Here is a 72,089-nt window from a genome sequence, read left to right as displayed (position 1 = left end):
ATGGCATTATTTTTGCAATGCATGCTGCTGATTGTGGCGCTGTATGCCATTGTTTTTGCAGTGTATGGTATATGGTATGTATATAATTTTTTTATGTGTGTAGCTTATATTTTAGCATTGGGTTTCATGGGTAGTTGCACACGGTATGGTATTTTGCCAAAAAATGGAATTGCACAGGCCATTATTCAGCAAAAGTCTAGGTTTGCCCATATCAGGGTTTCTCCTGCTCTCCTGTCTCCTCTCCTCTTCACTTCCTGGTTTTCTCCTCAGCCTGCAGCGTCTTCCCAGTGTGCTGTGCTAATTGGGTAAAAAATATGCAAATCTATTCTCCAGGATGTAATTAGTAGAACAGTGCCTCTGTATGCTGCCCTCTAGGGACAGCCCCTTTAACATAATGCATGACTCAGTTAATATGCCTACTATTATGATGTGGAGTTTATTGCCAAATTAGTATTTCTATTTCTAAAGGAACAGATTCCCAGCTATGGACAGGGCTGTTTAGGTCTTTTGGACCTTGTCAGCATAGCGCAGGGATACTGATTTGGCAGAGTGAGAGACTATAGACCAGGGTCAGGGGATAATCATACACATTAGGGAGAGTGGGTGCCTACATAGGCAGTACAGAGACTTACAAGTCATTCCTGCTCCTGCTCTGTTAGGGAGTCTGGGTAAAAAATATGCAAATCTATTCTCTGGGATGTAATTAGGAGAACAGTGCCTCTGTATGCTGCCTTCTAGGGACAGCCCCCTTAACATTATGCACCCTGGTCTATAGTCTATCACTCTGCCAAGTCAGTATCCCTGCGATATGCTGAGGAGGTCCAAAAGACCGAAACAGTGCTGTAATGACTTGTAAGTCTCCGTACGCCTATGTAGGCACACACTCTCTCTAATGTGTATGATTATCCCCTGACCCTGTGCTAATTGCACAGTTATCTCTGGATTTACATACACAGATAAGAGACCTGCTGTATTCTGATCAAGCAGTGAACCTGTCTTTATCAGGGCTCAGCAAGAGCACTTTGCAGAGAAAGAGAATAAAGGTGGCCAGGAATAGGGACTGAATAATCAGTCCGACTACTACAGCCAGATAAAGAGAGGTGGTCTGACAACAAGCTGTAAATAATGAGGTGACATATTCAGGTGTATCTGACAAATGTAGCCAGACAGGTAAAGCAATGTATCAAATGTATCGAGTGGTATGCAGGGATCGAATGGTATGCAAGAACAGTGTGTACCGCTCGCTCCCTGGCCCTGCAATGAGCAAATTGGTGAAAGTATACATTGATCTACAAAGGGGGAAGCCACATTCATTACCTGACCATAAGTAACCCCCCCTTCCCCCCGTGCGGGGACCCCTTCTAGCTTCTGTAGCTCAAAACCATACCGAAGGGGAAAAAAAGAAATTAATATTCATTGATTTTGTTTCAAGATCGTCCAAATCATTTGCAACACTTAAATTAACATGTGTTTCTTCAATAAAACATTAAGACGCTGGTGCCAAGCAGATGGAAGCGACATACAACAATGTACATATGGCAGTATAACACTCACACCAATTATTCCCGTCGTATTATAATTAACCCCACTGTTCACAAGCAGTCACACACACACATGGGCCGCACACGCTGCAACTGGAAACTGGATGTTGTAATATTTCCAAACGAGTTTCCCTTACAAAATCAAGAAATCACCAGAAAATAAAAGTCCTGGAGCCGTATGTTAATCATGCAAAAGCTATGGAACGGCCAATCAGGGAGTTAGATCAAGTGACACCTTTATGGCGATGTATCATAGATGTCATTCTAGAATCTTGGGTAAAAGCAACGTCCGCATTTGCAACAATTGTGTTTGTTCAATGTGGCAAAGTGCGGGTTCACATTTGCGTTCGTTGAGTTCTTGGGGATTCCATTACACTTCTGCTTGAACAATGCAGCGGACCCCATTGCACTCTATGGGGTCCACAGGTTTCCAGGGGTAACCGCTTTTTATGCGGATTGGGTTTCCAATATTCGAGTACCCAAATGGACCCACAGATTGGAAACCAAGCGTAGGTGTGAACTCTTAGAATGAAGCAACTTTATAGATAATAAAAATGTTTCACCGTTTTCTAATATACATCTGACTGATGTTTCAGTTGTGGGCATAACTAGCAAAAACTGGGCCCCATTTCCAACCCCATCACCATCTTTCCTGGTGCCCACACGGTAAAACTCCCCATATTCCCATAGACGACCCCTTACATAGTGCAATATCCCTAAAATTTTTGGGAGCGTTATATTATGCCATAGTATGAGACCCATGGCTTATTCATTGATACAGCTGTATGAGGGCTTGTGTTGTGTGAGCTGTGTAGTAGTTGGTACCATTTAGTGGAACTTATGACTTTTGTATCTATATCTATGAATAATGGAAGAGAAAATAAAAACATTCAAAAATTCTTTAAAAATTATGTCTTTTTAAACTTGGTTTAAAAATAGGTCATTTTTCTGGCGACACATTCCCTTTAAGAAGTGTCACCACTTCTTAAATATAACTTCTTGTTGTACAAGAAAGCTGTCAGCGAATGGGGTTTAGCTGCAATGGCCATGAACTAGATTGGCGCTATTGTTGCCAACCTTTTAGTAGAGATGGGCAAAATTCCCAAGATTTGTTTCGGTTCAGGCTCAGGTGGCTCGGGTCCCTGATTCGTTTTGGGTTGAAGAAGTTTGGATAGAACCGGAAGTGGAATTTATATACTCAAGGGTCTGTTAAAGGAATCCTATCATTAAAAGTCATTTTTTTGTCCCTAATATGTAGGAATAGCCTTAAGAAAGGCTATTCTTCTCCTACCTTTAGATGTCTTCTCCGGGCCACCGTTCGGTATATAATCCGATTTTCATCAGTATGCAAATGAGTTCTCTCGCAGCACTAGGGGCGGTCCTCTGCGCTCAAACAGCATTGGGGCCGTCCCCAATGCTGCGAGAGAACTCTCCAGCGATGTATCCATCTTCTTCAGGAATGGCCTCTTCACGCGTCTTTCAAACTTCTAGGCTTTGGGCCTAGGGTAAAGCCGACTGAGCATGCCCACAGCTACAAGAAAATGGCACAGTATTCTTAAGGCTATTCCTACGTGTTAGGGACAAAAAATTGGCTTTTAATGATAGGATCCCTTTAAGGTTGAGGTTATAGGCGGACGTGTAGGGGAGGTTAAAAAAGAATCACCTTCTCTCACCTCTTTTGGGCCTCCTCGTGGTATTTGACGCCCTCTCGGGCTTCTAGGGGCATCATGTGTCCAACGTTCTCTATCTTTAACCTAATCTTACGCCACCTTTTGAAGGCCCCCTAAATCCAATCATCTTATAACTTGGCCTACCCCGTTGAGCTGATAAATGGGTCTTAAGTAGAAGTTTTTGTTTTTAGAACTTGGATTGAATCCACCACCTTAAATGAATCTCCACCAAGAACGTTATTTCACAGGCAGTAGAGAAGAAGGGAAAGAGCCCCAGAGACGCTGAGATGTGCCAAGACTGGAGAGCTATGTCACAAGACGGCTTCTGACATTTCAAGGGATCTTAAAGTCCAACAAAATGACAACTGCTTAAGTAACTGCAAGATGTAGCACTGCCCCAAGAGGTTCGTCGGAGTTGGCCACCACCTGGAGAAGATATCTTGTTGAAGGCAACTGTATAATACTCTTGGTCCAAGAGCTTTGGGTAAAAGAATACGCAGCGCAATGGCCCTGGCCACCGAAACTGTTTATCTGGGTTTATATATAGAGTGCTCTTTTAGTAGAGTGGAAAGAATCACGACCCAGATTACAGAGTATAAGACGGCACGTAGGCTTCAGTTTCATGCCGCATCTATGTAACCTATACTTCTTCCTTATTGGAAGAGCATGAATGCAATGGCTTTCTATTTTTAACCCCTGATATTTTGATTCTCCATTCGGAATGCCATTCTTCAGTCTATGGGGGCTAAACATAGAACGTTATAAATAACTTGTCACTAACCTGGGCCAACCACTCATCCCAGGGCCAACATTTCTAGATGAGAACATGACATTGGGAAACATTGGGAAATAAATCTTCTTATAACGGGGAGTTGTTTTGGAAATAAACAAAAATTTTCTCGAGATTAGGAAATTGGGATTTACAAAAATAGTTTAGGAAATCAAGTGAATGCAGAAAAGAGAAATATAAATCCCAGGGATATTTGGTGTGACCTTTGCCCTTGGCCTTCCATCCGTTCTTCTGGGTTTGATCCATTGGCCAAATTTTTGTTCTTGGTCCAATTTTTGTAAAAAATATTGCATTTCAATATCTTACAATTTGAAAAATGCAGATTATAGACCCTTTATCAAAGTATAGATAGACATGGAGAAGGTAAAAAATAAATTAAAAATTCTTAAAAATTGAAAAAAAATTTGGTAATTTTTTGTTGACCTAGTCCCTTTAAGGAAGTTTCAGCACAGAAATCTGGATCTCTTAGGCTAAACAAGTGGCGTTGGACTGCGGACGTTGACTTGAAACAATCGTTGCACTTTCACTCGGATTGTACGAAGCTTTGCAGAACTCCCACTAAGTCCATTGTTGTATTTTATGGCCTTTCTTCTTTGTGTTTTGCTTTGTACCATCTCACAGACTTGTTTATTTGCAGTGCGCACGAGTACAATGCAGCTCTGTGTCTTTGGCTTACTCTTGTAGGGTGTCCAAATGCAACAAAAATAAACAGCTAAGGCTAAAATATATAAATGCTTTGAGATAAACAGAAACCGAAGCCAAAAGGGTTATGCAATATACAGAGTATAGCGAGCAAAGGTGTCTCAGCTTCACTTCTTAATATGGAGATCTCAATCCCTGCTATGTGCACCACTACTGAATACACGGTCCCTTGTGCTGGTCTCTTATGTGCCCCAATATCCGGCAGGTGTTATAGTTTAGTATATGTCACAGTACATGGATAATACACACAGTGATGTCACAGTACAGGATAATACACACAGTGATGTCACAGTACAGAGATAATACACACAGTGATGTCACAGTACAGGATAATACACACAGTGATGTCACAGTACATGGATAATACACACAGTGATGTCACAGTACAGAGATAATACACACAGTGATGTCACAGTACAGAGATAATACACACAGTGATGTCACAGTACAGGGATAATACACACAGTGATGTCACAGTACAGAGATAATACACACAGTGGTGTCACAGTACAGGGATAATACACACAGTGATGTCACAGTACAGGATAATACACACAGTGATGTCACAGTACAGAGATAATACACACAGTGATGTCACAGTACAGGGATAATACACACAGTGATGTCACAGTACAGGATAATACACACAGTGATGTCACAGTACAGGGATAATACACACAGTGATGTCACAGTACAGGATAATACACACAGTGATGTCACAGTACAGGGATAATACACACAGTGATGTCACAGTACAGAGATAATACACACAGTGATGTCACAGTACAGGATAATACACACAGTGATGTCACAGTACAGGGATAATACACACAGTGATGTCACAGTACATGGATAATACACACAGTGATGTCACAGTACAGAGATAATACACACAGTGATGTCACAGTACAGAGATAATACACACAGTGATGTCACAGTACAGGGATAATACACACAGTGATGTCACAGTACAGAGATAATACACACAGTGATGTCACAGTACAGAGATAATACACACAGTGATGTCACACTACAGGGATAATACACACAGTGATGTCACAGTACAGGATAATACACACAGTGATGTCACAGTACAGAGATAATACACACAGTGGTGTCACAGTACAGGGATAATACACACAGTGATGTCACAATACAGGATAATACACACAGTGATGTCACAGTACAGGATAATACACACAGTGATGTCACAGTACAGGGATAATACACACAGTGATGTCACAGTACAGAGATAATACACACAGTGATGTCACAGTACAGGATAATACACACAGTGATGTCACAGTACAGAGATAATACACACAGTGATGTCACAGTACAGGATAATACACACAGTGATGTCACAGTACAGGGATAATACACACAGTGATGTCACAGTACAGAGATAATACACACAGTGATGTCACAGTACAGGATAATACACACAGTGATGTCACAGTACAGGGATAATACACACAGTGATGTCACAGTACAGGATAATACACACAGTGATGTCACAGTACAGGGATAATACACACAGTGATGTCACAGTACAGGATAATACACACAGTGATGTCACAGTACAGGGATAATACACACAGTGATGTCACAGTACAGGATAATACACACAGTGATGTCACAGTACAGGGATAATACACACAGTGATGTCACAGTACAGGGATAATACACACAGTGATGTCACAGTACAGAGATAATACACACAGTGATGTCACAGTACAGAGGTAATACACACAGTGATGTCACAGTACAGAGATAATACACACAGTGATGTCACAGTACAGAGATAATACACACAGTGATGTCACAGTACAGGATAATACACACAGTGATGTCACAGTACAGGGATAATACACACAGTGATGTCACAGTACAGAGATAATACACACAGTGATGTCACAGTACAGGATAATACACACAGTGATGTCACAGTACAGAGATAATACACACAGTGATGTCACAGTACAGAGGTAATACACACAGTGATGTCACAGTACAGGGATAATACACACAGTGATGTCACAGTACAGAGATAATACACACAGTGATGTCACAGTACAGGATAATACACACAGTGATGTCACAGTACAGGGATAATACACACAGTGATGTCACAGTACAGAGATAATACACACAGTGATGTCACAGTACAGGGATAATACACACAGTGATGTCACAGTACAGGATAATACACACAGTGATGTCACAGTACAGGATAATACACACAGTGATGTCACAGTACAGGATAATACACACAGTGATGTCACAGTACAGAGATAATACACACAGTGATGTCACAGTACAGGATAATACACACAGTGATGTCACAGTACAGGATAATACACACAGTGATGTCACAGTACAGGGATAATAAGATAGTTAGACAGAATACAGTTATAGTGTCACAGACGATACAGATATACATATGTGTACAGATATAACAGATGTGGGTTTAGCAGATATGGGGGCGCTCGGTGATGTCACAGAACAGGGAGTTTTTTAACCGAAGTTTCAACTCATTTCTGCATGAAAAACAGATTCCTATGAAGACAAGTGAGAAAGCAGAAGTGGTAAAGAGACATTTTTATCTCCTCTCTGGGGACTCGGCGTCCCGGACATCTGGGTGCTATACATGCAGCCTGTGCATTCTGTATGTAACGGCATATAAGCATGCCGCCATATAGACCCCGATACAATATGTCTATTACTTAAGTGGCAGATTGGACTTCTCCCCCCCCCAGACACCAGGGCCCGGGTCTTACCTTTGCATCCCAATATTGTATCCTATTACCCTTCTATAGTCTGATACCTTAGCTTTACAGTAATGCTATATGGAATACGGTGATATTCTACCAGATGACGTCACTGTTCGCGGTTTGGGGCGTTCTGTCCGCACTAAACATTTCATCTGGAAGAAAATGAAAAAGAAAATAAACGTATTTTATTAATTATAGAAACCGCAGTAATTACATAAAGTCACATGTGTTTACCCTGGACCGGAGTCTTTCCTTACATGTGCCATCGGAGCATTGTTTCCTAGTAAGACGTCAGCCATAGTCAGGTCTATCAATGTGCTCAATACTGAGCGCGCTCCAGATCTGCTACAGGCACGCCATTGTTCCATGTGCCGTAGAAGACAATATAAAGAAGCCTTTCTGTGGGGCTTTAGGTAACCTCAAGGTGACATCTATCTTATGATCTCACTTTGTGTTCTCTTACATAACCCCCTCATTGTAAATGAACGCAAACAACATGCGCATTGTGTGATGAGCCCTGGCTCCGTGGTCACATTACTCTGTACGTGCCAAAGTCATCCCTAGCATTGGACGGTGCCCATCAGGATGCCGGCCCATGTGCTGTGATGGTGCATCGGGTACAAGAAATAATCCATAAAGGGAACCTGTCACTAGACTTTCGGACATCGGATTCATGGGACGTAGCGTTCTAGACATGTCCAACATGGTGAGGTTCACACTGGCGTTGAGCTCTCCCATAGACCTCAATGAGTCGGCTCCAGACTATTACCGCTTATTAGGATCGGAAAAGATCAGTTCCTGATCGGCAATCGAGCAAATTTCACGATCGGGATCGGCTATAAAATGATCAGAAATCAGATTTTGAAATCTCAAGATCGGCTCTACCCTAAAAGCATACCTCCCAACTTTTGAAGAACCGAAAGAGGGACAAAATGTGCGGCGCGCGTAGTGCGCCGCGGCAAATTTAGCCCCGCCCACTTTTGTGTTGACTCCGCCCACTTGTTAATTTTTCATGTGCCCGCACACAGTATAATCCTCCTACAGTCACCCGTAAATTATATGTCCCCCCTCTATCTCTCCCCCAGTTTCATATACACCCTTCATCTGCCCCCAGTTTCATGTCCCTCTTCCATCTCTGCCCCCAGATTCATGTCCCCACATCTCTGCCCCCAGATTCATGTCCCACATCTCTGCCCTCAGATTCATGTTCCTCCATCTCTGCCCCCAGATTCATGTCCCACATCTCTGCCCCCAGATTCATATCCCCCATCTCTGCCCTCAGATTCATGTCCTCTCCATCTCTGCCCCCAGATTCATGTCCCCCATCTCTGCCCCCAGTTTCATGTTCACTCCATCTCTGCCCCCAGATTCATGTCCCCCATCACTGCCCTCAGATTCATGTCCTCTCCATCTCTGCCCCCAGATTCATGTCCCCCATCTCTGCCCCCAGTTTCATGTTCACTCCATCTCTGCCCCCAGATTCATGTCCCCCATCACTGCCCTCAGATTCATGTCCTCTCCATCTCTGCTCCCAGATTCATGTCCTCTCCATCTCTGCCCCCAGATTCATGTCCTCTCCATCTCTGCCCCAGATTCATGTCCCACATCTCTGCCCCCAGATTCATGTCCCTCCATCTCTGCCCGCAAATTCATGTCCTCTCCATCTCTGCCCCCAGATTCATGTCCCCCATCTCTGCCCCCAGATTCATGTCCCCCATCTCTGCCCCCAGATTCATGTCCCCTCCATCTCTGCCCTCAGATTCATGTCCTCTCCATCCCTGCCCCCAGATTCATGTCCCCCATCTCTGCCCCCAGATTCATGTCCCCTCCATCTCTGCCCTCAGATTCATGTCCTCTCCATCCCTGCCCCCAGATTCATGTCCCCCATCTCTGCCCCCAGTTTCATGTCCACTCCATCTCTGCCCCCAGATTCATGTCCCTCCATATCTGCCCCCAGATTCATGTCCCCACATCTCTGCCCCCAGATTCATGTCCTCTCCATCTCTGCCCCCAGTGTCATGCCGTCCTCTCCATCTCTGCCCCCAGTGTCATGCCGTCCTCTCCTTCATCTGCCCCCAGTGTCATGCCGTCCTCTCCATCTCTGCCCCCAGTGTCATGCCGTCCTCTCCTTCATCTGCCCCCAGATTCACGTTCCACCTCCACATTAAACTTACCTTCTCCTCCGCTCCCTCGCCGCTCTCTGCCCGCCTCTCTCACTGACACATGCGGCTGAAGGAAGGAGCTGACCTGTGTCAACTCCTCGCTTCGCCGCTGCCGCAGGCTCCTGGCTTTTACATCACGTCTACAAGCCAGGAGCCGGCGGCAGCAGCGAAGCGAGGAGCTGACACAGGTCAGCTCCTCGCTTCAGCCGCATGTGTCAGCGAGAGAGAGACGCAGCGGCGAAGCGAGCAGCTTCAGCCGCATGTGTCAGGGAGAGAGGCGGGCAGCGGCGAAGCGAGGAGCTGACCTGTGTCAGCTCCTTGCTTCAGCCGCATATGTGTTCAACTCAGATCTGCGTCCTCTGGACGCAGATCTGAGTTGAAATCGGGACATACCTCCCTCCAACCGGGACCGCGGGACATGTCACCCAAATCGTGACTGTCCCGCGGAAATCGGGACGGTTGGGAGGTATGTAAAAGTGACTTTTCCCATAGAGAAGCATTGACTAGGTTTAAGCGATCGGGATCGGGAAAGATCGGAACCTGATCGGCGATCGAGCAAATTTCACGATCATGATCAGGATCGGATGGAAAATGATCAGAAATCAGATTTTAAAATCGATCCTGAAATCTCAAGATCGGCTCAACCCTACTGCCTGTGGCCATGACTGTGCTGTAAAGCAGATCACTAAATGCTGCTAACCTATGAGAGCAAAAGCTCAGGCAAGATGGCCGCCCCCATAATCATAGACAGAAAAATGATTAGAAAATAAGTGACATCTCACAATATGGTTTTACTTACAGCCCTAGAAGGCGATCCACCATGTCTATAGATATACCGTACTACAGACGAGTATACAGACACCGACCACTATAAATACCTATTACTTAATATTATCTCTACAAAATGGATATTTGAGCTGCCATTGAATCCCAGTGTCAGGATGGCAGACTGATCCCCGTGTCTTTCCTCAGCTTTGACTGCGGGTCTATATAAAGCCGTGTTACATACGTATAGATGGGTGTAATGTGTACATCTCCCCCCAGGCAGACGCGTTTCGAGGAGAAACCAGATCAGTAGAAAAGCAAATGCTGGAGGTTATCTAGAATTTACACCTTGGTAGTAGAAGGCCATAGTGATGATATTCCACCCTGGACATATACAAGGAATCGGATCCGCAAGTGCAGCTGTCCACGAGGGCGGCTTTATTGTCACCGTATATAAAGCATTGCGTAACTTCAATCGCATGGACATTGGATGATGTCAGAAATGATCTTTGCTAATGTGGTGGTGCCGCCGCGCCCAGCTGCTCTGGGGCTAGAGTTACTAACACTGCTACACCGCGCCGTACTATAATACGGAGATGACCTCAGCCCATGACTTTCTATAGAGGTAACCTATCACCGCAGCTAGGAAGTAACATGTATAATATTAACACGCGTTGCATTTTGCATAATGCCCTAGATAAGCGCTACTAGGCAGACACTCCTTCCCTCAATATTTGCTTTTGTGTCTGGACGACTCCAGCGGCGCGGTTCATGCTCTGTGGTTGGCGTAATACAATGGCTGTATGTATAGTGCTGGGTAAATAAATAGATTAGATGAGATGTATAGGCATTCATTTCGCAAAAAAAAAAGAGATGAGTCAGGTCTATTGTTTACCCTTAGTCTACAAATACGCCACGACATGCCGGAGCACTCCAGGTCTCGTAGGTGGTGCTGGGTCAATAGTTTATAGTCCTATAATCATATACGCCAATGGTAAGACGGCTGTCTCTTATGATGTTTCTTCTTCTTTCACCCTTTAATTTCTGTGCGACAATCCCGACCCCCATCGTGGTGCTTAGAAGCATGGACGTCTTAGGTAGGGCTGTTGAGTCTAGGAAGACTGAGGATGACGTTTAGGTCTGCCATGGTAATGTAAGTGCACAGGGATAGGAGTATGGCTTACCAACTTGTATTTACAGGCAGGACTCTACTATAAAAAATTTACTGGTGGGTCAACGTTCCCAGTGGAAACTGACCAAGCTCCCAAAGGTCAACAATGGGAAAAAATTGGACTTGTGGATTGGCATGGGATATACTTTCTAGTTCACATCAAGTCACACCATAGAATACATCACAAATGAGATATATCGAGGTATGGAAACGTTTCGGGTTAGACCCTTCATCAGGTTTCCATGATCCAACCCACTGGAGGAAATGGAGTCTTGGGAGTATCGGGAGCAACAAGATACATTATCATCTCACTTTTACACTTTTTTCAGGACCCTTATCTCAGATCTTTACCCCTTATAACTCTTGACAACCGATAGAACAACGAAGACTGGATCCCCTCTTTGTAAGGGTCCCATAGTAACCCTATACACTGCCTCGGTGGTACATATGTCCTTCTTTTATCAGCAGATGGTTACTAGGACGAGGTTGTGCCATGCAAAGTCTACAGATAACTTCCTATGCACCAATGAAACAAGTAGTCACTTCATGGTAGGCAGATTGTCGAAGAGAGACCGGTCCGGTGACTTAAGAGTCAACATCTCATGGACCAGCGAGGCCACACAAGGGGAGCGGGCACTTCATGAAATATTACCTTGTGATTCATTGTCATGTTTAAAACCACCAGGAAACATCTGAGGCCAAACGTGAATATGAATGAAGGACAGGCCGGCAGACTTATAACTATTTACCGGGTGAATGTTATGTTTTTCAATAGAACGACAGCAAGGATGAGGACAAGAACATATTAAATATCCCGTTGCCTGCGCCAACTCATCTTCATGTAAAGCACTGTCATTCCTATTTCTGTTAATAAAGCCCATTGCCATGAAAAGGTTTGCAAGATTCAATACCAATGACCTCTCCTTACGATAGGTCATCAATATTGGATCGGTGAGGGTCCTCCAGGATAGATGGTGGTCTGTCTACATCAGTCATTCCTGCTCTGTTAGAGTCTGTGGCTCTCATCCTATGCAACAGACTCCAACAGAGCAGGAATGACTGATGTAGACGGACCACCATCTATCCTGGTGGGGGCGTCAGTTGTAGGACCCTCACCGATCCAATATTGATGACCTATCGTAAGGGAAAAAATACAAAGAACAGAAAACACCGAGCGCCAATATGGTGTAGTATTCAGAACACAGTGGTGATGGTTAAGACCAATTGGCCTCTTACCTTGACCTGTTGTGATAAGTCACAACAAACAATAGCACATGCACAAATGACCGTGGTGGCCGCAGCTAATTCCCCTTGCGTTGAACTGGTATGCAAACAACAATGGAAACGGATCCCTCAAGGTACAAAAAACAATCAGGTAGGAGGAGTGGGGTAAAGCGCGCACAAACCAACAACCGAACTGGTTATCTTCAAGACATTTATCAGTAATGAAGCACTACGCGTTTCGGGCAGGTAGCCCTTCCTCAGGTGCATACAACTGGCTGACAGCCTTCCTACCTGATTGATTTTTGTACCTTGAGGGATCCTTTTCTATCGTAAGGGGAAGTCATTGGTTTTGAATCTTGCAGAACCCCTTCATGGCACCATGATTCTCCTGACAGATTCCCTGTAACTGTTCGCAGATCTTCTGCACAAAACACTGTCTACCGGCTTGTTTTAGCTTGGGGTTTCCCAGTATAACTGGAAAAGCCATGAGATACAGACTGGATGTCGGCCATATTTCCTCGACTGGACACTGAGCCAGTATCATAGTCATCTTTGATGCTAGGAGTCGTTGCCTCCTCATACACCGCCCTGTACTATGATCATATAGTGCATGGTATTGCGGTGCATGTGATTCAAAACCCTTTGTGCTAAACATGCGCCACAACCCCCATTCCATACATTGTGGCGAGAGCCTTTCTTGCACTGTTCCATGTCTCACTCATCGATCCCAATGGATATATCCATTGTGGCACTGGGACAAGCCTCGATAGAGGTTTTGGCCTTGTCATAAGTCATTCATTCCCTGCACCAGCTGGGGCCTTTAGAAAGACTGGCATATCGTACAATTGATGACTGAGACATGGAACGGTGCAAGAAAGGTGCGTCACATATCATCCTTCTACACCAGAAAGCTTGGGGAGAGGAATCGCCAAATCTCCTCCTGTGTCACATGGATCAACACTGTAGGGATTGTAGGGTTATAGGTTGGACTTGATGGACTGATGTCTTCATCCAACCTCATCTATTTTTGTATCCTATTTTTGTATCCCACAATAGACTATGAAGGATCCAGGAAAATGGACCATGACAAAAAAACGGAACATTTTCAAGATTCCATTTCCTGATTTTTTTCCAATGGCCATTTTGTGCCTTGACATACTAAAGTGCAGGAATGGCGATACATTTCATTGATTGGGTTTCCCTTGTTATTAGGAGTGTTGTTGTTTAGCTGCACCTTGGTCCATAGAGATGCAAATTCCCCCTGAGTTAGATTTTTTTGGACTCGAGTAAACCAATGCCCGGTCCTGACAAACGTTGAAAGCCGCGGGATTACTGGCTGGGCACAGGCGATGCATGGTCACATTGTCTCCACTGGGATGTTTGGGTAAAGCCAGTGCACAATGCCGCACTGTATCACACTAAATAAAACTGCCTTGTCACCAAAGCTTACTAAATAAATACAGCTGGCAGGATGAGATTTCTCACCAGTGTCCTGATGGCTCGGAGGCCTTTTCAGACAGCCCCCATTTGTTTTTTTCTAAAGAAAGAGCAGCTGCGGAGAAGCACAAGCAATGTCAGTGACGATCAGAAGCTTGGCAGGGAATGTCTACAAGGAGCCTTAATGTACAAGGGATTGAGGTCGTCTTATGTCTTCAAGGGAAAAGGACCGTTATAATGTGGGTCATGCTCGAAGCGGAGATGATGGCTGGGATTATATCTGATATCTTATTGCAATATTCTAGAGTCGGTCAATCTGCATACATGAGGCTTCATCTGGTATCTTCGTCTGTACCTTCAAGATGCCTGTAGTCTCTCTTTTACCTGTTATCAGGCTCTTTATCAATATCCAATGTGGAGTGAGACAGTAGGAAGAAGGGAGGGACAAGAGGAAGATATGGAGGAAGGGGAGGAGGGGGATGCTGCTGCAGATTGACAAGGGATAGTGGGAAGAACAGAATGAAACATCTGAATATGTGCCAAATCTCCCTGGATGGATCCTGCACCATCAAGTTTGCTAGAGAGGTAGATAGCAGAAGACATAATGGTGGGTGGAGTGACAGGGCGCTGCCCAACCCCCGGCTGTCACTAACACCAGCGCTATTATGTACTGTATTGGCATCTCAGGATGAATAATTCTACATAGAAAAAAATAAAGTGAAAATGTATAATAAAGTATCAATGGCTCCTCGGAATATGTCATGATTTGTAGATAGATAAGAGATAGATACAGTGGATAGATGAATAGATAGATAGATAGATAGATAGATAGATAGATAGATGATAGATAGATAGATAGATAGATAGATAGATAGATGATAGATAGATATGGGATGGATGGATAGATAGATAGATAGATAGATAGATAGATAGATAGATAGATAGATAATAGATAGATAGGAGATAGATAGATAATAGATAGATAGATAGATAGATAGATAGATAGATAGATAGATAGATAGATAGATAGGAGATAGATAGATAGGAGATAGATAGATAATAGATAGATAGATAGATAGATAGATAGATAGATAGATAGATATATAGATAGATAGGAGATAGATAGATAGGAGATAGATAGATAGATAGATAGATAGATAGATAGATAGATAGGTAGATAGATAGATAGATAGATAGATAGATAGATAGATAGGAGATAGATAGATAGATAGATAGATAGATAGATAGATAGATAGATAGAAGATAGATAGATAGGAGATAGATAGATAGATAGATAGGAGATAGATAGATAGATAGATAGATAGGAGATAGATAGATAGATAGATAGATAGATAGATAGATAGATAGATAGATGATAGATATGGGATGGATAGATAGATAGATAGATAGATAGATAGATAGATAGATAGATAGGAGATAGATAGATAATAGATAGATAGATAGATAGATAGATAGATAGATAGATAGATAGATAGGAGATAGATAGATAGGAGATAGATAGATAGATAGATAGATAGATAGATAGGAGATAGATAGATAGATAGATAGATAGATAGATAGATAGATAGGAGATAGATAGATAGATAGATAGATAGGAGATAGATAGATAGATAGATAGATAGGAGATAGATAGATAGATAGATAGATAGGAGATAGATAGATAGATAGATAGATAGGAGATAGATAGATAGATAGATAGATAGATAGATAGATAGATAGATAGATAGGAGATAGATAGATAGATAGATAGATAGGAGATAGATAGATAGATAGATAGATAGATAGATAGGAGATAGATAGATAGATAGGAGATAGATAGATAGATAGATAGATAGATAGATAGATAGGAGATAGATAGATAGATAGATAGATAGATAGATAGGAGATAGATAGATAGATAGATAGATAGATAGATAGGAGATAGATAGATAGATAGATAGATAGATAGATAGAAGATAGATATATAGATATATAGATAGATAGATAGGAGATAGATAGATAGATAGATAGATAGATAGATAGATAGATAGATTGATGAAATTCCTCTCTAGATCTTGAGAATCTGAAAAGGGCAGATACGACTTAATGGTGACCTTATGTACAAATTTAGAACATGTGAAGCTGCTGCACTTTTTGTCTATGAGAGATGATTCTGTCAAGGTGAATTAAAACAGACTGTCTACAATGTTAATCCCCGCACAGCACAGCTAAGCCGCGATCATGCTGCATGCGAACACTGAGGTTGTCTTACAATAAACAATGCCGCTTACAAATATATATATACTGTACTGTGCAAAGGTTTTAGACAAGTGTGGAAAAATACTATAAGGTAAGAATGTTCAGCAACAGAAGGGTTAATAGTTTATTTTTAAGAAATGTAAATCCCATCAATATTTGGTGTGACCTTTGCCCTTTGGAGGAGGAGTCCTGGAAGTGATGATCCGGCCCCCACAGATATAGCCCTGATCTCATCATCATCCAGTCTGTCTGGGGTGACATGAAGACACAGACAGATTGAACAAGCAACATCCACAGAAGATCTGGGCTTAGTTCTCCAAGATGGCGGCGGGAACAACCTCCCTGCCCAGTTCTGCCAAATCTGTCTGCAAGTACTGATGGGGGCAAAGGGCAAAGGTCACACCATACAGTCCTATGAAAAAGTTTGGGCACCCCTATTAATCTTAATCATTTTTAGTTCTAAATATTTTGGTGTTTATAACAGCCATTTCAGTTTGATATATCTAATAACTGATGGACACAGTAATATTTCAGGATTGAAATGAGGTTTATTGTACTAACAGAAAATGTGCAATATGCATTAAACCAAAATTTGACCGGTGCAAAAGTATGGGCACCTCAACAGAAAAGTGACATTAATATTTAGTAGATCCTCCTTTTGCAAAGATAACAGCCTCTAGTCGCTTCCTGTAGCTTTTAATCAGTTCCTGGATCCTGGATAAAGGTATTTTGGACAAACAATTCAAGTTCAGTTAAGTTAGATGGTCGCCGAGCATGGACAGCCTGCTTCAAATCATCCCACAGATGTTCAATGATATTCAGGTCTGGGGACTGGGATGGCCATTCCAGAACATTGTCATTGTTCCTCTGCATGAATGCCTGAGGATTTGGAGCGGTGTTTTGGATCATTGTCTTGCTGAAATATCCATCCCCGGCGTAACTTCAACTTCGTCACTGATTCTTGAACATTATTCTCAAGAATCTGCTGATACTGAGTGGAATCCATGCGACTCTCAACTTTAACAAGATTCCCGATGCCGGCATTGGCCACACAGCCCCAAAGCATGATGGAACCTCCACCAAATTTTACAGTGGGTAGCATGTGTTTTTCTTGGAATGCTGTTTCTTTTTGGACGCCATGCATAACGCCTTTTTTTTATAACCAAACAACTCAATTTTTGTTTCCAAAATGAAGCTGCCTTGTCTAAATGTGCTTTTTCATACCTCAGGCAACTCTATTTGTGGCGTACGTGCAGAAACGGCTTCTTTCTCATCACTCTCCCATACAGCTTCTCCTTGTGCAAAGTGCGCTGTATAGTTGACCGATGCACAGTGACACCATCTGCAGCAAGATGATGCTGCAGCTCTTTGGAGGTGGTCTGTGGATTGTCCTTGACTGTTCTCTCCACTCTTCTTCTCTGCCTTTCTGATATTTTTCTTGGCCTGCCACTTCTGGGCTTAACCAGAACTGTCCCTGTGGTCTTCCATTTCCTTACTATGTTCCTCACAGTGGAAACTGACAGGTTAAATCTCTGAGACAACTTTTTGTATCCTTCCCCTGAACAACTATGTTGAACAATCTTTGTTTTCAGATCATTTGAGAGTTGTTTTGAGTAGCCCATGATGCCACTCTGCAGAGGAGATTCAAATAGGAGATCAACTTGCAATTGGCCACCTTAAATACCTTTTCTTATGATTGGATACATCTGGCTATGAAGTTCAAAGCTCACTGAGGTTACAAAACCAATTTTGTGCTTCAGTAAGTCAGTAAAAATTAGTTAGGGGAATTCAAATCAATAAAATGATAAGGGTGCCCATACTTTTGCACCGGTCAAATTTTGGTTTAATGCATATTGCACATTTTCTGTTAGTACAATAAACCTCATTTCAATCCTGAAATATTACTGTGTCCATCAGTTATTAGATATATCAAACTGAAATGGCTGTTGCAAACACCAAAATATTTAGAACAAAAAATGATTAAGATTAATAGGGGCCAAACTTTTTCATAGGACTGTATATTGATGGGATTTGCATTTCTCTTTTTTTCATTCACTTCATTTTGTTAATTAACCCTTCTATTCCTGGAAGCGTTCAGTATTTTTCTGCCGTGTATCATGTTGTTCCCTATTTTTGCACTAGGCACAGTTGGGTCCTGCAGGCCATGGCGCCCGGGCTCCGCAGTCACGGTGACTTTGTCTCTTCAGCTGGTTCTGCTCGGAGAGCGGCGTTCATTAACCTTCTCAGTAATATAATCCACTCTGTGGTTGCAGCAGTAAACATGGCAGCTCCAGGGTCTCTTCATCTTCTACATTATGATATTAAGTTATAACTCAGTCCAAGTTTCCATTGCTGGGTGCTGTGGTCATGGTGAGTGTCAGGACTGTAAGCAAAGCTGTATGGAAAATGGATCTCATTTCAAATTAAAGGGCAACTATATTTTATACGTTGTTTATCTTCAGCTAAGCGGAGGAGAGGAGGATATAGCAAAAACACATGACGGAGCCTTCCGAGCCCCCGTAAATGCTAATACAAGGACATTAATATCAGTGTAACCCAAGCATCCAATGGGAGTGCAATGCACAATGCAAGGGTAAATGCAAATCTGCAAATAAATTTGAGATATCAACTTATCCAAACAATTTTCATCGACTTCTCCAGTGCATATAAAGCAAAAGAATGTAAAAAAAAACACAGGAGCTGGAGATACAAAATTGTAGCAAACTATTAACATTGTATCATATATTAGGGCAAGGTTCACATTACACTCGTAATTGCATAATTGCAAAGAGTTAAATCCATCATGGACCGGAAGCCAAGAGATGATGGATGGACGCCATTGACTTATAATGGGGTCAGGTGGGTCTCCAGGTTATGGGATAATAAATAGCACCGCGTGTGGGTCTATTTTTTTCTACATGTATCTCATGTGCATGGCCAACCTAAGACCTGACGCAATCGCTTCATCTCTGGGACAGCTTCACTATAAGACCTGAGCGTGATAAGCAAGCCTGAAGGATATGGTAATGGTAACATCATCCAAGGGCAGGAGAGAAATAAGAAATGTCATGACAGGGCTTAAGAAACAAGAAATTTGGAAACTATTCCAACCTGACCTTGGTAATGTTCCACCCTTTGCTCGGAATCCGCTGGCTGTTGTATGTCCTGCAGCTGAGGGATATTATGATATCAGTAAGGTTCAGTGGAGATATGCCCAGCGTTTCACCTGTGGTTGGGTATTCCAGGAGTTTTAAATGGATCGACTGTCCTTAAGATAGGTCACCAATATCATATGGTTGGGAGACTGACACATGGCACACGCTCCGATCAGCTGGTGAGGCGCCACTGTGCTAGGACACGAGCTGCAACCTCTTTACTGTGTATCAGGCACAACACCATATGTACCCAATGGGCTGGAATATGAATGTACTCTGCCATATGCTGAGTCTGGTGACCCCAACCTATCTAACTGCAGGACTGGGGTGATATGCTGGTTCTGATGACAGTAACCTATCTATCTGCAGGGCTGGGGTGATATGCTGGTGCTGGTGACAGTAACCTATCTATCTGCAGGGCTGGGGTGATATGCTGGTTCTAGTGACAGTAACCTATCTATCTGCAGGGCTGGGGTGATATGCTGGTACTGGTGACACTAACCTATCTATCTGCAGGGCTGGGGTGATATGCTGGTTCTTGTGACAGTAACCTATCTATCTGCAGGACTGGGGTGATATGCTGGTTCTGGTGACACTAACCTATCTATCTGCAGGGCTGGGGTGATATGCTGGTTCTGGTGATACTAACCTATCTATCTGCAGGGCTGGGGTGATATGCTGGTTCTGGTGACAGTAACCTATCTATCTGCAGGGCTGGGGTGATATGCTGGTTCTGGTGACAGTAACCTATCTATCTGCAGGGCTGGGGTGATATGCTGGTTCTGGTGACACTAACCTATCTATCTGCAGGGCTGGGGTGATATGCTGGTTTTGGTGACACTAACCTATCTATCTGCAGGACTGGGGTGATATGCTGGTACTGGTGACAGTAACCTATCTATCTGCAGGGCTGCGGTGATATGCTGGTTCTGGTGACAGTAACCTATCTATCTGCAGGGCTGGGGTGATATGCTGGTTCTTGTGACAGTAACCTATCTATCTGCAGAACTGGGGTGATATGCTGGTTTTGGTGACACTAACCTATCTATCTGCAGGACTGGGGTGATATGCTGGTTCTGGTGACAGTAACCTATCTATCTACAGGGCTGCGGTGATATGCTGGTTCTGGTGACAGTAACCTATCAATCTGCAGGGCTGGGGTGATATGCTGGTCCTGGTGACAGTAACCTATCTATCTGCAGGGCTGGGGTGATATCCTGGGTCTGGTGACACTAACCTATCTATCTGCAGGGCTGGGGTGATATGCTGGTTCTGGTGACAGTAACCTATCTACCTGCAGGGCTGGGATGATATGCTGGTTCTGGTGACAGTAACCTATCAATCTGCAGGACTGGGGTGATATGCTGGTTCTGGTGACAGTAACCTATCTATCTGCAGGGCTGGGGTGATATGCTGGTTCTGGTGACAGTAACCTATCTATCTGCAGGACTGGGGTGATATGCTGGTTCTGGTGACACTAACCTATCTATCTGCAGGGCTGGGGTGATATGCTGGTTCTGGTGATACTAACCTATCTATCTGCAGGGCTGGGGTGATATGCTGGTTCTGGTGACAGTAACCTATCTATCTGCAGGGCTGGGGTGATATGCTGGTTCTGGTGACAGTAACCTATCTATCTGCAGGGCTGGGGTGATATGCTGGTTCTGGTGACACTAACCTATCTATCTGCAGGGCTGGGGTGATATGCTGGTTTTGGTGACACTAACCTATCTATCTGCAGGACTGGGGTGATATGCTGGTACTGGTGACAGTAACCTATCTATCTGCAGGGCTGCGGTGATATGCTGGTTCTGGTGACAGTAACCTATCTATCTGCAGGGCTGGGGTGATATGCTGGTTCTTGTGACAGTAACCTATCTATCTGCAGAACTGGGGTGATATGCTGGTTTTGGTGACACTAACCTATCTATCTGCAGGACTGGGGTGATATGCTGGTTCTGGTGACAGTAACCTATCTATCTACAGGGCTGCGGTGATATGCTGGTTCTGGTGACAGTAACCTATCAATCTGCAGGGCTGGGGTGATATGCTGGTCCTGGTGACAGTAACCTATCTATCTGCAGGGCTGGGGTGATATCCTGGGTCTGGTGACACTAACCTATCTATCTGCAGGGCTGGGGTGATATGCTGGTTCTGGTGACAGTAACCTATCTACCTGCAGGGCTGGGATGATATGCTGGTTCTGGTGACAGTAACCTATCAATCTGCAGGACTGGGGTGATATGCTGGTTCTGGTGACAGTAACCTATCTATCTGCAGGGCTGGGGTGATATGCTGGTTCTGGTGACAGTAACCTATCTATCTGCAGGGCTGGGGTGATATGCTGGTTCTGGTGACAGTAACCTATCTATCTGCAGGGCTGGGGTGATATGCTGGTTCTGGTGACACTAACCTATCTATCTGCAGGGCTGGGGTGATATGCTGGTTTTGGTGACACTAACCTATCTATCTGCAGGACTGGGGTGATATGCTGGTACTGGTGACAGTAACCTATCTATCTGCAGGGCTGGGGTGATATGCTGGTTCTTGTGACAGTAACCTATCTATCTGCAGGACTGGGGTGATATGCTGGTTTTGGTGACACTAACCTATCTATCTGCAGGACTGGGGTGATATGCTGGTTCTGGTGACAGTAACCTATCTATCTACAGGGCTGCGGTGATATGCTGGTTCTGGTGACAGTAACCTATCAATCTGCAGGGCTGGGGTGATATGCTGGTCCTGGTGACAGTAACCTATCTATCTGCAGGGCTGGGGTGATATCCTGGGTCTGGTGACACTAACCTATCTATCTGCAGGGCTGGGGTGATATGCTGGTTCTGGTGACAGTAACCTATCTACCTGCAGGGCTGGGATGATATGCTGGTTCTGGTGACAGTAACCTATCAATCTGCAGGACTGGGGTGATATGCTGGTTCTGGTGACAGTAACCTATCTATCTGCAGGGCTGGGGTGATATGCTGGTTCTGGTGACACTAACCTATCTATCTGCAGGGCTGGAGTGATATGATGGTTCTGGTGACAGTAACCTATCTACCTGTAGGGCTGGGATGATATACTGGATCTGGTGACAGTAACCTATCTATCTGCAGGGCTGGGGTGATATGCTGGTTCTGGTGACAGTAACCTATCTATCTGCAGGGCTGGGGTGATATGCTGGTTCTGGTGACACTAACCTATCTATCTGCAGGGCTGGGGTGATATGCTGAGTCTGGTGACAGTAACCTATCTATCTGCAGGGCTGGGGGGATATGCTGGGGTCTGGTGACAGTAACCTATCTATCTGCAGGACTGGGGTGATATGCTGGTTCTGGTGACAGTAACCTATCTATCTGCAGGACTGGGGTGATATGCTGAGTCTGGTGACACTAACCTATCTATCTGCAGGGCTGGGGCGATATGCTGGTTCTGGTGACAGTAACCTATCTATCTGCAGGGCTGGGGTGATATGCTGGGTCTGGTGACACTAACCTATCTATCTGCAGGACTGGGGTGATATGCTGGTTCTGGTGACAGTAACCTATCTCTCTGCAGGGCTGGGGTGATATACTGGTTCTGGTGACAGTAACCTATCTATCTGCAGGGCTGGGGTGAGATGCTGGTTCTGGTGACACTAACCTATCTATCTGCAGGACTGGGGTGATATGCTGGTTCTGGTGACACTAACCTATCTATCTGCAGGGCTGGGGTGATATGCTGGTTCTGGTGACAGTAACCTATCTATCTGCAGGACTGGGGTGATATGCTGGTTCTGGTGACACTAACCTATCTATCTGCAGGACTGGGGTGATATGCTGGTCTGGTGACAGTAACCTATCTATCTGCAGGGCTGGGGGGGATATGCTGGTTCTGGTGACAGTAACCTATCTATCTGCAGGGCTGGGGTGATATGCTGAGTCTGGTGACAGTAACCTATCTATCTGCAGGGCTGGGGTGATATGCTGGTTCTGGTGACAGTAACCTATGTATCTGCAGGGCTGGGGTGATATGCTGGGTCTGGTGACACTAACCTATCTATCTTCAGGGCTGGGGTGATATGCTGGTTCTGGTGACAGTAACCTATCTATCTGCAGGGCTGGGGTGATATGCTGGTTCTGGTGACACTAACCTATCTATCTGCAGGGCTGGGGTGATATGCTGAGTCTGGTGACAGTAACCTATCTATCTGCAGGGCTGGGGGGATATGCTGGGGTCTGGTGACAGTAACCTATCTATCTGCAGGACTGGGGTGATATGCTGGTTCTGGTGACAGTAACCTATCTATCTGCAGGACTGGGGTGATATGCTGAGTCTGGTGACACTAACCTATCTATCTGCAGGGCTGGGGCGATATGCTGGTTCTGGTGACAGTAACCTATCTATCTGCAGGGCTGGGGTGATATGCTGGGTCTGGTGACACTAACCTATCTATCTGCAGGACTGGGGTGATATGCTGGTTCTGGTGACAGTAACCTATCTCTCTGCAGGGCTGGGGTGATATACTGGTTCTGGTGACAGTAACCTATCTATCTGCAGGGCTGGGGTGAGATGCTGGTTCTGGTGACAGTAACCTATCTATCTGCAGGACTGGGGTGATATGCTGGTTCTGGTGACACTAACCTATCTATCTGCAGGGCTGGGGTGATATGCTGGTTCTGGTGACAGTAACCTATCTATCTGCAGGGCTGGGGTGAGATGCTGGTTCTGGTGACAGTAACCTATCTATCTGCAGGACTGGGGTGATATGCTGGTTCTGGTGACACTAACCTATCTATCTGCAGGGCTGGGGTGATATGCTGGTTCTGGTGACACTAACCTATCTATCTGCAGGACTGGGGTGATATGCTGGTTCTGGTGACACTAACCTATCTATCTGCAGGACTGGGGTGATATGCTGGTTCTGGTGACACTAACCTATCTATCTGCAGGGCTGGGGTGATATGCTGGTTCTGGTGACAGTAACCTATCTATCTGCAGGACTGGGGTGATATGCTGGTTCTGGTGACACTAACCTATCTATCTGCAGGACTGGGGTGATATGCTGGTCTGGTGACAGTAACCTATCTATCTGCAGGGCTGGGGGGGATATGCTGGTTCTGGTGACAGTAACCTATCTATCTGCAGGGCTGGGGTGATATGCTGAGTCTGGTGACAGTAACCTATCTATCTGCAGGGCTGGGGTGATATGCTGGTTCTGGTGACAGTAACCTATGTATCTGCAGGGCTGGGGTGATATGCTGGTTCTGGTGACAGTAACCTATCTATCTGCAGGGCTGGGGTGATATGCTGGTTCTGGTGACACTAACCTATCTATCTGCAGGGCTGGGGTGATATGCTGTTTCTCCATTCTCCATTTAAGAGAAGTGAAAAGACTTAGGCTCCATTCTGAAGACTTCTTAACATGACCCTGAACAGTATGATGGATCCATGTTCAAATGGATCTCAATGAATGATGACAGATCCCACTGATCTATGATCCATTAGCTTTGCAGGCAGGTTCTGAAGTCCTTGACAACTAGAATAGAACTTTGTGTTTATTGACAACATTAGAATCCCAATGGGATGGAAAAATCTCTAATGGGAATGGATAGAAGCAAAACCACGCGAGCTGTATTTCTAGTGAGATCCTTTCTGGTGGGTTGTTCATATACTGCTATGACCTGTTTCTATACATCAAAGCTCCAGAATAGCTTTCATATTGCTTGGCATCCTTTGCCGTCTCCTCCTGGTATGTAATTGTAAGCGTCATTTCCTTTTATGTATTGTTCCATCCAGTCCCTGCCTTGTCCTTCTATTACAATGATGTGTAATCTGAGGATACTAAGAAAGCAGGTGAGGAAAGTAAATTGTTCTGTCACACAAACCGACTGTAATGGAGAGGTAGGAGGTGAACTTGTAGGGTTGTCTGAGGTTGGCATTGCACAAAAGAAGAAAAGGTTATGGAATCTGTAGACAGGAACGTTATCGCTGACTCGCTACAGCTTGTTTTTAGAGAAATAGATGGAGATGGGAGAATTTCCTGAAATTCAATTTGCATTTAATTTGACCATTGTAATCGAAAGTGACTTGTTTGCCCTAAAAAAGTCATAGGTGACGCTCCGAGGTCTCCAGAGACTTTGTAATGCCATGTGGGTGTTAATTTTGCCAAAATGACAACAACATATTTGGCTCTGGAGAAACGGATGGCAGCCGGGGTTCCATTATTTTGACCAAATGTCCTAGAATTTTGAAAAATTTTTGCAATTTTTGCAAGAAATAGATTCTTGGATCCCTGTTAATAAATATGATGTAACCCTATGGCTGCACGTATATACTGAATGCATACAGTGTCCTCCAAACTTTTTCCCAATGGTAGATATTTGGGGAGATAAGGATTGGACAGTTGGATTTCAGTTGCCCAAATCTTAGTTCTCAGGAAGATAAGCTACTGCCATAGGAGTCTCCCTACTGAAAAAAACATGCACACACTAAGCTGGGCTGAATATATCTGTGTATGGGGGAGCTGGAAGAGATAGCGGTTGGCCAAACAAGGGTTCAGCCAACGGCTATCTAATGTATATGGCCAGTCTGATGCTCATATACAAGAAGAACCATGAGCATAGAGCGAATATGGTAGTACTGGGAGACTCTTTGACTCCATGGCTGTAGGCATCAAAGTGCTGCTATATGGTGGCTTTGGATTGCACTGCATTGTGGTGGCTTTCAGTGGCGTAACTAGGAATGGTGGGGCCCCATGGTGAACCATTGACATGGGGCTCCCCCTCGACGCCGAAGACTCCGACCAACTCCCCCCCCCCCCCGCATTCCTGCACTATTATGCCACATAGTGGCCCCTGCACACAGTATTATGCCACATAGTTGCCCCTGCACACAGTATTATACCCCATAGTGGCCCCTTCACTCTGTATTATACCCCATAGTGGCCCCTTCACTCAGTATTATGCTCCATTGTGGACACCAATCAACAATAGTTATACTCTGGGGTCTTTTCAGACCCCAGAGTATAATAATCAGAGACCGAGAGGGGGATACAAACATAAACACTATTACTTACCTATCCCTGTGCTCCCCGCTGTTGGCTATCTTCAATGACGTCAGGGACGTCATGTGACCGGGGGCCTGCGTCGCGACGCATAAGGACGCAGGCCCCGGTCATGTGACGTCTGAGATGTCACACAAGTAGACTCTGAAGCCTTCGCAGAGCGTGGAGAGGTAAGTAACACGGTTTGTTATGTTCATTTACCTCTCCCGGGCCTCCGATCATTATACTCGGGGGTCTGAAAAGACCCTTGAGTATAATAATGATTTTTGCGGGGCCCGGGGTGTCACTTACTGATCCCGGCCGCTGCCAGGATCGGTAAGTAAGTAATGCCCATTACCGGCTGGAGTAACTCCAGCATAAGGGCATATTAAAAAAAAAAAAAACGCAGCGGTAGTGGCTGTCGCCGGCCCCCTAATGTCCCGGGTCCTGTGGCAGCTGCCCCCGCTGCTTCCCCGGTAGTTACGCCACTGGTGGCTTTGGATTGCACTGTATTATGGTGACTTTGTATTGCACTGTATTATGGTGGTTTTGGATTGCACTGTATTATGGTGGCTTTGGATTGCACTGTATTATGGTGCCTTTGGATTGCACTGTATTATGGTGGTTTTGGATTGCACTGTATTATGGTAGCTTTGTATTGCACTGTATTATGGTAGCTTTATATTGCACTGTATTATGGTGGCTTTGTATTGCACTGTATTATGGTGACTTTGGATTGCACTGTATTATGGTGACTTTGGATTGCACTGTATTATGGTGGCTTTGGATTGCACTGTATTATGGTAGCTTTGTATTGCACTGTATTATGGTGACTTTGGATTGCACTGTATTATGGTGACTTTGGATTGCACTGTATTATGGTGACTTTGGATTGCACTGTATTATGGTAGCTTTGTATTGCACTGTATTATGGTAGCTTTGTATTGCACTGTATTATGGTGGTTTTGGATTGCACTGTATTATGGTGGCTTCGGATTGCACTGTATTATGATACATTTCCCCCTTGCTTCTAGGGAAGAATACTCCCATAATAGGGACCGGATAGAAGCAGAAGCTTACACATGAACCATTGGAACACTATGGGTGCCATGTTGTGGCTCGATACGAATTGTATTCTCTTTTATTTCGCTCCTACAAGATTCAGAAAGGTCTTTACCATGTAGTTGAGCGATAATTGAACCTGAAGTCCACATCTGTATGCAATGTTCTCTAGAAGAAGTTATTAGGAGATAAGCTTAAGGTATGCCGACTCCATCTTTACTTGTGGTCACCACATATAGAATAGATTTTCGGCAGATCCTATGGATGCCTTCTGTGAGTGTTTAACGTTAGGCTATAGGGTCCGGTCAATGCATATTGTATGTCTATTTATAGCAATCAACTTCATCTGAGTCAATCACTTGTCTCGCCAGTCTAAGAAAGAACCTTTGATCAGAAAATCTAGGACAGCTCTGATGTAAGCGTGTCAGAAGGTCAGCATGTGATCATATCTCTGGCGGGTCCTATCCTAGGGCTGCCTAAATCATAGGCACCTGTTCAAACACAACACTGGGCAATATGAGAATGATTTGTAAACCTTCTATAGTATTCTATGGATATATACATTTAATAACTGAGATACTTCCATTCACTAAACTAACTAAAATGTTCTTGGTGAATGTTTGTTACCAAAAGCAACAACAGCAACTATTGTAGCCGGAAAGTCATTGGGTTCTAGAATATGATACATTCTGGAGAAAGGGGGGGAGGGCAATATTAGTAGTAAAACTAAATTCTATGTATTTTAATTGAGACTTCTCTTCTTAGACTGAATCTGTCAGATAATTTCTACTGCCCTATCTGAAAGCTGGATATGACTAAAATACTAAAACGGGTGGACTAAAATAAAAAAAAAGAAGCCACATCTATCCCTGCTCCATAGGTTTCCCGTTACATTCTGTGGGTTCTGAAGTGAATCGGCTCAGGTGACCACTGGGTCAATGACTGGTCTTACTAGTCCCACCTCGGTTACCCAGTGATTGGCCGCAGTGGTCACGTGACCCACTTTACTACCATACCAGCCAGTCTGGATATAGAATAGAATGAGGGAGCCAAAGCGGTAGGTGAGCATCGGCTCTTATTTTATTTTAACCCCCCAACCCTACTTTTTGACTGGAAATCCTCTTTATATGAAGTATCTGAGACATTCTGTAGGTGTCCAGTATAGATTAGTGTATAGGACATGTTTACATCCAGAGCCATAGCTACAAAGACTGAGCGAGTTACAGTGTTTGGGACAAACCAGTTTGGCCGACTTGTGTAAGGAAACAAATCGTATTTCTCAGGCGAGCTTCTCAACCCATTATGTATTTTATCCACAATGGCCTATTCAGACTGTTGCACCTGCCTGTCTGATTTAATCACATTGGCCACAGACCAATAGCTTACACAAATTCCTACAAAGGTGCTGATAGCTCGTCGTGATAGCAGCAATATTGCAATCCAAGGGGGAAAGAAATGCGCATAGTTCAGCATTGTGGATACTGTAACCTGCATAGAAGCACGACTAGGAGAAATACTAGGAAAAGCAGATAGAAAATACTGTACAAACAGTAGATACAGCGCAGGTCACACTGGGAACGTCAGTCACCGTATTACCTTGCATAGCTGTGGATTGAGGGTCAGCATGGGGCGGAGGCCATCACTATGTAACCCTGATGTCACTAGCTTATGATCTCCTTTGTGATGTGCAACAGCTGATCAAAAATCTAGGGTGTCATTGTAATATAGTTACACTAGCTTTTATTTGTGACTTTGTCCTTGGAACCCTGACCACCTGCGGGACCCACCTGGAGCGGTGCGCAGACTTGTTCCTTTGCTTTGTGTCCGCAGCGGGCCCTTCCTACACCTGTGAGTCCATGGACCCTCGGGGCCCACCCTGCGGCCCGCTGGAACTGTTTACCTCCTCTCCCTCCTGGCGCCTGCCACACCCCTTTCTACCTACCCGCTTCCCCATGTGGTCACTCCTTCCTCCTACCCTGTGCCCCTTTGCCCCCAAGGAACATGTTCCCTTCCCCTCTAACCCCATACCCCTTCTCCTGGGTTACCTACTTCGTGCTCCCTTTTTCCCCCTACCCCATGCCCCCTTCCCCCGTCTTACCTACCCTGTGCCCTCCCACCCTGCGGCCCGCTGAAACTCTTTACCTCCTCTCCCTCCTGGCACCCGCCACCCCCCTTTGTCCTTACCCGCTTCCCCATGTCTTCTTCCCCAGTCTTACCTACCCTGTGCCCCCTTTTCCCCCCACCACACCCTGCCGACCATGTGTCCCCTTTCCCCCTACCAACCTGTGGTCCCGGCCTCACCACAGCCTGGGCTTCCCATGCACCGATGTTCCAACTTGTAGTGTCCAGAGACAGCTGGCTGAACCGGCGTTCCAGAGCACGGTGCAGGCGACCCCCTGTCTGGCTGCGGCAGAGTACTGCGGTCCTGTGTTGAGGCCACACAGGTGGGGCAGTGTATGGACTTGTCGCTGCCCCAGAGTAGAGGCCCTTGTGCAGGACGCTCCGGACCTCTTAGAGACGCCATGTTGGTGTGGACGGCAGCCGGATGATAACTCCGCCCACGTAGAGAAGCGGCACCCAATTAGGTGAGCTGCTGAAAGGGCTGGGATGACGTCATCCCAGGTCCTACAGCGTGCCAGGTCCTGCAGCGAAATGAACCGTGAGAAGCACCAGGCACAGGAGTGAATTGCGGTGGTGTACGGGAATTCCATGTAGCCTATCGTTCAATCCGGGGCCCAAGTCAGACAAATAAGTTCGCCCGTGTAGGTGTGATTGAGGAACAAACATCCAAACACACAAACATCCAAACACACATACTGTCACCTTTATAATATTAGTAGGATATGTGGACACATGTACATCACACCTCCAATAATCCACTTTAGTGCACAAATAGAGGTATCGAATCCAGATTTTTTCTTTAAGGAGAGCTCTATGCTGATCGTTGTTTAGGACTGCACATTACATTCATTTCAATACTCAGAAATTAGAAGGTGATCACTACTGCAGACCTTTACTTTCTCCCTGTTGCCGCACATACAAGTGCGTAGAACAACAGCCATGATGACTTGGATACTTTACCATGACAAGGGATTACAAGCCTTCATGCTGTGAGACTTTCACGATACACACTGTATTCATCTCCACACTGGACATATAGAAGATAATCGACTGTGGAACTTTACTTTCTCCCTGCTGACACATTAAAGAAATAGAAAAATAGCTGTTATCACTTTGATAATTTATCCCAATTTATTACCAGCTTTCAGGCAGGAGATCCTGCTAGTTAATAAATCCCTGGGATTACAGCAGCCTTGACATAATCTTAAAATACATCATTATTATAATATAATTATTTATAAAATATAATTATTATTATTATCATTATTATTATACATTTTTTAATTAAAATAAATAATTAAAATAAAAATATACAATAAAATAAATATTAAGAAAATAGATAGGTACAAGTATACTGTAGGGTATGTTCATTCAGAGTTTTTTGGCAGTGGATTTTGACGCGGAATCCACCTTAAAATCCACTACCAAAAATGGCTTCCATTGACTTTAATGGGAGCCGCTCGCTTCTTTTTTCCGGTAGCTAGTAGTGGAAAGGAAAAGCGACATGCCCAATCTTGCCGCGGATTCTAACTAATACGTCGGAATAGCCTTAAGAAAGTCTATTCTTCTCCTACCTTCCATTGTCTTCTCCGCGCCGCCATTCTGTAGAAATTCCAGTTTTCGCTGGTATGCATATGCGTTCTCTCGCAGCACTGGGGGTGGTCCTCAGCGCTCAAACAGCATTGGGGGTGTCCCCAATGCCGCAAGAGAACTTTCCAGTGCTGCCTCCATCTTCTTCAGGAACGGCCTCCTCTTCATGTCTTCTTCCAGGGGTTGGCTTCAAACTTCTAGGCCTCTGGCCTAGGGCAAAGCTGACTGCACATGCCTACCGGCTGCAAGAAAATAGCCGCTTGCAACACTGTGTAAGCGGCCATTTTCTTGTGGCCAGTGGGCATGCGCAGTCGGCTTTCACCGAGGCGGCGCTGGAGAGTTCTCTCGCAGCATTGGGGACGCCCCCAGTGCTGTTTGAGCGCTGGGGCCCGCCCCCAGTGCTGTGAGAGAACTCATTTGCATACAGAAGAAAGCCAGGATTTCTACAAAACGGCGGCGTGGAAAAGACATCTAAAGGTAGGAGAAGAATAGACTTTCTTAAGGCTACTCCGATGTGTTAGCTAGAAAAAAAAAAGGGGTTGAAAGATAGGATCCCTTTAAAGATTCAGTTTTGTAAAATAAAAGTGTTAGGTTTTTAGATATTCTAAATTATCAGATGGTCATATAAAGTTATTTAGGGTAAAATTCACTCAGAAATCACCTAAAAATGAAACGTGAACACAAAAGTAACCTTGTTTTATTTATTATTATTATTATTATTATTATTATTATTCAGAGTTGTTCTTTAACTTTTCCCCTGAAACACAAGATTCCCCCCCACCTTAAATCTTCACGCCGTATTTCCCGTTTTATTTTCCTTTCTATCGGATTTGCTTCACTAACGAGAAAATCTGGGAATGACATTCATTAAATTCATAAAAATGCAGATTATTCCGATTTTCTTTTTGTCATACGGCCATGATGCCTCATTCTCTCGATCGTGTCAGCCAGTAAATCATTGAGCTATTCTTTCATCCATCCTCTTTGTTGGGAAACAAAAGTTACCCATTTAACCCCAACCATAACTGATTTACTCCATGGGGAAAGGAACAAACAAAGGACAGAAGACAACATTGCGGATGGGTTAGATTTCATGTACTATAGCGTGAATTTCCATCCTCTTTATCATTACAATTGCTCGGCTTCTTTATTCCGTGTGACATTCGGCAAAGCAAAATATTTCCCATTGATCGGTAATTACCGGAGAGGAGAAGGAATAAGGAGATGCCAAGAGGGATTTGTCTTAACTTGGGCAGGACTGGAGATGTGGTGGAGACGTCTGTATAACTTGTCTATTCACAACTACAATATTTGTGTAAGGCAGAGGCCGAACGTGAAGCCCCTCGGGCCCCACTTACCATGTGCTGTGCATAGTATCAGTGTTGTTACATTGTAGAGAGGACTTTGGGCCCCTTTAGCCTCTAGGGCCCGTTAGTAATTGCACCCTATGGTGTAACGGGTTGTCCACTTTTGCAACCCCTTTGTCTTAAAAAGTCCCTAAACGAAAGTTAGAGCTGGACAAAGATGGACGAACCATTGAAGATTTGTTTCATCCCAAGTTTGGAAGAAGCAATCCTCCGGTTCGTTTCGGTCCGAACCTGGACCGGAAGTGAAATTATTATAAGGACGGGTCACACCTGCGCCCGAGCTCCGTTCAGGTTTCCATCTTCAGCCGACAGAAGAAGGAAACATGGCACACAGTGTCCGGCTGTGAGCGCCCGCGAGCGTTTTGTGCTCTCCTGCATGTCCGACTTTGTGTCCGGTTAAAAAAAGGTTTCGCCGCAGAGACCAGAAAACGCTCACCGGCGCTCATGGCCGGACACTTTCCAAACCCATTGACTGCAGGTCATGACTGCAGGTTTCCGTCTCCTGTCCAGTTTCGGGCAGGAAACGGAAACCTGCATAACGGAGACCAGGGCGCAGATGTGAACCCGCCCGAACCTGGATTCTCTTCACACTCTAGGGAGGTGGCAAAAATAAAAAAACATTTGTACTCCCCTTCCATAACCACTTTTGGGCCCCTTCACAGCATCTGGTATGCCACGAGGAGGCAGACATAGAGTGCCGGATATCGCGAGGAGGCCCATAAGAGGTAACGAAATTTAAGTATAAATGTTTTATATTTTTGTCCCCTCCCCTAGGCGATTTCAAAAACCATTGCGAGCTACATGTCAATAATATGGAAACACTGACCCCAAAGTATAATAATTTGCTGCCATGCACATCGCGGTGGCCATATTACCGTATTTTCCATACTATAAGGCGCACATAAAATCCTACGATTTCCTCAGAAATCGAAAGTGCGCCTTATAGTCCGGTGCGCCTTATATATGGATGGAAGCGGTGGCACGCGAGGAGATAAGCAGCGGCAGCCGACATCCGCACATTGCAATGTAACTTGTAACTTCTTACAATTGAAGTTAGAGATGAGCGAATACTATTCGAATAGTGCGCTCCCATTGCAATGTATGGAAGCGGCACGCAGACTTTGCCGGCGGCCGCCACTTAACTCCTGGCGTGCCGAGTGCTTCCATTCATTTCAATGGAAGCGTGCCATTGAAATGAATAGAAGCGGCTGGCACGCAGGGGGGTTAGGCGGCCGCCGGCAAAGTCTGCGTGCCGCCGCTTTCAATCACATATAAGGCGCACCGGACAGCGCTGCACCTTATAGTCCATTACGCCTTATATATGAACCTCGACAGGACTATAAGGCGCTCATGGGTAATGCGCCTTATAGTTCAGTGCGCCTTATAGTCCCCAAAATACGGTAGTTCATCTGTGACGAATCTCAAATTTCTCAGTTTCGTTAAAAACTGAAAAATTTTGAATATTCAGGTTCAATTTGGTTAATTTTGAACCAATTTTTCAAAATGAACCAAATTTTGAATTTTTCGCCCATTTGTTTTATGGATATTCATGCGCTTCATCCGAAAGTGCTTTTATTATAGTGTGTTGTCTAAAGAGACCCTATAATTAGGGTGGAGTGATCGGGATCGGAAAAGATCGGATTCCGATCGACGATCGAGTAAATTTCATGATCGCGATCGGAATTCCGATCCCAATCTTTTACCAGCGGGATCGAGGTCGGAGGTTATCTCAAGATCGGCTCAACCCTAAAAGTGACTTTTCCCATAGAGAAGCATTGACTAGGGTTAAGCGATTGGGATTGGAAAAGATCGGAATCGAGCAAATTTCACGGATCAGAATTGGCTGGAAAATAATTAGAAATCGGATTTTTAAATTGATCCTGAAATCTCAAGATCGGCTCAACCCTACCTATAATATAATAGTGGTTCATAACAAACCCCCAAAAATTCTGATTCGACTGAGTCCCACTTTTTTGGATATTTCATAATACACTTGGCTCCTCGATATTTTATTTTTTTGTTTCCCATAATTGAGTCTTGTATTACATAATGTTTGCCACTTGATGCATCTGCCTCATGGCTCTTGCCAAAATTTGCAGTTGGCTTTTTTCGTGATCTGAAAATATCATGTGACAGCCACACTCAATAGAAAAATATGCTGATCCCAAACACTCATGCAACAATATCATTTCATTATGCGGGGAGAATAAGAAAGTTACGCAACGCAAGTCTAACAAGGCTCCGGTGCCAGGGATTGCTTGGCACAAGTAACAAATTAACAAAGTTGTAAAACAAGCATGGCACAGAAAGGCAAAAACACTTGGACTCCCTATTACGTTATATGGCCACCTAGTGGTTGAGACTTTCATTCCATCAGAAAGTGTGGCGACATATTATTTACATCAGGTTTAATCTTTGGTGATGTTTTTAACTTTTCAACACTGGGAGAATATACAAACTCCTTGCAAATGTTGTTCCTGGTGGGATTCAAACACAGGACTCCAGCGCTGCAAGGCTGTAGTGCTAACCACTGAGCCACCATGTTGCCCCCACCTATGACTAAGGTTTTGGTGCAGAGCATGTGCATAGCTAAGCTGTGACATCTCTCACTATGACTTGTGGATTCTAGGGATCTTCCTTGTAGTCCTGTTAGATCCGGTCATACGATTCCTGATGGGATTTGTGGTTCCGTTATGGGTTCAAAAAATGTGCCTGTATAATAACCCTGGTCCAAAACCAACTTACCCAACACCCCAGATGGTAATGTCAAGAGATTGGTGAACCGACTTGTACCGAGTTGCGTTCGTCTTGAAGATTCCAAATTTTTTACGAAGCCAACAGTTGCAGTTTTTGCAAAAATTGCAACATAATAAGTGAAGGGGCCTCAGAGCAGAGCTAAGAGCAAGTCACTAAGGTAGTCCATAAACATTAGATGGTTGTAGGACGAGACGGTTGATGTTGGTGGGGTCAGCCAACCATCTAATGTTCATTGGGGCTTTCCAAGACTTCCCACTAGGAGATAAGGATCAGGCAGTTAAAATCCTTTTATTCTTGAGTTGCGAGTGGAGTCTGGCGGTGGTTTCATCCCCTTCCCCATTAAACACACTGCACAGCTGAGCCAAGGATTCATGTGTATGGTGGGATCGTGAGAAATAGCTGAACAATGGTCAACAGCTATGACACGTGTATGGCTAGCATAAATCTTTGATGGACTGATAAGAAAAGTCACCACATCTCAACCCTATTGAGCTCCTATGAGATGATCTCTATCTATCTATCTATCTATCTATCTATCTATCTATCTATCTATCTCCTATCTTATCTATCTATCTATCTATCTATCGATCGATCGATCTATCTATCTATCTATCTCCTATCTATCTTATCTATCTATCTATCTATCTATCTATCTATCTATCTATCTATCTATCTCCTATCTATCTTATCTATCTATCTATCTATCTATCTATCTATCTATCTATCTATCTATCTATCTCATATCTATCTTATCTATCTATCTATCTATCTATCTATCTATCTATCTATCTATCTCCTATCTATCTATCTATCTATCTATCTATCTATCTATCTATCTCCTATCTATGTATCTATCTATCTCCTATCTATCTATCTATCTATCTATCTATCTATCTATCTCCTATCTTATCTATCTATCTATCTATCTATCTATCGATCGATCGATCTATCTATCTATCTCCTATCTATCTTATCTATCTATCTATCTATCTATCTATCTATCTATCTCCTATCTACCTATCTATCTATCTATCTATCTATCTATCTATCTATCTATCTCATATCTATCTTATCTATCTATCTATCTATCTATCTATCTATCTATCTCCTATCTATCTATCTATCTATCTATCTATCTATCTATCTATCTATCTCCTATCTATGTATCTATCTATCTCCTATCTATCTATCTATCTATCTATCTATCTATCTCCTATCTATCTATCTATCTATCTATCTATCTATCTATCTATCTATCTATCTATCTATCTCCTATCTATCCTATCTATCTATCTATCTATCTATCTATCTATCTATCTCCTATCTATCTATCTATCTATCTATCTATCTATCTATCTATCTCCTATCTATCTATCTATCTATCTATCTATCTACTATCTATCTATCTATTAGAGATGAGCGAACACCAAAATGTTCGAGGTTCAAAATCCGATTCGAACAGCCGCTCACTGTTCGAGTGTTCGAACGGGTTTCGAACCCCATTATAGTCTATGGGGAACATATACTCGTTAAGGGGGAATCCCAAATCCGTTTCTGGAGGGTCACCAGGAAATGATGCCAACACCCTGGAATGACACTGGGGAAGCATGTCTGGGGGCATATAAATCACTTTATTACATGGAAATCCCTGTCAGCTTGCGATTGTCGCAAGCTAACTTTTTCCCATAGGAATGCATTGGCCAGCGCTGATTGGCCGAATTCCGTACTTTGGCCAATCAGCGCTGGCTCTGCTGGAGGAGGCGGAGTCTAAGATCGCTCCACACCAGTCTCCATTCTGGTCTGACCTTAGACTCCGCCTCCTCCAGCAGAGCCAGTGCTAATTGGTCGAATTCCGTACTCTGGCCAATCAGCACTGGCTAATGCATTCTATTGGCGTGATGAAGCAGTGCTGAATGTGTGTAGCAGAGCTGAGGGTGCACTTTAACCCTTGTGCACACTCTCCTTCATCAAGCTAATAGAATGCATTGGCCAGCGCTGATTGAAGCAGAGCTGAATCTGTGTGCTTAGCTCAACTACTCCACTGGCATAGTTGAGCGAAACACACACATTCAGCACTGCTTCATCACGCCAATAGAATGCATTAGCCAGTGCTGATTGGCCAGAGTACAGAATTCGGCCAATCAGCGCTGGCTCGGCTGGAGGAGGCGGAGTCTAAAGTCGGACCAGAATGGAGACTGGTGTGGAGCGATCTTAGACTCCTCCTCCTCCAGCAGAGCCAGCGCTGATTGGCCAAAGTACGGAATTCGGCCAATCAGCGCTGGCCAATGCATTCCTATGGGAAAAAGTTTATCTCACAAAAATCACAATTACACACCCGATAGAGCCCCAAAAAGTTATTTTTAATAACATTCCCCCCTAAATAAAGGTTATCCCTAGCTATCCCTGCCTGTACAGCTATCCCTGTCTCATAGTCACAAAGTTCACATTCTCATATGACCCGGATTTGAAATCCACTATTCGTCTAAAATGGAGGTCACCTGATTTCGGCAGCCAATGACTTTTTCCGATTTTTTTCAATGCCCCCGTTGTCGTAGTTCCTGTCCCACCTCCCCTGCGCTGTTATTGGTGCAAAAAAGGCACCAGGGAAGGTGGGAGGGGAATCGAATTTTGGCGCACTTTACCACGCGGTGTTCGATTCGATTCGAACATGGCGAACACCCTGATACCCGATCGAACATGTGTTTGATAGAACACTGTTCGCTCATCTCTACTATCTATCTATCTATACAACATTACCATAAATACCCTACAATAAACACAGGAACATGAAGAATCTAGATACATAACCTCCACATTTTTCATGTAACATTGTATCAGAATTTTTGTTCTTTTCTCTTTGGTTTGGTAAAACGGATCTATCAGCCATTTCCATAAAGCCCTGTGTGAACTTGCCATAAATCAATAGGGTCATTCGATTATGTGAAGTCATTTTAAGTAACTATTGTCCCCTCCGATTTGATCCTGAGACAGCATAGCAGCAGGGGGCGGCAGCTACAGTGAGAAGGAATACCCAGGTCTTGACACCGCTTATTCAATACATATTAACTATGCGCACCGTGAAGATTTACCATTCAACGCGCTGATCCGTTTGAAATTATTGTCGAGCATTTTCTTTATAATTTTCAACATCTCAACTGAAAAACAGAATTGTAACGGAAATAACAAGAAATAAAAAAACATATCAATAATAACAACAGTCCATAGGACTCCATAATAAATATTTGTATTTAGAAATATCTACTTTATTTATTGAATCTTTCATTTTACTGGAAGTAGTTGTTTATTTTTTGCCTCTTCACTGTTTATAATTTTATCTTGGGGGCGTTCACACTACCGTCAGTGTCCGACAGGTAGTGTCCGCTCCTAGTCTCCGTTCAAAATCTGGCTCGGGCATTAGGAGCGGACAGTAGCTGTGTCCGTGACACTTGTCATTTATTTAAATGGCGATCGGGTGCGTTCTTTTGCACTCCGTGCCCTTCCTTCACTGTCCGCATGTAAAGATGTCCGACTTTTCAAGCGGACAGAAAAACCCGACATGTAGAGTTTAGCACCGTGTATATGAGGAGGGCTATGAGGAGGAGAAGGAATTGGAGAGGGTGAGCACACACATGAAACTTCATGTCGGGGTGCTTGACACCGGTGGACATGAAAATGATGGGTCTATCCAGTGGCTGTTCATTTTGATCAGCATCAGCCAGTCAGTATTGTCAGCTGACAGCCGGCTGTGCTTATCCGTAATTATGCCACCGGCTGCGCTAAAGACCCTTTCGGAAAGCCCGCTGGCGGCAGGGCAGGAAAGGACCTCCAATGCGTACAGCGCAAGTTCCAGCCACAAATCCAACTTGGAGACCCAATAAGTATAGGCCGCAGAGGGATCAGAGAGGACAGGGCTGGTGTCCGCCAGGTACTCCCGCAACATGCGCCTATACTTGTCCCTCCTGGTGACACTAGGCCCCTCAGTGGCGGTAGTTTGGCGAGTGGGTGCCGTTAACGTGTCCCAGACCTTGGAGAGTGTGCCGCTGCCGGGGATGGACAGGATGGCAGTTGTTTGCCTGTTGGAGGAACTCTCCTGTGTGCCGCCAATGATAGTTGGTGGAAACATCTCCATCATGTTCTGCACCAGTTGCTTGTGGCAATGACTCATGCGACTGGCCCTCCCCTCTACCGGAATAAAATCAGAAACATTATTTTTATACCGGGGGGTCGAGGATTACAAAAATCCAGTAGTCGTTGCTCTCCAGGATTTTGACAATGCGATTGTCAGTTGAAAAGCACCCCAACATGTATTCAGCCATGTGTGCCAGAGTGTTACTTGGCATCACTTGGCTGCCCCCACTGGAATGGTCACTCTCCATTTCCTCTTCCTCCTCCTCCTCCATTTCGCCCCATCCGCGCTGCAGCAATGGGACGCAATGAACTTGGCCACTCATGGTGCAGAAACTACGGGAGCTGACTCTGAGGAACCCTTGGGTTTTGGAGATGGTACTCCATCAAGTGTCTCTTCTGCTCACACACTCTACTCAACATGCGGTACGTCGAGTTCCAGCATGTAGAGACATTGCACATCAGCCAGTGTTCTGCCAGATGGTGGCGTTGCTGGAGGCTTCGGAGGCCAGCAGCGGCTGCTGGAGACTTGCGAAAGTGGGCGCACAAGCGCCGCACTTTCACCAGTAGTTCAGGTACATTTGGGTACGTTTTTAAAAAACGTTGCACCACTAAATTGAACACGTGGGCCAGGCATAGAACGTGTTGGAAGTTGACAAGCTCCAGAGCTGTTACCAGGTTCCGGCCGTTTTCACACTCGACCATGCCTGGGCTCAGGTGCAGAGGCGAAAACCATGTTGCCGTCTCATCAAGGAGGGCATCCCTCACCTCTGAGGCAGTGTGCTATCTGTCCCCCAAGTTTATGAGCTTCAGCATGGCCTGCTGACGTCTCCCCATGCCAGTGCTGCAGCGTTTCCAGCAGGTAGCTGGGGTCGATGTGATGGCGGAGGAGGAGGGTGGTGGTTCAGAGCCCCTGCCAGGTATGTTGGGTGGGGAAATGAGGTAGACCGCCCCAGATTGTGACCCACTCCCAGCCTCAACTACATTCACCCAGTGTGCCGTCAGTGAAATGTAGGGTCCCTGTCCGTATGCACTTGTCCACGCGTCAGTGGTCAAGTGGACCTTTGTGCAAATCGCAGAACTTAGGGCCCGCCTGATGTTGCGTGACACGTGCTGGTGCAAGGCAGGGACGGCACAGTGGGAGAAGTAGTGATGGCTAGGGACGGCATAGCGAGGTGCCGCACTTGCCATCAGGTCACGGAAGGCCTGAGTTTCCACAAGCCAGAAGGCCAACATCTCCTGGGCCAGGAGTTTAGAGATGTGCGCGTTTAAGGCTTGTGCATGGGGTTGGGTATCGCTGTATTTTTATCTGCGCTCAAAAGTCTGGGAGATGGTGGGTTGCTGTGAAGAGGTGCATGATGGTACAGGAGAAGGAGCTGAGACAGGAACAGGGGAGGATGAGGGAGAAGTCCCCAAAGTAGCGGAGGCAGATGTGGAGGTGTCCTGGCTGGTGGTCTGGACTGCAGCGCCAGCACTGGCAACAGTGGGAGAGGCAGTGGCGGCAATGCCAGACGACAATTGTTCTGTGTTTGCTCTCTGCCACTGAGCCCAGTGTTTGCCTTCCAAATGACAGTGCATGGCAGTGGTTGTGAGGCTGCTCTTTTCAGAGCCCCTACTCAGTTTGGAATTGCAGAGTGTGCAAACTGCAGTATATTTGTCCACCGCACATACATTAAAAAAATTCCACACCGCCGAAGACCGTGACCTCGATGTGGGAGCTTTTTTAGGCTGGCTACAAGAGGGAACATTTTGAGCCCTCCTGGCTGTGGCCTGGCTTTGGTGAAGCAGCTGTCCTCTGCCTCTGGACATGCCTCTGCCTCTAGCCACCCTCTTTGGTGCTGCACTTTCCTCCACATCTACACTGCTCTCCCCGTTTGACATCCCTCCTGTCCAGGTCGGGACAGTGTCCTCGTCGTCCACTTCCAATTCCTCCTCCTCTTGCACACCGACGATGACAACAGGCTGCCCTGATGGCAACTGTGTCTCGTCATCGTCGTCACTGAGGGCCGATTGCTGGTCAACAACAACAACAGGAGGTAACGGATGATCCAGTGTTTGTTCATCAGGCAACTCATCTGTTACCTCTGGTGATTCAGGACGTGGTGGGACAAGAGAGGGACAGTGAATGGACCCAAAAACAGCTCCTGGGAGGTGGGAAAGGTGGGATTAGTTTGCTGGGAAAATTGGGCATGTTGTGAGGAAGGAGGACCAGACTGTTGGGTAGGAAGAGAAGTTGAGGTAGAGGCTGACTGACTGGTGGAGAATGTGCTGGAAGCATTGTCCGCCAGCCATTGTAATTAGAGATGAGCGAGTACTGTTCGGATCAGCCGATCCAAACAGCACGCTCCATAGAAATGAATGGAAGCACCTGGTCTTCCGCTTAACCCCCCACGTGCCGGCTACGTCCATTCATTTCTATGTGAGCGTGCTGTTCGGATCGGCTGATCCGAACAGTACTCGCTCATCTCTAATTGTAACACCTCTTCCTGGTACTCGGGCCTGGTTAGGGTTGTACGCTGCACCCTACTTAATGTGGCCATCAAGCTGGAGACTGTGGGGAAGCGCAATGCTTGCTGCCGCAGCCAATGGGTTTTTTCAATTTTTTTCACTGCCTCCATTGTCGTAGTTCCTGTCCCACCTCCCCCGCACAGTTATTGGTGCAAAAACGCGCCAGGGAAGGTGGGAGGGGATACGAATTTTTACTGCGTATGCCGCGTGGTATTCGATTGGCAACGAATACCTCAAACGGCCTGATATTCGATCGAATGGTATTCGCTCATCTCTAGTCATGAAGTCACCCTACTACAAGCCATGGAGCTTACAGTCTGTGGTATATAGCCGCAGTCACGCCTCGTTCCTCCCTTAATATTTTAAGTGTTTGAATTTTATAGAATGTATTTTTATTGGATTTTTCCCAAAATTTTTATTATTTCTTTTGCTTACTTCTGCAGGTCCATCATGTCAATTATAACCCATAAAATGAAAAAGTCTTACATATACCCGTATGGTAATAGATATCCTTACAGCCTTTGTGAGCCGGAGTTTCTGAGTTGCTGCTTTTTTTAACTTGGGCGGCCAGGACAAAAAAAACAAGAGAAGAAAAGGGAAACTCATCCCCATGTGGGGTAGCATGCCTTCCTTTACATGGAGACAGCCTATAAAACTGTATACTACATTAGTGCATTGATCCTATTCAGTCCCGTACTATGCATCTTTCATGAGCGTCCACTTCTGTAGGGGATTTGCAAGGGAAATATGGCACCTTGGCCCCCACCAGCCGGCATTGAAGCAATGAACTGCTTTACTGGAATTCACAAGCTGTTAAATAATGAATGATTCCGGGAGGCGCTCTCCACCAAGAACACTCAATAGTGATGACTCTCAAAACCTCCCCATGTAATAGCCCTTCATGTCCCCATAATGGGGGCCTCACGAACAAGATTCCTTTACATTGGCAAGTTGAGAAAACAAGATTGAGTCCTGGCTAAGAAGGTTTACCTCTTATGTTCCAAAAAGGAAAAATCCCCTAAAACACATTTAAGTCATTAGTCTCAGATTCTTCTCATTAGGCTACTATGTGACGAGGGGCCGTGATAGTCTCTAATTGCCCAGTGAAGCCGTATAATTGGGATCTTATTGACATATTAGGACTTCATTACCGGCAATTGTCGTCTTCCAATTGTATTTGGAGGAAAGTAATAAATAATTCTGCAACAATTTATTAAATATATTGGGTGATACATTACAACTATTACCAAAGTCTAATATGGATAATAGGATTGAATATCCTATCCAGATCCAGGTATAATCCAGATATAATCCTTGAGCGTTGATCCAGAAGAAGGCATTTGTAGACCCTTTAATATATTGCAATCCCTGTAAACTGATACAATGACCAGTTGCCCCAAAGCCCATACAGACTGCAAAACAAGCCTTTGACCGTACCCCTAATCAAGGGGTTTCTAGATATGATAAGCTATAGAGCTAAATAAGCTAGAGTCTCACCTTTTGGACCCCATTTATTGGGATATCAAGGGTTCTGTCCCATTTACAATGAAAAACCAACCGCCATATCTAGCAGAGAAGGAATGGAGACGTGGCTGTGGGTATCTGTCATCCAGTTCTTTGGGAATTACACAATTTTGAGATTTCAGGATCGATTTTAAAATCCGATTTCCAATCATTTTCCAGCTGATCCCGATGGTGAAATTTGCTCGCCGATTGGAATCCTATCTTTTCCGATCCTGATCGCTCAACACTAGTCAATGCTTCTCTATGGGAAAAGTCACTTTTAGGGTTGAGCAAATCTTAAAATTTCAAAATCCGATTTCCGATCATTTTCCAGCCAATCCGGAAAGTGAAATTTGCTCGATCGCCGATCGGAATCCGATCTTTTCCAATCCCGATCGCTCAACCCTAATGGGCAGCCAAACTTCTCTGGATACTGAGTCAACAAGTAAAACCAGAAGATTTCTACACTGAAGTAGAGATGAGTGAACAGTAAAATGTTCAAGGTTCGATATTCGTTTCGAGTAGCTCCTCAATATTCAACTACTCGAATCGAATATCGAACCCTATTATAGTCTATGGGGGGAAAATGCTCGTTTCAGGGGTAGGCAACGTTCGATCAAATTATACTTAGCAAGTCCGCGAGTGAGGGTCGGGCTGGATCCTCCGAGAAGTCTTCTCCGTGCAGCGTCCCCGCGGCATCTTCCGGCTCTGAATTCACTCTGCCAGGCATGAGGCCTGGGCAGAGCCGACTGCGCATGTTCGCACTACAAGCGGGCATGCACAGTCGGCTCTGCCCAGGCCCGATGCCTGGCAGAGTGAATGAAGAGCTGGAAGACGCCGCGGGGAAGCTGCACGGAGAAGACTTCTAAAGGTAGGAGAAGAACCAGCGTTGATTGGCCGACTGTATAGCTTTCGGCCAATCAATGCTGGTTCTGCATCGAACTTCTCCATTCGAATAGCGAGTGGTACTCAATCGAGTACGAGTATTTAGAATACCGTAGTATTCGATCGAATACCTACTCAATCGAGTACTACTCGCTCATCTCTACTCTGAAGCTTATTGAATGGTGACCCCATTGATAGGGAACCCAACGCAACTGTCTAACCTTCATGGCGTTCAGTGTTGAACCTATGCCTTAATAGAATCCAGAAAATACAACTTCTTATCAAAAATTTGCATGATATTTGTGACAATACGGCACATTCACGCTCGGTCTTGGCGGTCTAACCTCAGGGAGCGGAGCTGTTTTTCTTCTCAGGGTCTTCCACCACCCCTGGTTATCCATTAGCAATAAGCGATTAGTCTTTTATCTTCTCTCATTATTTTCCACTAAGTGTTAAGTATTTCATGTTTTTGCTGATGTGGAATTGATTGCATTTTTCCTTAAGCAAACAAGTGGAGCCGTATTCCGACTGTTCACGTATGACCTTTACTAACAAGTGAAATCATTTCCTTTTTAAAGGAAATCGAAGGGAAGGAAACTTGTACATAAACTTCCAGAGAACACAATGGGGCCACTATAAATTTGGACCTTTTAGCAGGGTGTGGGTTGTCTTCCTGCTTCTGAGGTTTTGTGCTTATCACAATCCTGTTTCCCAATCATTTATAATGTTTTCTATTTGCTTTATATCTTTATTCCTCTAGAGCAGATGTATCCCTCTTTCCTGTTTCTCTAAAGCGCCGTCGAAGTTGGAAGTGTTACAATATCGCACAAATAACCACCTGGGTTTCAGAAAAGTGCTGGATCAGGAATAACCACAAGTCTGAAGTTTACTCTTTTTACACCATGTAAATGATGTTTTATGGCTTTTTTTAACTCCTGGTTTTCGTACGGTATTTGTATTGTCCTATAGAGCATCTGGAAAATCCATTAGTTCTGCTTTGTTGCTGCACAGCTGGGGCCAGGACAATGAGGGATGATGGTATGTGGCATTCTGGAGCTGGGCACCAATGGATACATTGTACAGTAGGTCTTTGTGTTTCTAGAGGTTGATCCCATACGGGGTTGTTGATATTACCTTGTACAATAACTCGTACTATAGTATGTCAGAGGCTATTCGTAGTAGATGAGCCAAAGGAGTAGAGCGGGAGTCGGCTACTTTTTCTATAGTAAAGTTCTATTTTATATTTTTAAGCTGAAGAAATACAATGGGGCACATTCATCAATACTGTCCAACTTTGCACCCTTTCATACAGTGGCATGGCTAAGAATGGCAGGGCCCCATGGCGAACTTTTGACATGGGTAACCCCTCCCGCCTCCGACTGCCTCCCCCCCCCTCCGACCCCGACTGACCGACCCTCACCAAGCATTCCTGCATGCACTATTATGGCCCATAGTGGCCCCTGTATGCAGTATTATTCCCCATAGTGGCCCCTGCACACAGTATTATTGCCCCATAGTGACCCCTGCACACAGTATTATGCCCCATAGTGGCCCCTGTACACAGTATTATGGCCCATAGTGGCCCCTGTATACAGTATTATTCCCCATAGTGGCCCCTGCACACAGTATTATTGCCCCATAGTGACCCCTGCACACAGTATTATCCCCCATAGTGGCCCCTGCACACAGTATTATGCCTCATAGTGGCCCCTGCACACAGTATTATAGCCCATAGTGGCCCCTGCACACAGTATTATAGCCCATAGTGGCCCCAGTACACAGAATTATGCCCCATAGTGGCCCCTGCACACAGCATTATGCCCAATAGTGACCCCTGTGTACAATATTATGTCCCATAGTGGCCCATGCACACAGTATTATCCCCCATAGTGGCCCCTGCACACAGTATTATGCCCCATAGTGGCCCCTGTGCACAGTATTATGCCCCATAGTGACCCCTGCACACAGTATTATCCCCCATAGTGGCCTCTGCACACAGTATTATGCCCCATAGTGACCCCTGCACACAGTATTATGCCCCATAGTGGCCCCTGCACACAGTATTATGCCCCATAGTGGCCCCTGCACACAGTATTATCCCCCATAGTGGCCCCTACCCACAGTATTATGCCCCATAGTGGCCCCTGTGCACAGTATTATGCCCCATAGTGACCCCTGCACACAGTATTATCCCCCATAATGGCCCCTGCACACAGTATTATCCCACATAGTGGCCCCTGCACACAGTATCATGCCCCATAGTGGCCCCTGCACACAGTTTTAGGCCCCATAGTGGCCCCTGCGCACAGTATTATGCCCCATAGTGGACTGTGCACACAGTATTATGCCCCATAGTGGCCCCTGCACACAGTTTTAGGCCCCATAGTGGCCCCTGCGCACAGTATTATGCCCCATAGTGGACTGTGCACACAGTATTATGCCCCATTGTGGACCACCTATGAACAATTATTATAGTGTAGGGTCTTTTCTGACCACAGAGTATAATGATCGGACACCCAGGGGAAGATACAAACAGTAACTACTGTTACTTACCTCTCCCTAGCTCCGGCGCACTCCCCGCTGATGTCAGCCATCTTTAATGATGAAAGAGACGTCCCTTGAGCCGAGGCTTGAATCACGATGCATATGGGTGCAAGCCCAGGCTCATGTGGTGTCTGGGACATTACACAAGTAGGCCTGAAGCCTTCCAGAGTCAGGAGAGGTAAGTAACAGTGTTTTTTTGATGCACCACATTTACACTCTTCTATGCTAGAGAACTGGCTAGTAAATTCCCACCCCATGTGTGTTCCCACCATTATAGACCATTTGTTGGGAGAAATTTTGAATTTATTGAAGAAATAGAAAAAAAAAATCCGATGTACATTCTGTTCTATTCTGTACAGTAACATTTTAAATGGAATATTACAAATAGATACAGTATTGAATTTTTGTTGTGATTATTTTTGGAAGTAGCACTAAAGGGAAGTTATGGAAGTCCTGCTGTTATGGTGTGTCAATCATGGGGATCTACAGTAGAAAGGAATCCATCTTAAGCAAAGTAGACCAAATGTTTGCTCAGCAGCTAGTCTTCCTGACCTCCTCATATGTGCACGTTTGGTTTGGAGAGTGAGCTGTAGACAGAAACCTCTGGTTGCATTATATCTCCTGTATCAGCAAAAGTCAGAGATATGGAAATTCAATATGTCCATATGCCCTATCCTATCTTCTTCTGACATCACCAGAAAGTCAATAAATCTGAATACCATATATTAGGGTTAGGGTTAGAAGGTTAGGGTTAGGGGGTTAGGGTTAGGGTAGGGTTAGAAGGTTAGGGTTAGGGGTTAGGGTTAGGGTAGGGTTAGGGGGTTAGGCTTAGAGGGTTAGGGTTAGGGGGTTAGGGTTAGAAGGTTAGGGTTAGAGTTAGGGTAGGGGTAGGGGGTTAGGGAGTTAGGGGGTTAGGGTTAGAGGGTTAGGGTTAGGGACATACAAAATGGAGCATACAATACATTTATACTTTGATGTAGTGCGGGACTGGCCAACCAGGGTACCAGAGGATCCTCCAGAAGGCCCCAGCTCTAGTCCAGTAGAAGTGGCCCAAATTTTAATGATACTTTGGTCTATTTCCTAGGGGTTCTTTGAGGATGGGTCCCAGAGTCAAATTTTCTGACGGGCCCCAAAGAGCTTTAGTCCAACACTGCCTTGATGAACAAACAATGTTCTCTATAATTTAAGTGATTTGTGTCCAAAGGCCTGGCCCACCAGAGAGACCGTCAATCCCTGAGTTGGACTCCTAAGTCCAGAATGAACAGACCCTTCATCGATATCCAATATCCATCAGCTCCTCCAGATTGGACTGCATTTTGGGGTTGGCACTGGAATCAGTAGGTCCTTTAGTGATTGTTGTCCCATCTCGGAGTCCCCCCAGCCCATACGTTTTCTTATGTTGGATCAAAAAATTAAAAATTAATATAAATAACTAAAAACCTCTGGCATTAGCTAATTTGTATCCTAACTGTTGTGTATAGAACATTGCATAATACTATTACCGACACCGATACGGCAATTAAGGTTTTAAGAGGTTTCACATAATCCGCCAATGTATTGTCGGTCACCAGCCCCGTTTACAGTAGACAAAGAAGACTTGATTTAGGTGGAGATAGCCGTCCAGATCTGCGCCGTCTGACAATGGTATATCTGTCTCCAGTATGTATAACCACTGTGTTACTGTAAGAAACCGAATCACAAAAGGCGTCTGGGAATTAGTGCAAGGTAATTACCCCCTACACAGAAGACTAAGGAGACTCTCCAGCCGCTGTCTACAACCCATCTTCATGGGAAGGAGGCAGATTTATTCTGTATAGGGAACTTTAGTCGTGTGTTAATTGTAGAAAACAAGACGTAATGTATGCAGCAGAAACCACAGCGACATCCCACAATACAGCAAAGCAAACCCGTACATTATCCCTATGTCACACGAAGCCGTAGGCGCGCTCAAGTGTTATGTTATTAATTTGTCTTAAATAACAGGGACAGAATTCGGCCTCATGTCCCCGTATCCATGTCATGGCTAGGAGAGACATATATGTGCGGTCTATCTGTAACCCCGCAGGGATGGATATATATGTTCAGTCCACCTGTAACCCTGCAAGGATGGATATATATGGCCGGTCCACCTATAACCCTGCAAGGATGGATATATATGTGCGGTCTATCTGTAACCCTGCAGGGATGGATATATATGCCCGGTCCACCTATAACCCTGCAAGGATGGATATATATGTCCGGTCCACCTATAACCCTGCAAGGATGGATATATATGTGCGGTCTATCTGTAACCCTGCAGGGATGGATATATATGCCCGGTCCACCTATAACCCTGCAAGGATGGATATATATGGCCGGTCCACCTATAACCCTGCAAGGATGGATATATATGTCCGGTCCACCTGTAACCTTGCAAGGATGGATATATATGCCTGGTCCACTTCTAACCCTACAAGGATGGATATATATGTTCAGTCCACCTGTAACCCTGCAAGGATGGATATATATGTCCGATCCAGCTGTAACCCTGCAAGGATGGATATATATGTGCGGTCTATCTGTAACCCTGCAGGGATGGATATATATGCCCGGTCCAGCTGTAACCCTGCAAGGATGGATATATATGTCCGGTCCATCTCTAACCCTGCAAGGATGGATATATATGGCCGGTCCATCTCTAACCTTCAAGGATGGATATATATGGCCGGTCCACCTCTAACCCTGCAAGGATGGATATATATGCCCGGTCCACCTCTAACCCTGCAAGGATGGATATATATGGCCGGTCCACCTATAACCCTGCAAGGATGGATATATATGTGCGGTCTATCTGTAACCCTGCAAGGATGGATATATATGCCCGGTCCACCTATAACCCTGCAAGGATGGATATATATGTCCGGTCCACCTGTAACCTTGCAAGGATGGATATATATGCCTGGTCCACTTCTAACCCTACAAGGATGGATATATATGTTCAGTCCACCTGTAACCCTGCAAGGATGGATATATATGTCCGATCCAGCTGTAACCCTGCAAGGATGGATATATATGTGCGGTCTATCTGTAACCCTGCAGGGATGGATATATATGCCCGGTCCAGCTGTAACCCTGCAAGGATGGATATATATGCCCGGTCCACCTCTAACCCTGCAAGGATGGATATATATGCCCGGTCCACCTCTAACCCTGCAAGGATGGATATATATGCCCGGTCCACCTCTAACCCTGCAAGGATGGATATATATGTCCGGTCCATCTCTATCCCTGCAAGGACGGATATATATGTAGTACATGTTGACCATTCGCGGCTGTCCATGTATGAATGTGCCGCCCGACACAGTGAGAATTAATACCGCCTTATCCTTTTGCAAAAAAATTAAAATCCCCCCCCCCATCTGTAACCTCCATTTAGTAATAAGTGTCTTTTACAACCAACACTTACAGTTTCTGAAGACAGAACAAATAGATTCATAATGGAAAGTTCAATAGTCACCCGTGGCCAGACGTCCATAGATTTATTGGGATTGCAGATTCCTTGTATTTAATTAGAAGACATCCGACGCTCGGGTCCAATAAAAACATCAATAACGTCCCCGTGTAATGTCTCCTTAATGCTAGAATAAAACTATCCCATTTGTCTCGATGTTACGGCCTCCGGTCGCGGCTCCGTAAGTGATGGACGATTATTGCACCGTCTATTTTTATTGGGATCTCTACTTAGTGATGTTATATGACTATCCCAAGCTAAACCCCTGTCCGTATACCATCTATAGGATCATATACTGTATACATGTACGAAGCTCAGATTCATATATCTTAATGTTCTGACCATTGTACTTTTTACATGCGATGCCCAATGTTTTGCTGTGTTCCTATTTATGGGATTTTGTAGGATCAACCCTGTCCCCAACTACCACATATATCCGTAAATTGTCCAAGATGACTGAACAGACCGAAATAACCAGCCCGTAAGACTTATTAGATGGTCTACTCTTCCTAGAAACAGCGCCACCGTTGTCCAATGGCTGTGCCTGGTATTGCAGATGATCTCTATTCATTTGGATTAGGCTGAGCTGCAATCGAGGATGATTTTAGAGATCGGGAAGTTGCCAAATGACCCCATTTACCAGGCACCCAAGGAAGGAATCCACAGTGGAAAACAAAACTAATGTAGCGGTATTGTTTTGGACATATTTTGTAGCAATAGATAGGAACTATGTATCAGTAGCACGTTGGCTTGTTAAAACAGTATTATTGGTTACTGCACAATTTTTGGCACTATATAGCAGTATAATATGTGCTGCATATGGCAGTATTATGTTTACCTATTAAGGTTGAGCAATCGGGATCGGGAAAGATCGGATTCCGATCGGCGATCGAGCAAATTTCGGCTGGAAAATGATCGGAGATCGGATTTTGAAATCTCAAGATCGGCTCAACCCTAAAAGTGACTTTTCCCATAGAGAAGCATTGACTGGGGTTGATCGATCGGGATCGGAAAAGATCGGATTCCGATTGGCGATTGAGCAAATTTCACAATCGCGATTGGGATCAGCTGGAAAATGATCGGAAATCAAATTTTAAAATCGATCCTGAAATCTCAAGATCAGATCAACCCTAATCATCACCCAGAGCCCCATTTTCTACGAGTGCAGTTTCATACACAGCCATTGGTGTGACTATAGAGGTATAACGTTATGGTGCCAGAACCCTAAATTTATGACTTCCGCCCTCTGGTGCTCCGGAGTGTGAAACTTCAGGATACACAACCTCCCACTGTCAGAAAGTAGAACATTAACCATTTAGTAGCCAAAAATAGCAGTTGCTCAATATCATATAGTCTGTGGAGGAGATTGTGGCACAAAAAGGGGACATTTAGGGGGCACCAGCTGGAGATGGGAATGATGGGAAGCTTGTGTGCACGGACATTTTATGAACAAGTTTTGATGGTAGTCTGGGACCAGATGGAAAATGTAAATGCTGCTATAATGTATGGATGGGAGGCGGCTGACGGTTGTAAGGATATGGGGTGCAAGCAGGGCCCTGGACCATGGGGTGGCCCAAAATCCTCTCCATAATCTAAGTAGATATCAGTATATCAGATAACATATGATAAATGGGTCCCCATTACAGAATTTGCATTGGGGCTCAGGGACTTTAAGTTACACTTTTCGGTGCAAGTGTTTGCACTGGGGTGTGTGATCTTGCCCCTGCACACCGTCCATGGGTATCGATGTCATTGTTCCTAATATCATTTTTAATATCCTATATACCACCAGACCCATCCATTTTCATTCGGGAATTTATTCGCTTCCGTAATGACAATTAATGGACGCTATTACACCCATTGACGTACTGGTAGGGTCTGCGTTTGGACCTGACTCTATGGATAAGCTGTCATAGATCAGAAAGCAATGGCATAATTCCCAATTCTAACTATTATGATCTACGTGTCTTTACCAACATCTAAAGAAGGCTTGTGACGACGTGTGACATTAATGTGGACTTCCATGGAAGCTCTGATGAGTATTGCTGTTAAATTCAGCAGAAGTTCTGCAATTTCCCCGGTTCCTCCCCGTGTGCCATGTACATCAGCATATTTGAAGGCCGGGCCACGTTTTGGAATCCTCCGCTGACAATTTCTGTAGAAGACGTCTGCCAACTCTCCGAGCTGAATAGCTCGTTGATTGCTGGTATCAACATTGTTTAGTGCACGGGAAACATCTGACACTCTTCGCTCTCAAAATCCCAGTTCCTGTTTTGGGGAAAACAATAACAAATCTTATCTATAATAGCGGCTCTCAGCCACTCCAGATATGGTTTAAGTCCATCAACAGATTCCACTTGGTGAAGCCGTGCTTGGAGCAGTCGTGTAAATACAGCTAATGGCGAAATGCAACGTTCTTGTACTTTGTTGCATAAACATTCCGAGCTAAATGGTGTTGATTTTAATTGGCTGAAAGGATCATCTCCAATCCAAGAAAGTTGCAGATGAGCTTAATGTCATCCTGTTGTTGTTGATGTTATACGATGATTAGAAAGTGTAGGAAGATTCTCTGATGGAAATGTAAAAAAAAATCTATAAAGGAATCCAAGGGTTGCGCACAAAAACTTTTAGAGACAACACTATTCTTGGCCATATGGTATTGCAACTTTGTTCACTTAAAGGGGATCTCTGGTAGTAATAACTAAGTGGGGTACAGAGATGGGGAAAAAAATACTCGTCGACCCCAGGTCTTCGGTTCGTCCTCTGTGCCCTCTGGTCCATGGAGAGGGTTAACTTGTAGCTCCTGGGCCCCAGTGCAAAATCTGTACCGTGGCCCCCACCTTACATTGTGCATTAGGAATAGTTGTATATTTTATGTGCCATAGGGAACATTGGGGATCCGAGAGGGTCCAAGGCCCAGTAGTAGCTCCTGGGCCCCAGTGTAAAATGCATACATGTCCCCCCCACCTACCCAGCGCCGCAACTCTATGAGGCGACCTGAAGCGACCGCTTCAGGCAGCGCTATGACAGGGCCCCGGGGAGGGCGGCATTTTTACTGACCTTAGCCAGTCCAGGACAAGCTGTCCTGGACTGGCTTAGGGTCACCATCACTGAGCGGTGGATTGGGGAGACCTCTCGTGCAGCACTGCTCCAGCGGCTACCCCTCACGCTCAGGCAGAAAGCAGGTCCTCTCCCTGCCTGCTCTCTGCCTGCTAAAGATGCTCGCTCCGCTCGGCCCCACCCCCTCCGTGCGGCCCCGCCCCCTCCATGCGGCCACATCCCGCCCCCTTCTGCTCGGCTCCGCCCCCTCCTCAGGGGGGGGGGGCGGCCCCTGGGACAATGGATTGCCAGGGCCAAGAGTGTCAGGTGACTGCAGCAGCCAATCACTATCATCAGTGGTCACATATTGGGTCCTGGCGATGTATCAGCAGTGAATTGGAAGGAGCGGGAGACTCCCAACCTGAACCAAGGGCCAAGGGTAGGTGAGTATCATTTCTTTTTTATTCTACCCCACTCTTTTAATTTATTCCAGACAACCCCTTTAAAAGAATAATAAATCAACACTAAATTTATAAAAAAAATCCCAGAAATTTCTTCATCTCCTTCCTTCGAAATCATCTCTATGTGTCCCAGGAAGGTAACTATTTATCTCTCATCCTCCTCCTCCTGTCCTTTGTTATTTGTAAGACAACTGACTGCAGCAGGAGCCTCCCCCTCTAACCTGTCTGCAACAGGAAAAGAGTATTATTAAGACACACCCCTTATTTAAGCCCCACCCACAACCCATCTTCAGGTATAATAATAATTAAATTTCCTATTAAATAAGACATTCTGGAGAATTTTTGTTTATAACTCTGTATTTATTCCAGTACTTTGTTTTTCCTCCTATAAAAATAACTTAATCTTAAATATCTTAATAAATTCACAATCAGTCCTGACCGTGTTGGGACACACCCCTTGGAAAAGTTGAATAAACGCCCAGCTGTCAATGTATTCTTAGAGGAAATGTGTCAAAAATATTTTTTAATGTTAGACAGATAAATGTCGCAAGAATTTTTAATGATTTTATAAAAATTTTCCCTGTCAGTATCTATTGCTTTAAAAAGATCTATATCTTGCATTTTTCATTCTGGCCACTAAGCCTAATAATAGACTGAAACTTGTCAATTCTTGCCAGTAGGTGTCTTCTTTGCAGCAGTCACCTCATTTACAGCTTAGACGTGATTACAATAGAAGATAATACCTCTATAGATAACACCACTGACCCATCACAACTTATTAACTCTTCTTCCCTGCACAGAGCTGCAAAGCATGTCTAAAAAACTGTAGACTTCAGTGAGTCGACACCGCCTATTGCGTTGCAACTGCTGTAAAGCAGATCACTAAACGCTGACACAGAGGAGGAGATGCTCAGGTAATAATAAATAATAATAATAATAATAATAATAATAATAATAATGATAAATATAATAATAATAATAATAATAATAATAATAATAATAATAATAATAATTAAAATAATAATAATAATAAATAAATTATAATAAATTAAATAATACATTCCCTTTAAAAGTTTATAGGCGTCTTTACAACCCTCTGCCATGTACAGCCCTAGAAGACAATAGATAATATAGATAAATAGAATAAAAAAAATCTACGCTCAGAAAATCGAAAGGCGATTTGAAGATGTGATACGTGTCATTATCTGGTTTCAATCATGTTACATTTCTAGGAGGAATGACACGATGCTGAATTCTAAGAAATGATGATTCCGAATTGTTTCATAAGGACATATCAGCAACGTCACAAGGTCTTCTTAAAGGGAACCAGTCAGCAGTAAATTGGGTAAAATCCTCATCCCAGGACCTTGTAGAAGGGATTTTATGGGTCTCAAATATGTAAATCGGTGGAAGTGGCCACAAGAAAATGGCCGCGGGCATGCGCAATTGGCTCTGCCTGAGGTCTGTGGTCCTATCTTAGACTCCGCCTCCTCACAGACGAGCCTCCGGCAGAACCAACGTTGATTGGCTGAATGCTGTACACTGGCCAATCAACGCTGGTCAATGCATTCCTATGAGATAAAGTAAGCTTCCTCATAACAGCAAGCTGCCAGCTCTCCTGACTAGTAAGGACGATCCTGCTGCAGAACCAGCGCTGATTTGCCGCAGGCTCCTCTTTGCTAGTCAGGAGAGCTGGCAGCTTGCTGTTACGAGGGAGCTTACTTTTTATCAGCGCAACTGCAAGCGTTGTGCAGCTAAAGCGCACGGACCCCATAGACTATAATGGGGTCCGTGTGCTTTAACTGCACAGCGCTCCTCCTAAACACTCTCCTCCTGCTACTCGTGGACTTGGTGACTCTCCTTTAGTCGAATAGTGGTTTCCCCTGAAACGAGCATTTTTCCCCATAGACTATAATGGGATTCGATATTCGATCGAGCACTTGAATTTTGAGGCTCTACTCTAAACGAATCTCGAATATTTCACTGTTCACTCATCTCTAATAGGATCTAATAGCGTAGCCCAACCAAGTCACACTGTTACAAAAACAGCATAGCCATATGTACTATAGTTACCGTAGCTCTGATCCACTTGTATATGGGTTACGGGGACCGTGTAGAGCAGCACTGCTTGATAATTCCCATAATTCCTGCCCTAGGGGTCTGGATGGGGAACAGTTATTCTCATTTCGGCAGTAATTTACCCTGTAAGTAAGTTCAGTTAACACAGTAGAGTACAAACTATGGGCAGCACATGGACCTTTTTGCAGGTGTGAAAACGACCATCCTATTAATATTATAAAGGTGAAAGTTTGTGACAAGAAACTGGGGGCAAAGATGGGGGGGGACAAGAAACTGGGGGCAGAGATGGGGGGACAAGAAACTGGGGGCAGAGATGGGGGGACAAGAAACTGGGGGAAGCGATGGGGGGACAAGAAACTGGGGGCAGAGATGGGGGGAAAAGAAACTGCGGGAAGCGATGGGGGGACAAGAAACTGGGGGCAGAGATGGGGGGACAAGAAACTGGGGGCAGAGATGGGGGGACAAGAAACTGCGGGAAGCGATGGGGGGACAAGAAACTGGGGGCAGAGATGGGGGGACAAGAAACTTGGGGAAGCGATGGGGGGACAAGAAACTGGGGGCAGAGATGGGGGGACAAGAAACTTGGGGAAGCGATGGGGGGACAAGAAACTGGGGGCAGAGATGGGGGGACAAGAAACTGGGGGCAGAGATGGGGAGACAAGAAACTGGGCCAAAGATGGGGGACAAGAAACTGGGGGCAGAGATGGGGGGACAAGAAACTGGGGGCATAGATGGGGGGACAAGAAACTGGGGCAGCGATGGGGGACAAGAAACTGGGGGCAGCAATGGGGGACAAGAAACTGTGGCCAGAGATGGGGAAACAAGAAACTAGGGGGAAGAGATGGGGGGGACAAGGAACTGGGGGCAGAGATGGGGGGACAACACATATAAGTGGTTCAATGCCACCGCCAACCCGAAGACGAAGTCGCAGGTAACTGCTAGTATTCTATGAAGGACTTTTCTCACCTAGCCACAAGTCATGCTCTGATATCATAGTAAACAATACACCCCACATCGTATGGTTTCCTACAAGTCAATTTATAAGACTTGTGCCAAGACTCATGTAGACCATCTCTAGGGTTCCATCAATGTAATTTACAGACATGTCCGAGTGGCATAAACCATATTCCATTCTCACATACATGATAGCCTATCGAATATTTGCCTATAAACCACCAAATAACAGAGCCTTCTCGACCCCCTACTGATATTACTATATCATAAGCTCTTGAATTGTCCCACGAACGATCTGACCCTGGTTTGTCGACAACAGGTGCAATGTAACATAGAAAGACGAGGACCTTGTTGGCTCCATACAATGAGAGCCGGACACAAGTTTTCAAGACGTCCGTTCCAGACAGGTTGGTGCTATTATGGCTCAGGGAATCCCAGGATGGATAATGCGTGTATTCAGCCTCAAGTTTCTATTATGGTTTGGTGTAGTTTCAACATGTGCTCCAAAAATCGATCTCTGAAGCTTTTATGATGAAACAATTGGGGCACTTTACTGAAGGAGCAAATAACAATTAGATGTTTTTATTATTGGGGAGAAGACCTCTCCTGGGAAGCTTTGTAAATAGACATTTTTGTCAAGTGTTGAGCGTTAAGTCCTGACATTGTAATGAGGTTTCATCCTTTATAGAGAAATGTATCGCAACTCATTGCTCAGGCTCCTTCAAGACGTCTCTCACCTACAAAGCTCCTCGTTATTTGTTGCTATTTTATGATAATAGAAATGGTGATGTGATATTATTGATATGTGTCTGATAGAATAAACTAGACGCTATATACACTTACATATATGATATGGTGGTAGCCATCAACTTCAACCTGAAGTATATAGGCAAAAATTGTTGTAGACTCTATACGGTGCTGGTGAAAACGTCCACAACTTTTTGGAGGTTGTTGAACCTTCACTGGAGTACAGAACTGTGGCAATTTTTTTGGGGTATACATAGGTATCATCCATGGGTATCAGAGGACCTGAGTTGTGCCAAGAAAACAGATCCCACCAAGTGCTGTTAGGCTATGGTCACACCTCCATTCGATTCCGTCCTCTTTCTGCTTGAAAAAAGCAGGACTTTTCTTTCACATTTTTGGGTGGAAACTAGAGATGAGCGAGTAGTATTTGATCGAGTAGGTATTCGATCGAATACTACGGTATTCAAAATACTCGTACTCGATCAAGAACCACTTACTATTTGAATGGAAAAATTTGATGCAGGACCAGCATTGATTGGCCGAATGCTATACAGTCGGCCAATCAACGCTGGTTCTTCTCCTACCTTTAGAAGTCTTCTCCTCGCTACGTCCCTGCGGTGCCTTCCAGCTCTGAATTCACTCTGCTAGGTATCGGACCTGGACATAGCCGACTGCGCATGCCCGTGCTACAAGAAAATGGCCGCTTTGACTGTAAGCGCCCATTTTCTTGTGGTGCGGGCATGCGCAGTCCGCTATGTCCAGGCCTGATGCCTGGCAGAGTGAATTCATTGTCTGATGACGACGCGGGGACGCTGCACAGAGAAGACTTCTCGGAGAATCCAGCCTGACCCTCACTCGTGGACTTGGTAAGTTCAGTTTGATCGAATGTTGCCTAACCCTGAAACGAGCATTTTTCCCCCATAGACTATAATAGGGTTCGATATTCGATTCGAGTAGTCAAATATTGAGGGGCTACTCGAAACGAATATCGATTATCGAGTATTTAACTACTCACTCATCTCTAGTGGAAACCCAATGAGCCCCATTATAGTCTACAGTTTGTTGAAGCAGATTGGGTTTCTGTTCTTCCCAAAGAATGGTAACCCCAATGTAGGTGTGAACCTAGGATAAGTCTAACTCCACCGGCCTGAACTGTTGACCCCCGATAAGAAGGGTTCTTTGATTTTGCTACTTGTATCAATGTCTACCCTTTCCATCAGTGTCATGCAACAGAAATCCGGATTCATCTTACCAGGACATGTTTCCACACTGATACAATTTTTGCTCTTTTGCCCGATGGAGTCTTTCTGTTTCACTAAGGCAGTAATGGCGCCCGCACCAATCATCTCCTGTTATAGTCTACGTAAGAAAACACAATATGTATGTTCAGACTAGTTGGACACCAGCGTTATATCCAGCTGCAGTTTCCTTGACTTCACCACCTGTTTTGCAGAACGATCCTTGATATCCTCAGTGGATCCTTTTTGTCAATAAGTTGTTTACGTCCACGGGATTTCCTTTTTCTACATTCTTGATATTCTCTCCACACCGTTGCATGAGAAATCCCAACAAGGTTTGCAGTTTTTGAAATCTTGGCCTCTGCTGGTGTAACCCCGATGACTAAGCCTTGTTCCAAGTTGCTCAGATCGTTGTATTATCTAATTTGTGAAACAGATACACGGAAAACATATTCACTTGGTTTTATGCTGAGCTCCTGGATCACTCGCTATTTTCATGTTATTCACGTTTTCATGTGGCTTTCTTCCAGTTTCCTCAAGCAATCCTAAAAACATATTACATAGTGCATAACATTACGAAGAATTTAGACTGTTAGCCCCAATGGGGAAGGGATTGAGGTAAGAGATAACAATCTCTGAATATGTTGCGGATATATTGGTATTTTACAGTCCTGCGTCCCATAGGGCAGATAAGACATGTTGGATTCCAACATACCCAGTTCTTCAATAAGAGAAGGAAGATTTGGTCATGATTTATTGCCCTCAATCCCCTGAGGAACCATGTTCAGTTGAGCCACAGCATCTTAAATGTTTGGCCATCTTAACACTGTAACGGACAGCAGTAAGGTTGAGCCGATCTTGAGATTTCAGGATCATTTTTAAAATCTGATTTTCGATCATTTTCCAGTCAATCCTGATCACTATTGTGAAATTTGCTCGATCGCCGACCGGAATCCAATCTTTCCCGATCCCGATCGCTCAACCCTAGACAGCAGGTATGGACCCGCTGAGCCACCTAACTAGCTTGACTTTGTGCCGCTTCCAAGGGCATTATTTAAGTAGCCTTCCTGATTTTCACCCTTTATCCCCCTGTATAAGGGTCTTCTCCATAGAGAGACTTACAGGTTACTCACTACCTCTCAGACTGATCCTGGTGTAGGTCAAACACTAGAGATACTCCGGCTCAAGGCACCAGAGGATGAGATAAAAGATTGGCCAAGTCAAGACCAAAGTCTGTGACATGCAGCAAGTGTGCAAAGTCAAAAACAAGGGAGGGCCAGGACAGGCAGCTTAGACTCACAGGTCTGGGAAAGGTCAGTAGACCAGAGACAGAAGCAAAGTCAATAACCAGGCCAAGGTCGACCAATGGTGAAGCAAACCGAAACGCAAAATCAGGATACCCTTGTAGGAATTGGCTCAGGAACATCCTATATTACTTGTAATGAGGGTTGAGAGGATATAAGTAGGGTTGAGCCGATCTTGACTTTTCAGGATCGATTTTGAAATCCGATTTCCGATCATTTTTCATTCGAACCCGATCCCGATCCCAATTCCGATCCCAATGCAAATCAATGGGATTTTTTTTTACTAATCGGAGATCGGATTTTAAAAACGTTCCTATTCACTATACAGCATGGAATCTAACAATTGAACGCTTTAATTGTTAGAATCCACGCTGTGTAGTGATTTTTTTTTAATCACTAAGTAGCCAGAGGATTTTTTTTTAATCTTCTGGCTACTTAGTCCCCCCCTGGTGTCCACTTACCTGCAGAGATGGCTGGTCCAATGCCCGGTGTTCTCGTTCTTCTTCGCCTTGATGCCCCCTGCCTCCCAGGTTAGGAGAGTGTGGGTGGGTTAGGAGAGTGTGGGCGGGTACTGGGAGGGGAGATGTCACATCTCCCCACCCTGTACCCACCCACACTCTCCTAAGCCACAATCCCCGCCTTCTTCCTAGCTCTTTAACACTAACCTGGGAGGCGGGGGCAGCGAGGCAAAGAAGACCGAGAACACCGGGCACCAGACCATCCATGTCTGCAGGTAAGTAGCTAATAGAGATGTTAGATAGTCTCCCATTAGAATGAATGGATGCAGCCGACGCGCAGGGGGTTAAGGCTGTGTGTCGGCTGCTTCCATTCATTCCTAGGGAACCACAGTGGAGCCTTCACACCAAGTATACACTCCGCTCAGAATGAGTGGAGCATATACTCAGTGTGAAGTCTAACATTTTTAGCTTTTCCCACAATGCTTGGCCAGTAGCAAAGCATTGTGGGAAATAATCACCAATCTCGATCCCACCTAAAAAGATTGTGTTTGGAATTCCGATCACGATCTTGAAATTTTCTCGATCGCCGATCGGAATCCAATCCTTTCCAAGCACGATCGCTCAACCCTAGATATAAATAGTCTAGGGCTTCCTTTGTACATAATCCTGGAGTCATTTGCTCCACTCCTGGGTTTAGCGCTAAGCCAAATCTGCAATCCTCAGTGTCCTCACCAACTGGTAACCTTCATAAATGTACCATTATTTACCGCCACACGACCCCTCACGAAGCAAATACAGTTTACTTATATAATAGTCATATCAATATTACCTTTACTTTATTGATAATGGGATTGCTACCCCAGACTAGAGTTGGCCTATCCATTTTTCTGGTCCATCGGAGGGCCAGGACAAGGGACGGGTAGACCTCTGTGTTATACACAAAACCTAGTGGAACCCATTGACTGTCATTGAGTCCTTTGGGTATCCATCTTTTTATAACCAAAACCGGCAGAGGAAAAAGTCCTCAGTGTGGAAGTTTTTTGTCTGCCAATTTTAGGCGGCCATTGCAACCGGCGCAAGTATGAACTGAGCATTACAGTGTTTTACAGGAAATCGATGAAAAGATGGCTGCTCTATGACCTTTGGTGGGTTCATGGCCTGGGGTAATAAATTGTTAGGAAAACCAGAGGACACCACATGAATTGGTAGACAAGTGGGAGAAAAGGAGTCTTCATAAAAATATTTCACACACAAAAAAAAAGCCACAAAAACCTAAAACTATTTTTTGGTGAAGACAATAGAAAACACGTTGGCTGGATAAACAATGCGACATTTCTTCCATTCTCATGTTCCTCTGAGCAGCATTGAATTTTATCATTTTATTGTCATTCTTGCAGGGGAAGAGGTAAGAGGGCAGACGGCCTGATCTTCTGGGATATGCACAGCGAAAAAAAAATAAAAAATGCAGATAAGGAAAAGCAAAAACAGAATGTTTGAGCCTCTAGAGGATGTTGTAAGCTTGCAAAAGGTCAAACCGAGAAAGAAGTCAAAGAGTCACAGCCGAAAAGTATAAACAACAGTAAGAATAATATATGCACAAAGGGGCTGAAGAAAAAGCCTCAATTTACAAAAACAAGGAAAACGTTACATTGTAATTGCAGCCGTTTGTACCGAGACCCCGATGGATCTCTTAATTCTCTTCTCCTAATTCACTTTCCTTACACATTCAGATGATTTAAATATTTTCGTAGAATTTTCTGGCAGTCTTCGCTACAATTAATCCATTTTCTGTGACCACAGCCCCCCGCCATACGGCTTCCTCTGCAGCTGTGCTGTTAGATAAAAGTTTAATCAAATATTTCTTTAGAATGAACTGTCTCATAACCGCACACCCTCAAACTCCTATGGGAAACCTAGCTTCCGAGGCATGGTAAACTTCTCTGTATTGCGGCCTTTACAGATCAGCATTCTGCATTTCTATACATTCTATTACATATGCATTATTCCTTTTTATTTTTTTTAGACTGGTAAAACTTGCAGTAGTCATATCTAGAGGGGGTTTGGTATGAAGGTAACACGCTTAGCCTAAAAAGAGGATTGGATCAGCAAATGACGGGGTCATGGGGAACTTAGGTACCCTGTTCAATGTGTGCTTTTCATTTTTTAGACATGGTGTGATCAACTATTGCAGCCAGAAAGTCACTAAAAAATATATAGTATTACATAACATAGTGTATGACACTGTCAGGGCTCCTAGGAACCTATCTATAAAACATAGTGTATGACACTGTCAGGGCTCCTAGGAACCTATCTATAAAACATAGTGTAGAATACTGTCAGGACTCCTAGGAACCTATCTATAATACATAGTGTATAACACTGTCAGGGCTCCTAGGAACCTATCTATAAGACATAGTGTATGACACTGTCAGGGCTCCTAGGAACCTATCTATAAAACATAGTGTAGAATGATGTAAGGGCTCCTAGGAACCTATCTATAAAACATAGTGTATGACACTGTCAGGGCTCCTAGGAACCTATCTATAAAACATAGTGTATGACACTGTTAGGGCTCCTTGGAACCTATCTATAATACATAGTGTATGACACTGTCAGGGCTCCTAGGAACCTATCTATAAAACATAGTGTATGACACTGTCAGAGCTCCTAGGAACCTATCTATAAAACATAGTGTATGACACTGTCAGGTATCCTAGGGACCTATCTATAAAACATAGTGTAGAATGATGTAAGGGCTCCTAGGAACCTATCTATAAAACATAGTGTATGACACTGTCAGGGCTCCTAGGAACCTATCTATAAAACATAGTGTATGACACTGTTAGGGCTCCTTGGAACCTATCTATAAAACATAGTGTACGACACTGTCAGAGCTCCTAGGAACCTATCTATAAAACATAGTGTATGACACTGTCAGGGCTCCTAGGAACCTATCTATAAAACATAGTGTATGACACTGTTAGGGCTCCTTGGAACCTATCTATAATACATAGTGTATGACACTGTCAGGGCTCCTAGGAACCTATCTATAAAACAAAGTGTACGACACTGTCAGAGCTCCTAGGAACCTATCTATAATACATAGTGTATGACACTGTCAGGGCTCCTAGGAACCTATCTATAAAACATAGTGTATGACACTGTTAGGGCTCCTTGGAACCTATCTATAATACATAGTGTATGACACTGTCAGGGCTCCTAGGAACCTATCTATAAAACATAGTGTATGACACTGTCAGAGCTCCTAGGAACCTATCTATAAAACATAGTGTATGACACTGTCAGGTATCCTAGGGACCTATCTATAAAACATAGTGTAGAATGATGTAAGGGCTCCTAGGAACCTATCTATAAAACATAGTGTATGACACTGTCAGGGCTCCTAGGAACCTATCTATAAAACATAGTGTATGACACTGTTAGGGCTCCTTGGAACCTATCTATAATACATAGTGTATGACACTGTCAGGGCTCCTAGGAACCTATCTATAAAACATAGTGTACGACACTGTCAGAGCTCCTAGGAACCTATCTATAAAACATAGTGTATGACACTGTCAGGGATCCTAGGGACCTATCTATAAAACATAGTGCATCACACTGTCAGGGCGCCTAGGAATCTATCTATAAAACATAGTGTAGAATGATGTAAGGGCTCCTAGGAACCTATCTATAATATATAGTGTATGACACTGTCAGGGCTCCTAGGAACCTATCTATAAAACATAGTGTATGACACTGTTAGTGCTCCTTGGAACCTATCTATAAAACATAGTGTATGACACTGTCAGAGCTCCTAGGAACCTATCTATAAAACATAGTGTATGACACTGTCAGGGATCCTAGGGACCTATCTATAATACATAGTGTAGAACACTGTCAGGGCTCCTAGGAACCTATCTATAAAACATAGTGTAGAATGATGTAAGGGCTCCTAGGAACCTATCTATAAAACATAGTGTATGACACTGTCAGGGCTCCTAGGAACCTATCTATAAAACATAGTGTATGACACTGTTAGGGCTCCTTGGAACCTATCTATAATACATAGTGTATGACACTGTCAGGGCTCCTAGGAACCTATCTATAAAACATAGTGTATGACACTGTCAGAGCTCCTAGGAACCTATCTATAAAACATAGTGTATGACACTGTCAGGGATCCTAGGGACCTATCTATAAAACATAGTGCATCACACTGTCAGAGCTCCTAGGAACCTATCTATAAAACATAGTGTAGAACACTGTCAGGGCTCCTAGGAACCTATCTATAAAACATAGTGTATAACACTGTCAGGGCTCCTAGGAACCTATCTATAAAACATAGTGTATGACACTGTCAGGGCTCCTAGGAACCTATCTATAAAACATATTGTATAACACTGTCAGGACTCCTAGGAACCTATCTATAATACATAGTGTATGACACTGTCAGGGCTCCTAGGAACCTATCTATAAAACATAGTGTATGACACTGTCAGGGCTCCTAGGAACCTATCTATAAAACATAGTGTATGACACTGTCAGGACTCCTAGGAACCTATCTATAAAACATAGTGCATCACACTGTCAGGGCTCCTAGGAATCTATCTATAAAACATAGTGTAGAACACTGTCAGGGCTCCTAGGAACCTATCTATAAAACATAGTGTATGACACTGTCAGGGCTCCTAGGAACCTATCTATAAAACATATTGTATAACACTGTCAGGACTCCTAGGAACCTATCTATAATACATAGTGTATGACACTGTCAGGGCTCCTAGGAATCTATCTATAAAACATAGTGTATGACACTGTCAGGGCTCCTAGGAACCTTTCTATAAAACATAGTGTATGACACTGTCAGGACTCCTAGGAACCTATCTATAAAACATAGTGCATCACACTGTCAGGGCTCCTAGGAATCTATCTATAAAACATAGTGTAGAACACTGTCAGGGCTCCTAGGAACCTATCTATAAAACATAGTGTATGACACTGTCAGGGCTCCTAGGAACCTATCTATAAAACATATTGTATAACACTGTCAGGACTCCTAGGAACCTATCTATAATACATAGTGTATGACACTGTCAGGGCTCCTAGGAACCTATCTATAAAACATAGTGTATGACACTGTCAGGGCTCCTAGGAACCTATCTATAAAACATAGTGTATGACACTGTCAGGACTCCTAGGAACCTATCTATAAAACATAGTGCATCACACTGTCAGGGCTCCTAGGAATCTATCTATAAAACATAGTGTAGAACACTGTCAGGGCTCCTAGGAACCTATCTATAAAACATAGTGTATGACACTGTCAGGGCTCCTAGGAACCTATCTATAAAACATAGTGTATGACACTGTCAGGGATCCTAGGGACCTATCTATAAAACATAGTGCATCACACTGTCAGAGCTCCTAGGAACCTATCTATAAAACATAGTGTAGAACACTGTCAGGGCTCCTAGGAACCTATCTATAAAACATAGTGTATGACACTGTCAGGGCTCCTAGGTACCTATCTATAAAACATAGTGTATGACACTGTCAGGGCTCCTAGGAACCTATCTATAAAACATAGTGTATGACACTGTCAGGGCTCCTAGGAACCTATCTATAAAACATAGTGTATGACACTGTCAGGACTCCTAGGAACCTATCTATAAAACATAGTGCATCACACTGTCAGGGCTCCTAGGAATCTATCTATAAAACATAGTGTAGAACACTGTCAGGGCTCCTAGGAACCTATCTATAAAACATAGTGTATGACACTGTCAGGGCTCCTAGGAACCTATCTATAAAACATATTGTATAACACTGTCAGGACTCCTAGGAACCTATCTATAATACATAGTGTATGACACTGTCAGGGCTCCTAGGAACCTATCTATAAAACATAGTGTATGACACTGTCAGGGCTCCTAGGAACCTATCTATAAAACATAGTGTATGACACTGTCAGGGATCCTAGGGACCTATCTATAAAACATAGTGCATCACACTGTCAGAGCTCCTAGGAACCTATCTATAAAACATAGTGTAGAACACTGTCAGGGCTCCTAGGAACCTATCTATAAAACATAGTGTATGACACTGTCAGGACTCCTAGGAACCTATCTATAAAACATAGTGTATGACACTGTCAGGACTCCTAGGAACCTATCTATAAAACATATTGTATAACACTGTCAGGACTCCTAGGAACCTATCTATAATACATAGTGTATGACACTGTCAGGGCTCCTAGGAATCTATCTATAAAACATATTGTATAACACTGTCAGGACTCCTAGGAACCTATCTATAAAACATAGTGTATGACACTGTCAGGGCTCCTAGGAACCTATCTATAAAACATATTGTATAACACTGTCAGGACTCCTAGGAACCTATCTATAATACATAGTGTATGACACTGTCAGGGCTCCTAGGAACCTATCTATAAAACATAGTGTATGACACTGTCAGGGCTCCTAGGAACCTATCTATAAAACATAGTGTATGACACTGTCAGGACTCCTAGGAACCTATCTATAAAACATAGTGCATCACACTGTCAGGGCTCCTAGGAATCTATCTATAAAACATAGTGTAGAACACTGTCAGGGCTCCTAGGAACCTATCTATAAAACATAGTGTATGACACTGTCAGGGCTCCTAGGAACCTATCTATAAAACATAGTGTATGACACTGTCAGGGATCCTAGGGACCTATCTATAAAACATCGTGCATCACACTGTCAGAGCTCCTAGGAACCTATCTATAAAACATAGTGTAGAACACTGTCAGGGCTCCTAGGAACCTATCTATAAAACATAGTGTATGACACTGTCAGGGCTCCTAGGTACCTATCTATAAAACATAGTGTATGACACTGTCAGGGCTCCTAGGAACCTATCTATAAAACTTAGTGTATGACACTGTCAGAGCTCCTAGGAACCTATCTATAAAACATAGTGTATGACACTGTCAGGACTCCTAGGAACCTATCTATAAAACATAGTGCATCACACTGTCAGGGCTCCTAGGAATCTATCTATAAAACATAGTGTAGAACACTGTCAGGGCTCCTAGGAACCTATCTATAAAACATAGTGTATGACACTGTCAGGGCTCCTAGGAACCTATCTATAAAACATATTGTATAACACTGTCAGGACTCCTAGGAACCTATCTATAATACATAGTGTATGACACTGTCAGGGCTCCTAGGAACCTATCTATAAAACATAGTGTATGACACTGTCAGGGCTCCTAGGAACCTATCTATAAAACATAGTGTATGACACTGTCAGGGATCCTAGGGACCTATCTATAAAACATAGTGCATCACACTGTCAGAGCTCCTAGGAACCTATCTATAAAACATAGTGTAGAACACTGTCAGGGCTCCTAGGAACCTATCTATAAAACGTAGTGTATGACACTGTCAGGACTCCTAGGAACCTATCTATAAAACATAGTGTATGACACTGTCAGGACTCCTAGGAACCTATCTATAAAACATATTGTATAACACTGTCAGGACTCCTAGGAACCTATCTATAATACATAGTGTATGACACTGTCAGGGCTCCTAGGAATCTATCTATAAAACATATTGTATAACACTGTCAGGACTCCTAGGAACCTATCTATAATACATAGTGTATGACACTGTCAGGGCTCCTAGGATCCTATCTATAAAACATAGTGTATGACACTGTCAGGGCTCCTAGGAACCTATCTATAAAACATAGTGTATGACACTGTCAGGACTCCTAGGAACCTATCTATAAAACATAGTGCATCACACTGTCAGGGCTCCTAGGAATCTATCTATAAAACATAGTGTAGAACACTGTCAGGGCTCCTAGGAACCTATCTATAAAACATAGTGTATGACACTGTCAGGGCTCCTAGGAACCTATCTATAAAACATATTGTATAACACTGTCAGGACTCCTAGGAACCTATCTATAATACATAGTGTATGACACTGTCAGGGCTCCTAGGAACCTATCTATAAAATATAGTGTATGACACTGTCAGGGCTCCTAGGAACCTATCTATAAAACATAGTGTATGACACTGTCATGGTTTCTAGGAACTTATATATGCAATTTCTAGCTCTCTTAGGCAAACGCATCCAAAGTTATGTCAAAGTGAAAATTGCACTCTTGTATCTTGTTCACAGAAATCTTATGTGTTGTCTGACTTTGTACTTCTCGGTCCTGCTAAATCCTCTCCTGACTTTGGCTTAAAAACACTGCAGAATCTGTACCTAAAAATGCAACAAAACCTCAACTTGAGAACCCATCTTTGCAATTTTTTTGATAGAAGGGTATAACTGTGGTATATCTTTTGTGTATCGGCCTTTCTTCTGCCAAAGATGACCTGCATCCCCTGTTCTGTGCCTCGCAACTTATTGCAAAAGTGGATGAAATGGGGCCCAACATATTTATGATAACTCACTCCAGAAAACTAGATATAGATATAAAGGAAATGTATGCCAGATAGGGTTGGGCCAATCTTGAGATTTCAGGATCGATTTTAAAATCCGAGTTCCAATCATTTTCTGGCCGATCCTGATCATGAATATTTGCTTGATCGCTGATTGGGATCTGATCATCACTAATGCCAGATCATGAGTGGTGTAGATTTCCAATCTGGCACACAGGAGAGTCCTTGATTTATTAAGAGATCGGAGCCTCTTAATAATTCAGGTGACCTCACCATGTCTGACCATAACAAGATGCAATGTGGCCATGACTGGTGGCGAACGTCGCTCCTATTGACTTGGATAGGAGCATCAGAGATAGCCGAGTGTTATACTTTGGCCTAAAGTGAATGGGAATGCCGTCCACCACCAGTCACATCTACATTCTTGGGATCGTTGAGGATCTCAGTGGACAGCAGATACATTCCTTTTTGTGGCATGACCCCTTTAACCAATAAAACTCTACAATTTCTTTATCTAATTCTTATTTTGGTTACAATGTAATGAAAACCTTCATCCCAAATGTTCTACTTGTTCATTTCCGTCATCAGAATTATTCCTATAGATTGTAAGCGCAGCAGTTCTCAGCAACATGAAGCCTGGTATGCGGTGGGATGAAATCAATGGCTCGGAAGACTGAAAAAAAAAAAAAAAAGCAAAAATAATAAAATTCAGTCGTGCCCATAAGGCCAAGCAGCGATCTTTAGCTTCATACATGAAGACTTCAAAACAAATGTAAAACCTCTTAGCGCATTTCTTTATCCTCATGGGAACGCGGCTGAGAATCGCCAATGCATACATATTTTTAGTACCTCATTAAGAGGCATGTAGAAATTGCCCGATGATCTCTGTCATGTCCTGGTTACAGTCTGTGACAGAACTCTGCGCAGTGTAGAAGTTCAGCTCATAACTTCCATCTGCAGCTGAATGTGAAAGCCACATGTTTTTAATGGCTGATTGGCAGTCTACTCTGGGTTTCTTCACAGTCCCGCTAATCTCCACTAATTCTCTCCCATGCTTCATTTCATTCTGCGCTGAGAGCTCTTTTTTCACATTCCTTCCCAATCTCCATCTAATGCCCTCATTGTTTAGGATTCTTATACCCTGACAAAACTGACCTCAGATATTCTCCCCCTGCTCCCCCGGCCTTCCACTTGTTCCGACCGTCCACTTGCTTATTCACATGGTAACGACTCCTAATGGCCCCCACATTCATTTCCATTTCACAGAAAACTTCTTTAAATTTTTTTTTTTTTTTTTTTATAAGACGGTGGATTGGAAGCATAAAAAAAAAAATTATAATAGGGTGGATGGTAAATTTTTTTTATTTTGTAAGAGGGTGAACCAGAAGCCTAAAATTTTTTTTTTTTTATAAGAGGGTGGACTGTAAGATTTTTTAGTTTTATAAGAGGGTAGACTGTAAGAATTTTTTATTTTATAAGAGGGTGGACTATAAGAATTTTTTTATTTTATAAGATAGTGGACAGAAAGCTTAAAAAAAATAATTTTAGGGGGTGGACTGTAAGAATTTTTTATTTTATAAGAGGGTGCACTGGAAACATAAAAAAAATAAGAGGGTGGACTGTAAGAATTTTTTATTTTATAAGATAGTGGACAGAAAGCTTAAAAAATAATTTTAGGGGGTGGACTGTAAGAATTTTTTATTTTTAAGAGTGTGGACCAGAAGCCTAAAAAATTTTTCATAAGAGGGTGGATTGTAAGAATTTTTTATTTTATAAGTGATAGACAGAAAGCATAATTTTTTTTATATGGACTGTAAGAATGGACTGTAAGAATTTTTTATTTTTATATGAGAGTGGTCTGGAAGCATAACATTTTTTCTACAAGAGGGTGTACCGTAAGAATTTTTTGTTTTATAAGAGGGTGGACTGTAAGAATTTTTTATTTTATAAGATGATGGACTGGAAGCATAAGACTGAGTTCAGACGGGAATCCACCTCAAAATCTTGACCAAAACAACACCTCCCATTGAAATCAATGGGTTCCTTTTTCTGCAAGCAGTTGGTTGCCGCTCCTGGAAAAAATATGCGACATGATCTTTCTTCAGACGGATGCTACAGCCGGACGTCCGCCTGAAGACACTTCCTCCTAACTAGACCCATTCATTTGGGCCTAATCTGGAGTGGAGTTCCGCGACTGGCGGCAGGCACCAGCATCCAGTCATGGCTACGTGTTTTATGGTCCAGAATCTGAGGCGGCCTCCACGTCAAATTCTGAAACAAAAAACCCCGTCTGAACTCAGCCTAAAAAATTTTCTTATAAGAGGGTGGACTGTAAGATTTTTTTATTTTATAACACAGTGGATAGAAAGCTTAAAAAAAATAATTTTAGGGGGTGGACTGTAATAATTTTTTTATTTTATAAAAGGGTGGACCAGAAGCCTAAAAATTTTTTTTAGAAGAGGGTGTACTGTAAGAATTTTTTATTTTATAAGATGATGGACTGGAAGCATAAGGCTGACTTCAGACGGGGTTTTTTTGGTCCACATTTTGAGGTGGAATCCACCTCAGAATCCTGACCAAAAAAATGCCCCCCATTGAAATCAATGTTTTTTTTTTTCTGCAAGCAGTTTGTTGCTACTCCCGGAAAAAAGATGCAACATGCTCTTTCTTCAGGCGGATGCTACGGCCGGATGTCCGCCTGAAGACACTCCCTCCTCCTGATTAGGCCCAT

Source organism: Leptodactylus fuscus, chromosome 3, assembly GCF_031893055.1.
Source record: "Leptodactylus fuscus isolate aLepFus1 chromosome 3, aLepFus1.hap2, whole genome shotgun sequence".
NCBI lineage: Eukaryota > Metazoa > Chordata > Amphibia > Anura > Leptodactylidae > Leptodactylus > Leptodactylus fuscus.
The sequence above is the reverse complement of the archived record's forward strand: the minus strand, read 5'-3'. Positions refer to the sequence as shown.